This window comes from Nicotiana tabacum, chromosome 19 (genome assembly GCF_000715075.1).
Source record: "Nicotiana tabacum cultivar K326 chromosome 19, ASM71507v2, whole genome shotgun sequence".
Lineage (NCBI taxonomy): Eukaryota > Viridiplantae > Streptophyta > Magnoliopsida > Solanales > Solanaceae > Nicotiana > Nicotiana tabacum.
In genome coordinates, this window is record NC_134098.1 from 61877268 (window position 1) to 61949356 (window position 72089).

General features: G+C 38.1%; 1 protein-coding gene and 1 pseudogene across 1 annotated transcript; one reads left to right on the forward strand and one right to left on the reverse strand.

Annotated features, from left to right (window-relative positions):
* Positions 1-26396: 26396 nt before the first annotated feature.
* On the reverse strand, positions 26397-31102 carry LOC107761632 (putative late blight resistance protein homolog R1B-17; annotated as a pseudogene).
* Positions 31103-52032: 20930 nt separating this feature from the next.
* On the forward strand, positions 52033-55757 carry LOC142173515 (uncharacterized). The gene is made up of 7 exons (XM_075239120.1): positions 52033-52190; positions 52610-52742; positions 52887-53137; positions 53479-53679; positions 53844-54395; positions 55186-55473; positions 55556-55757. Exons 1-7 carry the CDS (start codon positions 52033-52035, stop codon positions 55755-55757), a joined length of 1785 nt encoding a protein of 594 aa, XP_075095221.1.
* Positions 55758-72089: the final 16332 nt, after the last annotated feature.

Sequence of the window (72089 nt, forward strand, 5' to 3'; positions counted from 1 at the left end):
GAAGATGGAGAGCTTACATTCCGGGTTGGTGATGAAAAAGTGGTATTCCATGTGTGCAAGTCCATGCGGCAACCAAATAGCAATGAGGTATGTTCGTTTGTGGGCTTAGTGACCAATGTTATTATTGATGATACAAGTGCTACAATCAATATTGGTGATCTGTTGGAGGTCGTCTTGCTCAACTTTGATGATGACGAGATGGATAGCTTCATAGAATGTGTGAACTCTTTGCAAGGAATAGGGTCGTACAACTATGCACCCCGGAAATTATCTTTGGATATTGAAAACATGATAACTCCTCCTACAAAGCCTTCTATTGAAAAGCCTCCCACCTTGGAATTGAAGCCATTGCCTCCACATCTTCGGTATGAATTTCTTGGCCCTTGTTCTACTTTACCGCTTATTCTTTCCTCTTGTTTGACTAACGTGCGTGTAGATTCCACATTTGCGGTGCTACACAAGAGGAAGAAGGCTATTCGGTGGACACTGGTAGATATTCGGGGGATAAGCCCCGCCTTTTGAATGCATAAGATCAAGTTGTAGGATGGCACCAAACCATCTATAGAATATCAAAGGAGACTTAATGAGGCTGTGGAAGAAGTTGTCAAGAAGGAGATTATCAAGTGGTTGGATGCCGGGGTGGTCTACCCCATCTCCGATAGTTCATGGACTTCTCCGATTCAATGTGTCCCAAAGAAAGGGGGCATGACGGTGGTCACAAATGAACTACATGAACAGTGAACGGATGGAGGGTGTGGACTATCACAATCTCAACAAAGTCACAAGGAAGGATCACTTTCCATTTCCTTTATTAGACCAGATGCTCAATAGATTGGCCGATCGTGCTTTCTATTGCTTTCTTGATGGGTATTTGGTCTACAACCAAATTCTTATTTCTCCAAGAGATCAAGAGAAAACAACCTTTACATACCCTTATGGCACTTTCTCCTTCAAGCGGATTCCATTTGGTTTGTGCAATGCACCAACGAATTTTCAAAGGTGTATGATGGCTATCTTTGTGGTCATGGTGGAGGACTACCTTGAAGTTTTCATGGATGACTTCTCGGTGGTTAGGGACTCTTTTGATGATTGTCTTGCAAATTTGGATAAAGCATTTGCTAGATGTGAAGAAACAAATTTGGTGCTTAATTGGGAGAAATGTTATTTCATGGTCGAGGAAGGCATTGTCCTTGGCCACAAAATCTCAAATCATGGAATTGAATTGGATAAGGCAAAATTGAGGTAATTTATAAACTTCCACCTCCAACTTTGGTAAAGGATGTGCAGAGTTTCTTAGACCACATGGGATTTTGTCGGCGTTTCATCAAAGATTTCTCTAAGGTGGTGAACCCATTGTGCAAGCTTCTTGAGAAGGATGCTAAGTTCAACTTCAATGATGATTACATGAGGGCATTTGAATTGTTGAAGTTTAATTTGACAACTACTCCCATCATCACCGCTCTAAATTGGAGTGTCCCTTTTGAACTCATGTGTGATATAAGTGACGTAGCGGTTGGGGCTATTTTGGGGCAATGCATCAACAAAAATTTTTATCCGGTCTACTATGCTAGTAAGACTATGAATAGTGCCCAAGTAAACTATACTGTTAAGGAGAAAGAGCTCTTTTCCATTTTGTTTGCAATTGAGAAGTTTCGCCCGTACTTGATGGGTGTAAAAGTCATTGTCAACATGGATCATACGGCGCTTCGGCATCTTATGATCAAGAAGGACTCCAAAGCTTGGTTGATGAGATGGGTGCTTTTGTTTCAAGAGTTTGATATTGACATCCAAGATAGAAAAGAGAGTGAAAACCAAGTGGCGTACCACTTTTCTCGTTTGGAGGAGGAGGGGAGGCCGCATGATGGCCTTGAAATCAATGACTCCTTCCCCGATGAGAAACTCTTGGCTATTTCAATGAAAGAGATGCCATGGTTTGCAGATCTAGCAAAGTTTCTTATGTGTGGAATCATTCCAGATGAGTTCTCTTCAAACCAAAGGAAGAAGCTCAAACAGGATTGTCAAGATTATTATTGGGATGAACCATACCTTTTCCGGATTTGTACTGATGGGGTGATTAGAAGATGTGTACCGGAAGAATATCAAGGTGAAATTCTTGAGGCTTGTCATTCTTCACCATATGGTGGTCATCATGGTGGAGTAAGAACGACGGCCAAAGTGCTTAGTTGTGGCTTTTATTGGCCCACTATTTACAAGGATGTAAGTGAGCTAGTGAAGAGATGTGATGAATGTCAATGGGCCGGTGGAATCTCAAAGAAGAATTAAATGCCTCTCACAACCATATTGGAGATTGACATTTTCGATGTGTGGGGTACAGACTTCATGGGCCCTTTTGTGAGTTCTTGTGGAAACACCTACATCTTGGTCGCGGTTGATTATGTGTCCAAATGGGTTGAGGTAGTTTATTTACCCAACAATGAGGCGAGAAGTGTGGTGGCTTTCTTGAAGAAGAGTATTTTCACAAGGTTTGGTACCCCACGTGCTATTATAAGCGATGAGGGGTCATATTTTTGCAACAAGGCTTTCAACACTTTGCTTAGCAAGTATGGTGTTACTCACAAAGTCACGACCCCTTATCACCCACAATCTAGTGGGAAAATGGAAGTCTCCAATCATGAGATAAAGAGAATCTTGTCCAAAATAGTGAATGTTAATCGGACTGGTCCAAGTCGCTTGATGATGTCTTATGAGCTTATCGGATGGCTTACAAAACACCTATCAAGATGTCGCCATACCGGTTGGTGTTCGGAAAATCTTGTCATCTTCCGGTGGAACTAGAGCATAAGGTCATGTGGGCATTAAAGAAGTTGAATCTTGATTGAGATGTAGCCACTAATTTGAGGGTTGCACATTTGAATGAATTATATAAGTTTACCATGCTTATGCAAGTTCGTCCCTGTACAAAGAAAAGATGAAATATTTTCATGACAAATACATTTGGAATAAATAGTTCAATGTGAGCAATCTTGTATTGTTGTTTAACTCAAGGTTGGGGAGTTTCCCGGAAGCTAAAGTCTAAATGGAGTGGTCCTTTTGAAATTGTGGGTGTGATACCTTTTGGTGCATTAGACTCGAAGAACAAATGAGAGGGTGAAAATACCAACTCTCTGAAGTTTAGCCTCTCAGATAAAAGGTCGATGTGATACCGCACATGAAATCTGTGGCCGCAACTTGGAATCTGCGGCCTAACACAAAATTGTGCGGACCGCAGATGAGATGCTCATCAGGTAACAGAGTGCGGACCGCACATGAAAATGTGCGGCCGCACTCGCTCTTTTTTCCCTTAGTAAACAAAAAGTATAAATAGAGGAATAGGGGGATTTGGTACGTTTTTCACTCTCTAAGCATAAAAATAGTATTCTGTTAAAGATTTCTTGGTGATTTCATCTGTCCACAGACACAATAGCTGTGATTAATCACTCATTACACTCATTCGTCTGGTATGCTTCAATTTCTTGTTAATCTTTTTCTTTTAATTTGTAGATTTTTAGTCCTTTTTAGGCCATTTGTCATTAGAATTCAATTGTGTATCCATGTGGGGGTAAATCTTGGAATCTATAATGGATTAACTAATACATGCTCTATGGGGACTTGGTTAACATATTTTTATGATTCTATGATGTTGCCATGAAAAATTGTGCACAAAATTGCAAGACCTAGATAGAAAAAAATTGACTTGTACGTAACTTTTAAATTCTGTTGTCGCACTTGAATTGTGCAGTCCGCATATGTGTAATTTAGGGCAACTTAGTGAAGAACTCAATCTGCGGCCGCAATATAAAATTTGTGGACCGCAGAATTCCAATCGCGGCCGCAGAATATCATGTTTACTATTATCAGAGTGTATATAATTTTTGACCCCAATGTGCGACCACATGTCTAATTTTGCGGACCACAGAAATCATGTTGTGGCCGCACATCAGCCATTTCTCTGTCATCAGAGAGTTGGCATCTTTTGGGTTTTAGAGGTGCGGCCGCAAGTGAAATTGTGCGGATCGCACTTCACTTTTGCGGCCGCACAACAAAATTGTGCAGTCCACAAGTCTTCATCTGCGTCCACGAGAACAATTGTGCGAACCGCAGATCATTTACCTGCAAGCATGATCTAACTGTGTACCCTCACTATGTCTTCTGGTTTATAACTTACATGCATATCTCCTGTGTATGTCTGAACATTTAATTGCAACTAACAATCTCTTTTGCTTGATACAAACAATGGTTCGATCTAGAGGATGCGGCGACACATCTAAAAGAAGAGGTGAACCTTCTTGGGGTCAAGGCAAGAGTGCCTTACCCCTTAGCCAACAAAAGACAATTACAAAGAAAGCTACAGCTGTCAAGACCCAAAATCCAACTAGTCGTGATGGCACCTAACCCAACCCGTTAGGTAAGCCGATTACTAACTATCCGATTTCAATAATAATCATTAAAGCAATTTAAGTGAATAAAGGTCTAAATCGTGTACAATCCCCAAGAACTGGTAGTACAAATCATGAGCTTCTAAGAATAGAGTATACAAAGCGGAAATGAAATAAATACACAATCTGTTTGAATAATACATAAACAGAGCTTTTATAAATCTAAGGCTACCCTGAACAAAAGGCAGCTACAACAGGAACGCAGGTACATCTTCAAGTCCCGCAACCATCGAGCACAGCAACAATACCAGCCGACATCTGCACGCAATGTGCAGAAGTGTAGTATCAGTACAACCGACCCCATGTACTGAGTAAGTAACAAACCTAGCCGTAGGTTGAAAGTACTGACGAGCTTCCACCAAGTCGGGTCCAAAACCAACAGTCCACAACAATCCATAACAACAATAAGCAAATAATACCAGAAGCAACTCAGGGATAAAATACCCAGCCAAATCATGATTTCAAAAATAGTAGTTCTTTCTTTCAAATACATCAGTGAAAACCCAAATCGTTTGTTGGAGTTGCCAAAAAAATATGAATAGTTTGAAAACAATAAATTTCTCCCAAAATCTTGTCAATAATAAATAAGATGTTTCATTTTCCTTCCGGATAACCCGTGCAAAACAAATGCATCACTATGCCCATCTGTCAAAAACATATATGAGAAATCATGAATGATGTGATGTTGTACAGCATGAGAAAAAATACATCTCTATGCATGTATGTCATGTGTGCATGCCAATGCAATGCAACTCAATGATAAAATCATAAACAGCCCCTCAGGCAGAACATCACTCATATACAGCCCCTCAGGCAAAACCTCACAGTCACTCGTGCCACTCGGGCATACCTCACAATCACTCTTGCCACTCGGGCATACCTCACGGTCACTCATGCCTCCCAGTCACTCAGTACTCGGCACTCAGCACACGCACTCAGTAGGTACCTGCGCTCACTGGGGGTGTGTACAGGCTCCGGAGGGGATCCTTCATCCCAAGCGCTATAATCTACATGGACAACTCACGTGCGATAATAATAAAGTATGCTGCAGGCGGGCAGCCCCGATCCACACTCATCCTCACCAATCAGGCCCTCGGCCTCACTCAATCATAAGTATGCTGTAGGCGGGCAGCCCCGATCCACACTCATCCTCACCAATCAGGCCCTCGGCCGATATCAAACATGCTGCGGCGTGCAGCCCGATCCCATAAATATGCAACATGCTGCGGCGTGCAGCCGGATCCCATGAACATGCAACATGCTGCGGCGTGCTGCCCGATCCCATGAATATGCAACATAAATCAGGCCATCGGCCTCACTCATTCATAAACCTCTCAAGCCACTCGGGCATCTTAGTAAAACAGAGCATTCGGCCCAAAACATTTATATGCATCAAAATAGAGTCATAAAACTGAGTTATGATATGCAATGAAATAAATATGACTGAGTATGAATTTTTCAATTTAACACAATAATTCACAACAATATGACCTTTGTGGATCTCAATAATACTGGCACATAGCCTCAACATGATTTTTAATATGCTTTTCAGCTCAATTTCTTTAACACATAAAACCGCATGGAAAATGCTAAGATTATTTAACTATAAAATTCCACAGAAACAATTATGTCACAATTTCTATAGTGCACACCCACACGCCCATCACCTAGCATGTGCGTCACCTCCCAACAAATCACAAAATACATATATTCAGGGTTCATACCCTCAACTCCAAGATTAGAAGAGTTGCTTACCTCGAACAAGCCAAATCCAATGTCGAGCAAGCTAAACAATGCTCCAGAAATCCCATTATGCGCGTATCAACTTCCGAACGACTCGAATCTACCACAATTAATTTGATTCAGCCCACAAAATTTATAGAAATTAATTCCATATCAAAATACTAATATTTTCAAAAAATCCGAAATTACGCCCCAAAAATCATATGTGGGGCCCACGTCTCGAAATTCGACGAAACTCACAAAATACGACAATCCATCCAATTACAAGTTCAACCATATGGATTTCACTCAAATCCGACTCCAAATCGGTATTCAAACTTGAAAAATTTATTTTTGTGACATTATAGAAATTTCCTTCTATTTCTCTTGAAGATTCAATAATCTTACCCCAAAAATGAAGATGAATTCATGGAATATAATCACAAGCGAGTTAAGAACACTTACCCCAAGTTGTGTGGAAAATTTCCTCTCCAAAATCGCCCAAACCGAGCTCCAAAATGTCCAAAATGAGAAAAATCTCGGAACCCTCATTTTTTAAACACTGCCCAGGCATTTTCGCATCTGCGGTGCCTGGGCTCGCACCTGCGCATCCGCATTTGCGGATAAAAATTCGCGCCTACGGAAAACAACCAGCCTCCCAAAACCTAGCATCTGCGTCCCTTCTCTCGCATATGCGGGCTCGCAGATGCGCATTCTCCTTTGCACCTGCGGCCTCGCAGATGCGGGAAATTCCTCGCACCTGCGAGCACTGCCCAGTCTCACTCTTGGCCGCTTCTGCGGCTTATTTCACGCACATGCGGCTTCGCACCTGCGATCAAAATCTTTGCAGGTGCGATCACACCAGTATGCAGCAGTTCCAGCATTTCCTTAAGTCCAAATTTGATTTGTTAACTGTCCGAAACTCACTCGAGGCCCCCGGGACCTCAACCAATTATATCAGCAAGTCCCATAACATAACATGGACTTACTCGAGGCCTCAAATAACACCTAACAATATCAAAACGACGAATTACACCTCAATCCGAAATCATTGAACCTTGAAACTTCAAATTCTATAACGTACGTCGAAAAACATCAAATCACGTCCGATTGACCTCATATTTTGCACACAAGTCACATTTCACATTACGGACCTATTCCAATTTCCAAAATCATATTCCGACCCCGATATCAAAAAGTCAACCCCCCGGTCAAACTTCCCAAAAATTCAACTTTCGGCAATTCAAGCCAAATTCCACTACGGACCTCCAAATACTTTTCCGGACATGCTCCTAAGTCTAAAATCACCATACAGAGCTATTGGAATCATCAGAATTAAATTTCGAGGTCGTTTACACATAAGTCGACACCCGGTCACTATTTTAACTTAAGCTTTAAACCTTGAAACTAAGTGTTCCAATTCATTCCAAAACCTCACCGGACCCGAACCAATTACCCCAGAAATTCACACAATAACTGTAAAGTACAATTTGAGCAGTAAAGGGGAAAGCGGGGTTGTAATACTCAAAATGACCGGCTGGGTCGTTACATTCTCCCCCCACTTAAACATACATTCGTCCTCGAACGTGCCAAGAGTTATTTCCAAGCCATCAAATCACTGTTCCATCTTACCACACACGTACCCGGGGGTGAACCCACGTCACCCTATCCCACATAGGCTTGACTACACAATGCAGCTGAAAATCATTAATTTAACCTTAGCCCATAAACCTTGGAGTTTAATTTCCAACCTTTAAAATTTCTTCCAAAACACGAATCTTACATTTACACACTGTATAAGTCCGAATAAGCTGCATCGAGCTATAACTATAACCACAGATATAATCACCCAGCATATTACACAACTCGCATGCTCGTAGCACCATTCCTGATCGCAGTGACTACTTCAAAACCAACCGCATACTAGTATTAAACCCATATCGAACCAAACCTCATCCCAAAACCTTCGTACACTGTTGATAATAAAAGAAACATGCAGAATCTCGTAACCCTTTATCAGACCAACAAGTCATGGAGGTCTCTTGCCCCAACCGAAACCATAATCACTTTCTGAGTCGACTTTTAATATTATACTCCTGAATATACCGAAATTAAACCTGATAGTACTCATTCCAGGTCCAATGACCTTATATTACTAAGCATAACTACTCCACAGACATACCACACCAATATAACTCGGAGCCACAACTCTTGCCATCCGTGCACTAATACGCAACAATTCAAATGTACCCAGTCATGGAAATGACTCAAATGAGAGAACTGCCCCGCCAGATTAACACGTACTTCTACAACGAAATGCTGAAAATTCATCATACATCGTAGAACCATCACCCGATTCTAACACTTGGTTCATATTATATACTCCGAGCCACCCTGCTCCAATTTAATAACAACGGAGAGGCAAATGACAAAATACCACACAAAAACCTGAAAGGACATAACCATTACACTATCGATCATGCAATACCCAATTACTTATCACACTCAAATTTGGCTATAAAGCTCAAATAGAACCGCTCCATCTGTGCACATAACCAATGAATCACAACTCCTCGTAGCATAAAGGAATAACTCCCAGATCATTTGAGAACACGAATAAGTTCAACATCAACCAAATGACACATTCCTCAATAATAGCAGTATGGAGCCAACCATTCCGACTCGGTGTAGAATACACATCTTAATTGGGCCTACCTATGGACCCATAAATCAACTCGGGTTACCCAAAAATAGTAAAAATTCTTTCGAAAATCTATAATGACTGAATCATAACACATTCTATCATATGGCTAGCTCCGGCCACAACTTCACAGTCCACATCCACGAAATAATCCGCTCCTGAGAACTCCTAATCTCCAAATCCATATAACACACGAATCACCATATTTGATTCCATCTCCACTGCCCGATTGCCTAATAACTCTCTCATACATGATCATCCCACGAGAAATACTTTAAAAGTCCTTCCGTGCCAATTGATAAAATTTGAATATCATCAGTCTATCAACCATGTGAGTACCGCAATACTAATTTATACATCCGTAAGTAAAAAAAATACAATGCGCCTTCTGAAGTCTGCCCCTTTCTCATACAACACCAAGTAGTAATAGTATTTATCTAGTTATTTGAAACCGTCCATGTGGTCCAACATTTGTTACCTTCTCTTCAAGACTACACTGCCACCTTGTACATGAAAATCTAGCTTTCGTACAACACGTAACATCTATATTGCCATCATATGAAAAGCACAAGAATCCTATTATCACCTTTGAGTCACCAATAATTTACATATCATCTTAGTTAGAAACCTTTCTCTTGCTTCTTTCCAGGAGGAAATCACAATTCACAACACATTCTCCACACCGGTAGAAACTATCAAGAATACTTTGGAATCCATTTGCACATAATCAAGCCCTTAAAACTAAATTCCTCTAACTCGACCAAGCCACGTAGGTCGTCAAGTTCAGGTGTATTGCCACAAAGCACCTGTAGAAAACCCCCACATCATAAGCACTCAAAGATCCAATCATATCCATTACCATACTGATCCAACCTACTACCAAGCTGTCCTATTTCTCCAAGTCCCTTCCGAATTTGTCTTCAGATTGATACTTCTTCTTGCTAAAATACCATGATCTTTAACCACAACTTACCCCACAAACATTAGCATAGAACCACAATGCCCTACGGCCCATAAGCAACTGTATTCTTCTTAAGCACCTTCAAAAATACTACCACTATAACACTCACTCTGAGAATACCTTACGTGAATTTGAAATTGTTCTTCTTACCTTCCTTACACAAAAATGTAGAATCCATACACAAGTCCGGAAACATTCTCACTTGTTATATATAATTCTCAAACCCACTGAAATTTTCTTTCTCGGGAGTCACCCACTTTGCTCAAATCTAATTGCACCGTCCAAATGGGCCAAAAGACAAGTGGCCCATTAGCACCACAACACTCAAAGAAGTAACTCTACTTTAACACCACATATCAAATTCATACTCCGTGCGCACTACATCATTCACCAATAACAACTCACTCATCCTGTGAATTTCATTTACTCATACGTGAAATATAATCCTTAACCAGGAATCTCCTTATTCGAGTCATCCTCGATCTCAACTTATGCAAGTCATAGCTAACCCACAAGTATGGCTCCGACCAAAATTAAAATTTAACACCTAATCATGGAATCAAATGGTCAATAGCAGACTCCCCCACTTGGCTCAAAGCCATAGATTAAAATATTCCATAACTCACAATACCAATACTCTCTTACTGCCATAATGCCACAGTCAGTCCAACAAAACTTCTTCCCAAGTTCATACAATGCCAACCATAAAAATACCTCAATCATCCGCTAAGCTCGTATTCATCCTCTTAACACACAAGTCAACTTTCTCAACCAGATTTAGATTCAAATCTCCACTCATACACCCCGTTGGAAGAAAAGAAACTCTCCACTCACATCATAAGAAGTACTCCTACATAGATTACTCCGCAGGGGATAATCCACCTGCTTAGCCTCAATCTAGTATCTTGTTATATCTTTTCGCAGTAACAATTACTATGCAATCACTTAAAAAATCTGCATCCAAACTCATTACCCAGACATGAGAATTTAATTTATCCCAAAATTTAACAATATAAAAGACACTTCAAAACATTCATACTCGAGACTGTGCGTCACATTAAAATGAAAATCAAGCACCCAATGGCCATTTCTTTACATTTCAAGGAAACACTTCTCGTCACATTCAAATCTTCTTAACGCATCCCGCATTTATATCATACTCATCACAAAGCCATTCTTCCGTTTATCGAGCCACAACTTCCCCCCCATAGGGATATTACCGGACATATGAGTCCAAATGTACAGGTTACAACTGAAGCTGCCGAGCTTAAACTGCGGTCTAACCATGGCCTCAAGTCCTCCAGACTAGCCCACCTCCAAAACACAGAATACTCACCTCGAACCTCATTCATAGAATCACAATCCGGCGATGCACAGCTGATACTGAGCGCTCATGTGTGCATACGAATACGTGGAAGGAATTCAAAGAGTTTATATCTCAAGCTGAATCAATCTCGCACGATAAGGAAAGAAAAATGGGAAGTATATATCCTAAATGCCCTGTAGCCTCTCGAAGATAAGTATGGACGTCATCATACCGATCCGCAAGACTCTACTAGACACTTGCTCATGACTTGTAGAACCTATGAACCTAGTGCCCTGATACCACCTTGTCACGACCTAAAATCCAACTAGTCGCGATGGCACCTAACCCAACCCGTTAGGTAAGCCGATTACTAACTATCCGATTTCAATAATAATCATTAAAGCAATTTAAGTGAATAAAGGTCTAAATCGTGTACAATCCCCAAGAACTGGTAGTACAAATCATGAGCTTCTAAGAATAGAGTATACAAAGCGGAAATAAAATAAATACATAATCTATTTGAATAATACATAAATAGAGCTTTTATAAATCTAAGGCTACCCTGAACAAAAGGCAGCTACAACATGAACGCAGGTACATCTTCAAGTCCCGCAACCATTGAGCACAGCAATAACAGCAGCCGACATCTGCACGCAATGTGCAGAAGTGTAGTATCTGTACAACCGACCCCATGTACTGAGTAAGTAACAAACCTAGCCGTAGGTTGAAAGTACTGACGAGCTTCCACCAAGTCGGGTCCAAAACCAACAGTCCACAACAATCCATAACAACAATAAGCAAATAATACCAGAAGCAACTCAGGGATAAAATACCCAGCCAAATCATGATTTCAAAAATAGTAGTCCTTTCTTTCAAATACATCAGTGAAAACCCAAATCGTTTGTTGGAGTTGCCAAAAAAATATGAATAGTTTGAAAACAATAAATTTCTCCCAAAATCTTGTCAATAATAAATAAGATGTTTCATTTTCCTTCCGGATAACCCGTGCAAAACAAATGCATCACTATGCCCATCTGTCAAAAACATATGTGAGAAATCATGAATGATGTGATGTTGTACAGCATGAGAAAAATACATCTCTATGCATGTATGTCATGTGTGCATGCCAATGCAATGCAACTCAATGATAAAATCATAAACAGCCCCTCAGGCAGAACATCACTCATATACAGCCCCTCAGGCAAAACCTCACAGTCACTCGTGCCACTCGGGCATACCTCACAATCACTCTTGCCACTCGGGCATACCTCACAGTCACTCATGCCTCCCAGTCACTCAGTACTCGGCACTCAGCACACGCACTCAGTAGGTACCTGCGCTCACTGGGGGTGTGTACAGGCTCCGGAGTGGATCCTTCATCCCAAGCGCTATAATCTACATGGACAACTCACATGCGATAATAATAAAGTATGCTGCAGGCGAGCAGCCCCGATCCACACTCATCCTCACCAATCAGGCCCTCGGCCTCACTCAGTCATAAGTATGCTGCAGGCGGGCAGCCCCGATCCACACTCATCCTCACCAATCAGGCCCTCGGCCGATATCAAACATGCTGCGGCGTGCAACCCGATCCCATAAATATGCAACATGCTGCAGCGTGCCACCCGATCCCATGAATATGCAACATAAATCAGGCCCTCGGCCTCACTCAGTCATAAACCTCTCAAGCCACTCGGGCATCTCAGTAAAACAGGGCATTCGGCCCAAAACATTTATATGCATCAAAATAGAGTCATAAAACTGAGTTATGATATGCAATGAAATGAATATGACTGCTTATGAATTTTTCAATTTAACACAATAATTCACAACAATATGACCTATGTGGGTCCCAATAATACTGGCACATAGCCTCAACATGATTTTTAATATTCTTTTCAGCTCAATTTCTTTAACACATGAAACCGCATGGAAAATGCCAAGATTATTTAACTATAAAATTCCACATAAACAATTATGTCACAATTTTTATAGTGCACGCGAGCATGTGCGTCACCTAGCATGTGCGTCATTTCCCAACAAATCACAAAATACATATATTCAGGGTTCATACCCTCAACTCCAAGATTAGAAGAGTTACTTACCTCGAACAAGCCAAATCCAATGTCGAGCAAGCTAAACAATGCTCCAGAAATCTCATTATGTGCGTATCAACTCCCGAACGGCTCGAATCTACCACAATTAATTTGATTCAGCCCACAAAATTTATAGAAATTAATTCCATATCAAAATACTAATATTTTCACAAAATCCGATATTACGCCCCAAAAATCACCTTTGGGGCCCACGTCTCAAAATCCGACGAAACTCACAAAATACGACAACCCATCTAATTACAAGTTCAACCATACTAATTTCACTCAAATCCGACTCCAAATCGGTATTCAAACTTGAAAATTTCATTTTTGTGACATTATAGAAATTCCCTTCTATTTCTCTTGAAGATTCAATAATCTTACCCCAAAAATGAAGATGAATTCATGGAATATAATCCCAAGGGAGTTAAAAACACTTACCCCAAGTTGTGTGGAAAATTTCCCCTCCAAAATCGCCTAACATGAGCTCCAAAATGTCCAAAATGAGAAAAATCTCGGAACCCTCGTTTTTTAAACACTACCCAGGCATTTCCGCATATGCGGTGCCTGGGCTCGCACCTACGCATCTGCATTTGCGGACAAAAATGTGCACCTGCGAAAAACAACCAACCTCCCAAAACCTCGCATCTGCATCCCTTCTCTCGCATCTGCGGGCTCGCAGATGCGCATTCTCCTTCGCACCTGCGGCCTCGTAGATGCGGCAAATTCCTCGCACCTGCGAGCACTGCCCAGTCTCACTCTTGGCCGCTTCTGCGGCTTATTTCACGCACATGTGGCTTCGCACCTGCGATCAAAATCTTCGCAGGTGCGATCACACCAATAGGCAGCAGTTCCAGCATTTCCTTAAGTCCAAATTTGAACCGTTAACCGTCCGAAACTCACCCGAGGCCCCCGGGACCTCAACCAATTATATCAACAAGTCCCATAACATAACACGGACCTACTCGAGGCCTCAAATCACACATAACAACATCAAAACGATGAATTACACCTCAATCCGGAATCATTGAACCTTGAAACTTCAAATTCTATAACTTACGTCGAAACACATCAAATTACGTCCGATTGACCTTAAATTTTGCACACAAGTCACATTTCACATTACGGACGTATTCCAATTTCCCGAATCAGATTCCGACCCCGATATCAAAAAGTCAACCCCCCGGTCAAACTTCCCAAAAATTTAACTTTCGGCAATTCAAGCCAAATTCCACTATGGACCTCCAAATAATTTTTCGGACACGCTCCTAAGTCCAAAATCACCATACGATACTATTGGAATCATCAGAATTAAATTTCGAGGTCATTTAGATATAAGTCGACATCCCGTCACTATTTTAACTTAAGCTTTAACCCTTGGAACTAAGTGTTCCAATTCATTTCAAAATCTCACCGGACCCGAACCGATTACCCCAGCAATTCACACAACAACTGTAAAGTATAATTTGAGCAGTAAAGGGGGAAGCGGAGTTGTAATACTCAAAATAACCGGCCAGGTCATTACAACAACCGGTAGAGGAAGAGGTGCAGATCTCTTCGAGACGAGCTCATATGTCCAGTCTAGGGAAGCATCAGAGGGTAACGCAGCCTCTGTTCAGGAGCAGTTGGCCGTACAGTCAAGGCCTCCATGGAGATTCCAGCTCGGGGACAATACATCCTCATCTCATAGCACTTCCAAAAAGTCGGAGAGTTATGGTCAGGCTTTTGAGCCATTGGCTACACCAGTCCCTGAGGCATATGATGCTCCAGTTCATGATATCCCGATGATGGAAGAGGGGGAGATGCTACCACTGTCGGCCTCAAAAGGTCAAAGAAGAAAGAGGTTTGGGAGGTCCGATTTGTTAGCTAGGATTCCTTCACTAGCTTTCGTACCTAGTGGCCAATGAGGTCGCTAACCCTTGAGCGATAGTTTCTGTTGAAAGATTTAGAGAAGTACAATCCAGCAGTTTTGAGACAGTTCAGGGAGCGCAAATGGTGGATGTGGTTCACTTAGAGTGTAGTATATGCCAAAGAATACCTTGTCCGGGAATTATACGCCAATGTGGCGCATATCAAAAAGGGGACAAAGGTGACCAAAGTGCGTAACCTCAAAGTGAGGTTTGATCAGCATACAGTTAATACGTACTTGGGTGAAGGGGTGTAAAACCTTTGTTTGCAGTAGACTAGACCCGAGCCAAAATAAGACTCATCTTCCTATTTCCTCGGGTAGTTTTGGTTGCTTATATTATGGCCGGGTACCCTATCAATGTGCGTGTCGTGATGTCGGCCAACATCTCAGTGATTGCTCTGCCACAGTTCTTTCCACAGGTAGTTTTAGTGTGAAGCGGGTGACTCGTCCTAACAATGAATGGCGTGACAACCTTCTTAAGGGAATGAGTCCGTTTTTTACTTTAGGTAATAATAGTATTAGTAATGAATAAAAAGACCTAATTGAGTCATGCTCGAAGAGTCAGGCATGCTTCAATTGGCACCAACACACTTAACTACGTGCTTATGGTTAGAAACAAGGTTTTTGAAAGAAATAAACCTAGTTAGTGACTTTATGACTCTTGAGTTGACTTTGGCAATCATTGAGTGCTTTAATTAGACCATAGTGATCTTTAAACTTAAATGTAGTCATTGTGGGCCCTCGAATATGTCCTCTTTTACAGTCCGATTGCGTGAGGGGTAAGATGAATTATTACTAGTCCAAGTATCTGTATGAAAGGTCTAGAACTTTCCCTGAATGTGTTTCATTGCGAAATCCTAAGTTTTGCTTAGTTTGAGAAGTGATTGTAGGCTCTCCTTCGCCCGTTTGAGTTTTCTAGTGCCAACCAATGTCATTATCCCTAATCAACCCCTTTGAGCCTCTAGCCTTTCTCATTTGATAACCATGTTACAATTCTTTACCTATTTTGTCGTGGCCCTCTCTTGACACCCGAGCTTTCCTTAACACTCTTGTGAAATAAATGACTTAAAACTTAAGTTTGGGGGAGAGATGAGAAACTTGAAAAAGGTATCAAGTCACAAAAAATAGAAAAGAAATGATCTCTATGAGAAGAGAAGGCAAGAAAAGAAAAGAACAAAAAGAAAAATGCAAAAAGTGAATAAGCGGAAGGGTTGAATAGATTCAAAAAAAGGTAATGATCCCAAATATAGAGAAATCAGAAAGGGAGAAAAAGAATGAAATTATCAAGAAAGAGTGATGCGAAGTTCATCTAGTCCCCAATGAAAAGAAAGTGCCTCTAAGAATTAGCAAAGTGAGCAGAGAAACGAAAGATGGAGTGAAAGATGTAACCACTTACCCATACGATATCCTACCCTAACCCAAAAGCCTTCATTACATTCTTAAAGAACTCCTACTTGATTTCAAACCGAGTGAGCTTACATGAGTGGCGATCTACATGAGGGGCAAGCCTATGGTACTTGAAGTCGTACTTGTGACATTCTCTTAAGAGAGATGAGTGAACCTTTCATAAATATTTGGATTGAGTGCTAAATTTCTTAAGTAAGCTAGGAAAATGGAAAGTAGAGGAGGAAGAGTTTGGAGTCCACCATAACCTAATTATCTAAACAAGAATTAAACCTAAAAATATTTTATTCTAAACTAATTAAATAAATAAAAATATAAATAATGAACTTTGAACAGAGAAAGAGCAAATTTTTTATGATATCAATGTAATAAAAATGATCTAGGGTTATGGGCTATCTAACAATCATATTGTATTCTTAAATTGAATTGACCGACTAATTTATCTAGCTTATTGGTTGACAGGGTTAATATTGCTCATAAGAATCTGTCGAGTTCTTACTCGCCTATTCAAGCTAACCTAACGCCTATATGTCTATGGAGTTAGAATCAACAAGAACGCATTTATAATTGCTGTAAATCAACCAAGCAAGGCAATTAGGTATATGTCTATCCTAACCACGAATCCGTTCCCCGATGCTCGAGTTCAAGAACTTGCCCTACTCAATCCTATATGCAATATAGAATTCCCACTTTTGAGTTCAATTCTAGATTCGTAGATAATATTCAATTAGTGATCAAGCAATTAAATAATTAAGCGCAAGATTGAATAAATAAACTAATATGATAAATCAAGAAGGCAAAATCAATATCCGAATAACAATAATCATGAAAGAACCACAACCCTAGAACGTGAAGTTTAGCTCCATATAGACATGGTAGCCAAACAACAAATCATGCAAAGAAACATAAAAATTATTAAGTTTGGTGGGAGAAAGATGGAATTTGATGAATTCCGGCCTCCACAGCTTTGTCGTGGCTTTTTCCCCCTTCCCAATATGTTAGATGCCCTAAAAGAGGTATTTTTGGCTTATATATTGCGTACAAAAGTCGTGGGCCAAAGTTCTCCTATTCCTAATCCGACTTGGCTACAGGGATTGATGCTGGGGTGGATGTGTCGCATCCACCTCGTCCTCCACTTCTCAGTTTCACATGCTAGGGTGGATGCGACTATGCATCGCATCCACCCTTTGTTCCTCCTTCTCAGCTTTGTCCAGGTGCGGATGCTATGGGCCGACTTCACTGCCAAGGGTGCACGAAATCCAACTTTTTTTCTAGATTAGATGCGACGCATCCAACCCCTCTTCCACTAGCTAGAGCACATTTTCTTCATAATTTTGCACTCCAAACACCCTAATTCATCACACATAACTCAATTAGTCATAAAACTAATAATTAAATCATGTTGGGAATTTTAAAGATCAAATAGCATCAAAAAACGGTTAAAACATAGGTAAAGTAACATCAACACATATCGAAATATGCCAAACATCAATAATACATGAGTAGTGTGGATAATTGTTGGTCCCAACTGATGTGTGGATCGCTCACCTTTGACTTGCTGAAATGACACTTAACTTTTGGAGGTGGGAACTAACTTATTTGCTTGATGACATGCAAAGACGTAAGTTTGGGGGAGTTGATAAGTGGGGATTTTTGACTGCTTATTAGCACCTTTTATCTTTTATTTTAGTCTGAAAGTATTGAATTGTGTTCCCAAAACTAATAAAATTGTGCAAATTGCATAAATGCTGGAAGTTTGGTCTATCAAGATGAAATCCGACTAAAAAAAAGGAGTGTTCCAAAGCACAAGGCAATAAAGGGCGCAGAAGCACAAATGTGTGGTCCGCAGAAAACATTGCAGAACGTAGAATTCCATCTACGGCCGCAAACCAAGAAGCAATATTCAACAGAACTTTCAGCGATGTGCGGCCGCAGAACCAGGCTTTTACTCACAAAGATGCAAAGTTCAGAGAATATGCAAGAAGACCAAGTCTTGAAGCCTTTGTGAAGTGCGGACCACACAAGAATTATGTGGCCGCAGAAGTCTGCCTTGCGGCCGCAGTCCAGAAATGTACGGTCGCAGAAACCTCCTTCCTACCAACTGAAGCAATCTGGGAACTACACATGGAATTGTCCGGCCGCAGAACCTTCCGAGGGCAATTTTTGTCCGCGGTTTTTGGCCCTGTATAAATAGATGAGTTTCACTAAATTAGGTCAACTTTTGAACATACAAAGTTGGTGTGGCCGTTTCTTTTAGCTATTTTAGGAAGTTTTAGCTTATTTGAGTATTTTAACATTAGATTTCATTATTTTAATCTTTCATTATGAGTTTAATTAGATTTTCTTCTTTATTTTCTGCAAATTTTATTATGAGTAGCTAGATTTTTACTATGGTTGTGACCCAACCTAGTATGTAAACCTTATGGGTAATTAATTTAGTATTTATTTATGATTGGGTGTTGATTATTTAGCTTAGTTCATGCATCAACTTTAGAATTAATGGTTGCAAATATTGATTCGTGCCTATTTGACTTAGTCTTTACTTGAGAAAGAAAGACCTAGTCTAGGATAACTTAGCTAACAAGGAATTGGGTTAATTGAGAGATTGATTAACCTAATTAAAGGGTTCAAACTAGAGATAGTAAAAACCCAACTTGAGCTCTTATAAAATATTTTGGTTGATACCCATTTGGACTTAAGAAAGCTAAATTAGGAAAAATCACTCTCTGACCGGGAGGTATTGAGTGGGTAATGTAGAATTGAGAGCTATAATACACTTCAATCAACAAAACAAGCATTAACGTCTTTATCCCATTAGGAAAATACCTAGGTTATGGTCACAATCCTAGGCCTTTAAACTATTTGGAAAAACACCAAAAACACTGATTCTCTTCTAGTTTCTTTTCTTAGCTTATAATTGGTAGAGTAAAATTAGAATTAAAAATCAAAACCTGTTGTGGAAGTGAAATTTAGCTATTCCTTTCGCTTTCATCAAGTGTATACTCCTAACACCCCTAGTAACTCCCTGTGGAAATCAACCTCGGCTCTTGTTGGGTACTATTCTTCCAACGACCGTTTCCACTCACTATTGAGTGCGGATTGGACGTGGATCAGTTGCCTTCACCACCTTTAACACACACCCTACTGTTATTATTTTTTTATCCTTGGAGCATTCCTCGGTGTGAAATATATAACTATTCACAAAATACTTAGACATAGTTATAACCATTGGTGCAGGTCCCCAAGATACACCTTTCAAAAATTGATCAACACTGTTGTTTGGACTATGGACCTACATGTAGTGCTAAAGAAATCGCAAGTGAGCAAGTATATTCACAAGTGACCAAGTATATATATTAACATATGAGAAAGTATGTAAGTTGCACTTACACACTCTTTAAACCATACCTCAAATGCAGGATATATAGCATCATGGCCAAATTGACTCACGAAGTCACTGAGCGACACATTGAAAATTTTGTTAGTTGCATCAACCTAATTAAATAATTGTAACGACCCGACCGGTCATTTTGAGAGTATTAGACCCGAACTCCTATTTATTTTTCCCTCTATTTTATTTTTGATGTTACATAACATGCCAGGAGGTTTGGTTTTTGGCTTTGGAGTGAAATGGGACATATAGTCCTTAAAATGGAAGTTTAAGTCGTAGGAATTGATCGTAGTTTGATTTGTGCGAAGTCAACTCTAGAATGGAGTTTTGACGGTTCCAATAGCTCCGTAGGGTGATTTTGGTCTTAGGAGCGTGTCCGAATGTTGATTTGGAGGTCCGTATGTCATTTCAGCGTTAATTGGCGAAGTTGGAAAGTTGGATGATTTTTAGGAAATTTGACCAGGAGTGGACTTTTTAATATCGGGGTCGGATCCTGATTCTGGAAGTTTGAGTAGGTCCGTAATGTCAATTATGACTTGTGTGCAAAATTCTAGGTCAATCGGATTTGATTTGATAGGTTTCGGCATCGGATGTAGAAGTTTGAAGTTCTAAAGTTCATTAGGCTTGAATCGATGTGCACTTTGTGTTTGTAGCATTGTTTAATATGATTTGAAGGCCTGACTAAGTTCGTATGGTGTTTTGAAACTTGTTGGTATATTCGGACAGGGTCCCGAGGGCCTCTGGTATGATTCGAATTGAATCCGGAACAATTTTGGACCTTAAGAATTGCTAAAGCACTACTGCTTCTGGTGTGATCGCACCTACGATGGGTGTGGCAGGTGCGATGCCGTAGGTGAGACGCCACAGGTGCGGCCTTACTAGTGCAGGTGCGGTAGTGAGTGGGGGATGCTGGGATTGCAGAAGCGGGAAGGTTTCCGTAGAAGCGAAGTCGCTTCTGCGATGGCAGGAAGCGCAGGAGCGGGCATTCGTTGCAGGTGCGACATTCCCTTCGCAGGTGCGCTTCCACAGATGCAGTTGTTTTCTCGCAGAAGCGAAGGATGCCGGTCTTAGTGTGGACCACACCTGCGATCAAAATTCCGCAGGTGCAGAGCCGCAGATGCGGCGATGGCTTAGCAGAAGCTGTTTAACTAGGCAGAAAAGGCCTAATTTCGAGGGTTTGATCTCACTTTGTTTTTTGGACCTAGAGAGCTCGGTTTGTGGCGATTTTTCGAGAGATTTGCAAGGAAATCATTGGGGTAAGAAATTCTCACTCGGTATTGGCTATATTACACGAAGTTATTATTGTTTTCATCAATTAATTAGTGTTCTTAGTTGGAAATTTGAAGGCAAATTGGGAAAACTTCTTAGACTAAAATTTGGGGATTTGAAAGGCGATTTGAGGTCGGATTTGAGTAATTCTTGTATGGTTGGACTAGATATCGAATGGGTGTTCGGATTTTATAATTTTTGTCGGTTCCGAGAAGTGGGCCCGAGTCAAATTTTTGGGGCGATTTTTCAATTCTTTGCTAAAGTCGTAGATTTATTATTTAGATTAGTTTCTTATAGTTATATTTATAGTATGTAATTATTTTGGCTAGATTCAAGCCGATCGGAGTTGGAAAGACGAGGGAAAGACATTCTTATTGATTGATTGAGCGAGATTTGAGGTAAGTGACTTGTCTAACCTTGTATGGGGGAAACTCCCCTTAGGTTTTGGTGTTGTTATGGTATTTGCAATACATGAAGGCCGTGTATGCGAGGTGACGAGTGTGTATTCGGGTTAAATATTAAAAATCCGGTTCTTGCTAAGTAGTTTCCTTTTTAATTCTTTAACTGAGTTATCCTAGCATATGCAATCATCATATTTAGCCTAATGTCGCATGTCTACGTGTCTTATCTCTTACTTGCAATTTGTGCAACATGCTTAGTTGGATTACCTGCTTCCTTGATTTTGTATTCAGTCTTTAACTGTAGGATTCTTGCTGTAATTTCATTGTCCCATTGGTTATCTGTTGTGTACTTAATTTTGGGACTACGGGGCGGTACGTCAGGAGCGCCCCTCTTGTATATTTACTTTTGGGATTACGAGGCGGTACCTCGGGAGAGCCCATATTGCATATTTACTTTTGGGACTACGAGGTGGTACCTCGTGAGTGCCACTGTTGTGTATTTACTTTTGGGATTACAAGGCGGTACCTTGGAAGCGCCCTTGTTATTTTCTATTATTTCCAGTAGGGCCCTGACCTGACCTCGTCACTACTCTACTGAGGTTAGGCTTGGCACTTACTGGGTATCGTTCTGGTGTATTCATACTACACTTATGCACATCTTTTTATGCAGATACAGGTACTGCTTACCAGACCAGGTACCAGTGAGATAGCCGTACGTGGAGACTTCAAGGTACGTCTAACAACGTCTGCATACCTCGGAGTCCCCCTCTATCTTTATAATGTTGTTTTCCTTATTTTCATTAGATTCTGATGTATAGAGATACTTAACATTTTCTCTTTAGAGCTTGTGACTTATTTCTACTGGATTTTGGGAGTTGTAACTATTTTGAATTCTAGTTCTTATTTATTTCAGCTTTATATTCAGTTATTCCACAAAATTGTTAGACTTACCTAGTCTTAAGGACTAGGTGTCGTCACGACATCCTACGGAGGAAAATTGGGATCGTGACAATAATAGTACATGTAAATTAATCTTACGTCAACAAATACTTAAGAAAGGGTTCGTGACAATAATAGTACACGTATGTATGTATTCCAATCGTGTGATTTGACCGAGTATATGTTGTTGCTACAACTTAAGTTTTAATATATCACTACATCTTCTAGCACTATATTTTTTTTTTAAATATGTTATAGCGTGTTGGATGCCGATACTTAGAAAGTTAGAATCGATCGCTCCAACATTAAAACTCAATATATATTTAATTTACTAAGGCCGTAAGTACGGCCGTCAATATATGACTTAAATATATATAAATTGTAGTTTGACAAGTCAAAAGCATTCAGAGGCGGATCTAGAGCGTGTTCGGTTGATCCATGGCTTTCAATGTGCACTCTCTCTCTCACACACACACACACATACACAACCAATTCGAATCAATCGACTCTAAATCCGAAATCAAATTTGTTGAAGCAACAACAACAACAACAATAACAATGAACCCATCGAAATCCCACAAAGTGGGGTTTGGGAGAGGATAGAGTGTATGCTCACCTTATACCTACCTTACGAAGGTAGAGAAAGGCTGTTTCTGATGGACCCCCGACTCAAGAGGAAAAACTAAAAAGAAAGCAGAAACAACAAGTAACTATAGCAAGCATAGGTGATATAATAACCGAAACGAAAGAAACGATATATAGTAAAAGAAATATGCGGATACGAAGAAATGAAAATATAAGACTAATACTAATGATACCGGCATATAAATAAGACACGCCCGCTTAACCACTACCCTTCTACCCTGATTCTCAACCCCCATACCTTCATATCAAGTGTCATGTCCGCAGTAAGCTGAAACAGCGTCATGTCATGCCTAATCATCTTTGTTGAAGCATCTTGAAAAAACTCTAAGGGGAGACTTGATATGTAATCGAATTTAGTTCTTCCTCTATGAATTTAGAAAAACATTTTAACGATGGATTAGTTCAGAAAATAACTACACAACATACTGTTGATCCCTAATGACTTTGTGTCGAAGTTTGCACAGCGGTTCTGAGTCAAAGAAAATGATTGAAGTCTTTTAAAACTCAAGTGAAGCGCCTAACGCAATAGTAAACTATTTGAGTCAAATACAGGTTTTTTCTGTTAAAAAAACATCTTCTCCCCTATTGAAGGCAATTTCAGTGAACCTTAACAAGGGAACCCATGCGTTATTTCACAAGAAATGTTTTTAAGTTCACTCAATATGAAATATATTATTGAACTCACCTGGATTAGGCTCACAGTTCTTTAGCTCAATTAGCTATAACAGTCAATATCTGCAAACTCAATAGGGATCTCTTCCAAATCAAGGCAATCTCTCATCAACAGGTGCTCAAGAGCAGAGATATTATCATTTGTGGCTTTCTAATACCTGAGATTATTAAGATGATCAATTAGCAAAAGCTTCAACTGAGTAAATGCTCCTTCAGTTGGATGCCATTCTCTGCCATGACAAGTGAAAGTACAAGAAGGGGGTGAATTGTAGCTGATTTTAAAACTTAGTTGACTTAGAGAGGAATTAGTCGACTAAACTTCACAGTGGAATCAATCGTAGCAGAATTAAATTGCACAAACAGAAAAAAGGAGGCACAACAGTTTTTATACTGGTTCAGTACCGGTATGCTACTTACGTCCAGTTCCCTTGGGTCACAAGAGTTCTCTTAGATCTTCGGTAAGCTTTTACAACAGTGATGGTTTTAGTACGTTCACCACCAACGACATACAACAACAATGTTTCTTTCTAATGTTGATACAACTCTTGTTTTGTTTTCTAACTCTTCCGCTATCTTTTGCGATATTTGTAGACTCAAGAATACAGTGTTTGTACTAAGAACTAAAAATGTGTAGAAATAAATGTGAAGTTGTGTAATCTTCCTTGTGCTTCTACATCTTCTTTTATATTGCTCGATGAGTCTTCTGGTTTTTCCTTTCTGGGATCACACGACAACAATGATTGGAGGTCTTTCCTTGTGAGGCATAGATTTCTAAGAATAAGACCCAAGGGTAGCCTCATGAATCTAGCTTGAGAAGTGTGGCCAGATTCATTCTCAGTTTGAAGTTTTGGTTCCTCCAATTTTCCTTGATTAGAGCTTCCGGAGATTGCCCTTTGCTCTCTATCCTTGATTTGCTCTCTTTCCTTTCTTGCACGCTTTGAGAATCTTCGGCAAGTCCGATTGATTGTCTTTCCTTCCTTGTTCCTTGATTGATTGATTCTCTGATTCTTTTTCCATTTGATGAACATAGCCGTTGGCTTCCTCTTATTCTCTCGTATGATTTTCTTTCCTTTCATTCATCAGTGTTGTTGCGAATCTGCACACAAAGTGAGATGACATAAGTTAGAGCTCTTTTGATTATTGATCATTATTAAAATTCAAAACCTAACAACAAGCACATAAACATCTTGCCATCATTACAATCTACTGAATTCACAATCACCTTGGAACAATAGATTGCTGAAACTTGCTAATATAATGATAAACAAATTAAAAGTTTAACAGTCTTCACCAGGATGAAATCTCTGGACTTCAAACCGTCGACTCAAACTCCACAGCTACGGAGAAGCATCTGACGCTTGTTCCTCATTTCTACATTTATCAATGGCAGAGAAAAAGCAAAAACAACAAGAAGAAGATTAAAGTGTCAGCTACACAAAAGTAACAATTAACAGTTGTTTATCTTATGTTAGTTGACTGATGTAATTAGCATAGTTTTGTTAAATAAATCCGGTCTATCAAAATTATTATTAGGTAATTGTAAAAGATAATATTTCTTAATTTAAGCTTTAGCTTGAGTATTGTAAAAGAAAATATTTCCTCTACCTCCTCGTCCTCGTCCTCGTCCTCGTCCTCGTCCTCATCCTCTTTTGTTGCAGAAATGTTGAGAGAAGCTAAATGAAATAACAGAAGTAATTTCATCCAAATGTTATGTGCATTATATTAATCAAGATTAGAACAGTAAAACAAAAGAAGCAAGTAAAGGAACTGTACTTAAACGAGTATAACCTTGTGGGAAATTGGAAACTAATGTAACCTTTATAAATTAATGCTAAGCAATTATGGGAAGTTCATTCTGGAATATAATCTGGATCTTTAAAGATACGAACATCCACAGGTTTGTTTTCAGAGGTCTTTTTGTTCTTGTTGAATCCGTGCAGCAGAAGCCTCGAGTTCAGTTGTACAGTTACTTAACTCAATTAGTTGTAATGAGTCAATATCTGCAAATTAAACTCAATAGGTATCTCTTCCAATTCCTCGCAATCTTCAATCACAAGGCGCTCAAAGACAGGAAAATTATCATTTGTGGCTTTCCAGTACTTGAGATCATTACTTTTAAATATCAAAAGCTTCAACCGAGTAAATCCCCCTGCTATTGGACAACATTCTTCACCAGAAACTTATAATATTCAAGTCTTCCCACCTTAAATAAGTTAATTATACAACCTTAACGTCTTGAGTGTTGCTGGAAAAGCTTTTGCACTTGGAAAGGTGATCGATGAAATCTTGCAATCTTCCGTATATCGACCTTCAAATTCTAAACTCAATGTTTCAAGTTGTTGTAGATGGACAAGATTTTCCAAAAGTTTAGATCCTTTAGAACTTCCATAGCCACCTAATTTTTTAACATTCTTAATCCCTGAAATAACCTCCTTTCTGCAACTACTTGGAGACAAGACAGAAATAGTTTGTATGTTTGAAAAAACCAAGTACCTCTCTTCTTCGTCAACAGCTACACTTGGAGGATTTGGCAAATAAATACTGTGGAGTTGAAGATGCCTTAATTGCATTAGTTCCCAAATTTGTTCTGGAAATTTTACACTTCTTGCCCCTTGAACAATGAATGTTTGCATATTCTATAACCAGCAAAATTCTAGAGGTATGTCAAAATCCCCCAACCAAAATACAAAAGGCATGCTTTTAGGTCACTGGTCAAGTGACTGTAACTCAATCCAAGAACATGTAAACATTGTTCACCAGGATCTTTTGTGACAAATGACATGACATCTTCAGCAACATTTTACCAATCTTCTATTGTCCAATAGTTACATTTGGATAGAAGCCCAGCAACCACAACAATAGTTAGTGGCAAGTGGCAACCCATGATATTTTCTACAATTTGCTTCCCAATAGTCTCAAATTCAGATAGTAATGCTTCATTTGCAAATGGTACACTTTTGAATAGGTACCAACTCTCAATCTGGATCCAGGAAGTCCATCTGCAAAGAAAGATTCTGGAGCATCAACAGTGAAAAATAAACCAAGAGAATCACCAATACAAATATAAAATATTACAAATACAAAATACTTCCGTCATTGTAATAAATCACTTTACCCAACAAAAAAAAATATAATCCATGCCCTCGACGTTAATTATGCACAAAACAGAAACTTAAAAATTGAGAACAAATTATGTGTAATAAACTTTTGCACTAGCCCAGGCTATGTATGTACATAAAAATTAGTAATGCCCAACAAGTTGTATCACTAACAATTCTACAAACTAAAAAATGTGGTACTATACAAATCTGACTGTTATAGGAAGCCACACAATATTGCTAAAACCTAGTAATGTAAATGTAAAGTGAAACAGTGTGAACTATGAAGAAATCCCTGGACTTCAATCCTTCTACTATTGAATTCCTTAGCTAATGTCAGTCTGAATCAAACTCACTTCCATTTTCTTTAGTTGTAGCAAAAGAGACATAAAGGGTCAGTAGTAGGATTTTTTTCTTGGGGGGAGGGGGGGGGGGGGATAAAATATTTTTATTAACCAACTGGAAGTATTACATCCAAAAAAAAACATGCGTACTATAAATATTTATTGAAATTGGTACTACCACAATTACTAATAGTTCAGGGATCTCAAGTTTAGGCAACAAGTCGCCTTTACAGAAAATATCCTAGATAATCACTTGGACAATAGTCTCAGCGGACCTCTATTTGCTTTGAAATATTCTGAAGTTCGTCTCCTGCCAAACATGATCAACACATCCTTCAACAGACATTCTGAAGATGTTGTCCCTAGCAGTTTTTCCCTTCATATTGGAAGCCATCCATACCAACTCCTCTTGCCAAGTCAAAGCTACTCTCCTGATGCCCTGCCATTGTAGCAACTTGTTCCATATAGATGCAAAAAAATCACACTAAAAAAAAACAGATGATTGTCAATTTCCAGCCCATATGAAACCAAGAAATGGTCCAGACATACGTCATGTAGCAAGTCTATCTTTAGTACTATATAGTTTCCCTAGTGCTGCTAACCTTAGAATAAACATACATTTACAGGCACTATAGTTGTTGCAAACTACTCTTCTTAGTTAGACAAGTCACAAACATCCAGATGCCGATTTAGAGTATGTTCCACAATTTTTAACTCAGAATTATGTGTGCGTATATATACTAGTTTCCGGACACGTGCAAAATAATTATACCCAAAAGTTACATAAATAACAACATAGAGACTCAAAAATGAGGTAGTGAACAAATCTAGTTCATAAGCAATTATTAGAAGGTCACTCTGGAATATAATGTTAAACGTACCTCTATGATTATAGGATACTAACATCGACGGGTTTGTTTCCGATCTCTTCTTGTTCTTGTTGAATACGTACAGCAGAAGCCATGAGTTCGGGTGTACAGCTATCTAACTCAATTAACTGTAGTGACTGGATATCTGCAAACTCAAAGGGTATCTCTTCCAAATCAGAGCAAGATATAATCACGAGCCGCTCAAGGACAGGAAAACTATCACAAGTGGCGTTCCAGCACTTGATATTACACATCTGAATTAGCAAAAGCTTCAACCGAGTAAAACCCCCTTCAATTGGATGCCATTCTTGGCCACAACAAGCATCTAATATCAGCTTCAGTACCTCTAGGTTAGGCAACTCACCTATGATGTTCAAGTCCTCCCACCTTAGACCAGTTCCGACTAACTTTAAATTCTTGAGCGTTGCTGGAAAGGCTTTTGCGCTTGGAATAGTCGCTGGTGAGATCTGTTCTGACATCCAAACATATCTAAATTGAAACTTCAATGTTTCAAGTTGATGGAGATGGACAAGATTATCGAAAAATGCTGATTTTTGAAAAGTTCGATAGTCACCACCATCTCCAACGATTCCTAATTTTTTTAACATTCTGAATACTTGAAATAACCTCCTTGGTGCAACTACGTGGCGATAAGCCAGAAATAGTTTGTACATTTGAAAAAACTAAGTACCTCTCAGATACATTTGGAGGATTTGGCAAATAAAATAAGTTCAGTTTAAGATGCCTTATTCGTGTTAGTTCCCAGATATGTCGAGGAAATATTACATCTATGGAACCATACCCTTCAACAATGAATGTTTGCAGATTCACTAACTTGAAAATTTCTGGAGGTATGTCAAAACTCCACCAACCGTACCTGGATAATACTAGGTACCTCAAACAAATGAGGCATAGTATCTCGGGAGGGAAGCTACTTAACTGTATGAGACTCAAGTCCAAGATTGTGAGTGTTTTGTAATGTCTAAGGTTTGACCGGAGAGTAAAAGTTGTACAAGGATGACGGCAAAGAAAGATAATAGAACAAGTTCGTTTGAAGCGATTGTTGTCATATAGATGACATTTAGGGGTAAGAAGGGCCCTATAACAACCAGAGTAGGGAATATGTCTACTAAAGGGTTCCATTCCCATAACAAGCGTACTAACATCATTCATGAAAAAAATGTCTTGCCTTTGAGCTAATTCTCTCAAGCACAACTCATATATTAGATCATGAACCTTACATGATCTAATTTTTGTTCCATCCATACTTTTCTTGCTAACAAGAACTAGACATCTGTCGATAAGATCTTGTAAGCACTTCTTAGCCTCTCCTTCCAAGTCTTTTCCCAACTTCAGAAACCCCGCAGCAATCCATAATCTTACCAATTTCTTCACTGATATATCACTGTCTTCTGGAAAAATTCCAAAGTACAGAAGACATGCTTTTAGGTCACTAGTCAAGTGATTGTAACTCAACCCAAGTACATGCAAACATTGTTCATCAGGATCATTTCTGACAAATGACATGACATCTTTAGCAATCTCTTCCCAATCTTTTATTGTCCTTTTAGATCTGGACAAAAGCCCAGGAACCACCACAATAGTTAATGGTAACCCTTGACATTTATTTGCAATTTGCTTCCCAATAGTCTCAAATTCAGATGCTAATCCTTCATTGGCAAACGCCGCTCTTACAAAAAGGTTCCAACTCTCGTTTGGATCCATGAAACCCATCTCAAAAGAAAGATTCTTTGTACCAGCATAACAAGCTAACTCAGTGTCACGGGTAGTCAATAATATTCGACTCCCATTGCTTTGAGTTGGAAAGCATTGTTTCACGTCATCCCATGCTTTACTGCTCCACATGTCATCCATGACAATTAAATATCTCTTACTCTTTAAACTTTTTTGTAGCATGTCTGCTAGATCTGCCTCATCTCCCATGTAAAATGTGTACCCCATTGTAGAACGTAAAAGGCTTAGCAAGATCTCTTTTACATCGTATTGTTGAGATATAGTAGCCCAGGCACGAACATCAAAATGAGATCGAATGGATACATCATTGAACACATCTTTAGCTAAAGTTGTTTTGCCAATACCCCCATCCCGGTGATCGGGATGACTTTGCATTCACTAGAGAAGCCTCTAGTCAGATCTTCTAGCAACCTTTTCCTTTCATCATCACGTCCCACCATATTGTTCTTAACATTAAGAATATCTTTTGTTGAACTTGAATCTTGAACCAGCGATGATTTGTTTGATGCTAGTTTGCCTTTATCTTGAATCTTTGTTGACTCTTTCTGGAGACGGTCAATGTTATTTGCTGCTTGTTGCAGGCTATCACAAAGAACCTCATCTGCCTTTTCTTTCTGTATTTTATCATTTTCCATTGCAGCTTCTGTTAGTCGCAGTTGAATTGCGTGCTCAACATCATCTGCAACTTCTTTTATCTGTGCTTCAAAATCAGTCATTTCCCCAGAGACATTTTTTTTCTCAAAGTTCTTGAGAAATACTTCCAAAGAACTAACTTTTTCATGAAGAAGTTTAAATTCTTCTCTGTGATTGCAAATTAGAGATTGCATTTGTGAATTGGATGTCAAGAGCAATTCTATTGTTCTCATAAGAAAAGTTATACTTGCATAAGCCATATTTACTGTATTCCCAAAGTTTTGACCTGGAACCTGCAATCTTGCTAGAGGTCAATGGTGTTTTCAACGTTGAAAAAGAAAAACTGGGAGAAGTTCAGGTAATTTCAATCGCCTCTATGCACTGATCTGGGCAGGCAAAATTGAAACTTAAATTGGTACCTTTTAGAGGCATTATATTTCGTCTATTCATATTCTGGTCATTCTAGTTACCACACATGATTTTACACTTAGTGCAGTATTTTTTATTTTTTATTTTTAGAAGTTAGTGCGGTATATATTTTAATCTCTAACCCTTGGAATTTGGTTAGAGATTAGGGAAATAATAATTTTTGGCAGCACTTCCTCCATTCCAATTTATTCCAATGACACGGTTTGACTTGGAATGAAGTTTCACAAAGAAACGAATATTTTTTATACTCGTAGTTATTATAAATTATGTTATTAATAGTAAAATATAAATTTTAAAATTAAATTTGTTCTAATTGTAAAAAAGTGATAATTTTTTGTTAGAATCGAAATAATCATATGTCATGCGAAAGCTAACAAAGCAAATCTTGAATGACGATATATCAAATAATAAAAGAGACATATACCATAAGAGACACAAACATTCAACAGGGTTCGGTCAATTGACCTAGATCTACGGATAGATATGAACAATCCATTATATAAAATAGAATAATATATTGAGAGGACAATCTCACAAAACTAACTTTAAATGACAAGGTAACACTTTTGTCTCACAAATTCTGCTCCTAAATAAATCTCAAACCCCTCTCCTGTAATGACCCGACTTGTCGTTTTGAGAATTTACGTTCTGTTCAGTGACTTAAGGTCCCAAGCAACTTCGTAATGTGTATTATGACCCGCGTGTGAGATCGAGTTTGGTTTTCTGAAGATTCGGAATTTAATTGAAAGAACAATTCTCATTTATAAAGCTTGAATCTCTAATGTTTGACCGGAGATTTGACTTTTGAGCAAAAGACTCCGGAATAGAATTTTGATAATTCAATAATTTCGTATGGTGATTTTGGACTTCGGCGTATGTCCGGATTTGGATTTGGATGTCCGTAGGACAATTCGATGCATTTTGGCGAAAGTTGAAAAATGAAAGATTTTTAGAAAGTTTGACCGAGGAGTTGACTTTTATCGGGGTAGGAATCCAGTTCTAAAAATTTTTATAGGTCTGTTATGTCATTTATGACTTGTATGCAAAATTTGAAGTCAATCGGACTCGATTTGATAGGTTTCGGCATCAAATGTAGAGGTTGGAATTTGTTAGTTTCATTATGCTTGAATTAGGGTATGATTCGTATTTTTAGTGTTATTTGATGTGATTTGAGGCCTCGACTAAGTCCATAATATATTTTGGGACTTGTTGGTATATTCGGATGGGGTCCGGAGGGGCTCGGGTGAGTTTCGGAGTGGTTACGGACTATTTCTAGTCCATTTTTAACTGCTGGTGTTTTTGGCTACAACAGTGTGTATCGCAGAAAATTCTGTTGCACAGAGCTATTTTGGAAGCTCATATCCCGTAATCTGTAAGGAATTTGGAGATTATTTAAAAACAAATTTGTAGCCCTTTGAGTCTAGTTTCCAGAAATATAAACCATTTATCATTTGGATATGTGTACAGAAATTTATGATCAATTAACCGAAACCTGGTACTTTAGTTGTTTTGCCTGGCAGTGTGCATCGCAGATATTGTAGGTAAATATCACCTACAATAAATACCAGCCGCACCTCTAGGTGCCAAAATCTTTTGAGCCTTCTTCTTTTTCTTACCGCCTTTCGACTTAGAAACCGAAGCTTTCTCAACATTGAGTGCCACAACTGGAGCTTGTTGTTTGATAATAGATTCTGGCGCTTGCAGCTCATTCAACAATTTCGCCAGTGATAAATCCATTTTGTTCATATTATAGTTCAAGAGAAATTATTTAAAACTGTCAGGCAGAGTCTGCAGGACATCGTCCGATGATCCACAATACTAACCTTCACCGCTCGTACGACACCAGTCATAAGACACATCAAGACATTTATTAGGTGCATGTCATCCTCGTGACAGTCAAAATTTCTTCCTCGAGTGCCTTGACTACTAGTATGTACCTTTTACTAAATGGAAATCTCATACGAACTACATAGTCTCTAAACTATCTTTTATCTTCAAACCTACATCCACCTCGTGACCTTACCACGATTGTGACGATTAGGCAATTAATTAAACCTTCTTAAGATCATATTTATCAACCAGATGTCAGAACCTATTGTACCCACATGTGCACAACTGAATGATCTCCTAATACTTCCGCATCCCCAATCTGGACGACACGTTGTAGCAATGGTTGAGCAACCCTAGCTCCCTTATAACCCCTCTGTAGAATCACGAACCATTGACGCATAGTTGATACCGAGTGCGCAATTTCATACACGAGTGGATGCAAAAGAACATAAGATATATGCTACAAGCTGAATAAGTACCGCACGATAAGGAATGAAAGAAGTGAAAAGTTTTCCTACTAGCTTTGTAGCCTCTCGACGATAAGTACAGATGTCTCCGTACCGATCCGCAAGACTTTACTAAACTCGTTCGTGACTCGTAGAACTTATGAACCTAGAGATCTGATACCAACTTGTCACGACCCAAAATCTCACCATAGGCATCGTGATGTCACTTAGTCTCTAAGACTAGGTAAGCCGATTACAATTACATTTCGAGCCTTTTTTTAGATATTCTAAACCAACATCGGAAATAAATATAACAACCTTCCAAGACTGGTAATACTGAGTCACGAACTTTAACTGAATATATGCAATGATTTCAAGGATCGAATATAAATTACTGTTCGAATAAGAGATGACAGTACAATAAAAATGGAAAGGCTCCAAGGGACTGCGATGGCCAAGCAGCCCTACCTTGAATCCTAGAGATCAACTCATTAACTTTGTCCGAGTCCGATATCTTCAATACCTGGCTCCGCACAAAAATGTGCAGAAGTGTAGTATGAGTACACCACAGTTGGTACCCAGTAAATATCAAGACTAACCTCGGTGGAATAGTGACGAGGTATAGTCAAGACACTCACTAGTCTAATAATATGTGCAATATAGTATACAAAAATAATAAAAAACAAATAGCAGTGATAGCAATAATAATCAACTAGTGATGTAAACAGCAAGGCAGCAAGACACCAAAATTATAACTCAAACGAATAAGAAACACAAGTACACCCAACTAAACAAGTTCTTCAACATAAATCCTTCACATAAAATTCTTTTGAATAAATACTCTCCGAATGTATTTCTTTAAATAAACATCCTTCGAATATAAAACTCTTTCAGATAAATATCTTTCGAATATACTTCTTTCAAATAAATATCTTTCGAATATACTTCTTTCAAATAAACATCTTTCGAATATACTTCTTTCAAATAAATATCTTTTGAATATAATTCCTTCGAATAAAAGTCACTTTGTGACACCTTGTTTCATAATCATAAAACACGGGTCTCAACCCACTTTCATATTTTCGTAACACGGGTCCCAGCCCACTTTCATATTTCCACGACACCCCGTGCCCATATTTCTATCAACACCGCACGGACAACTCACGTGCCAATAATAAAAATCATTATATTTCCCTGGCACCTCGTTCTCACATTTCATATCACATCTGCACGGACAGTTCACGTGCCAATAACATAATCATTATATTTCCCTGGCACCTCGTGCCCACATTTTATATCACATCTGCACGGACAATTCACGTGCCAATAACATAATCCGCCCAGCAATAGCCATAGGCTCACAATTTCAACATGAATCAGACTATTATCAAGATACCAAACAACAAGACAAGTTGCACAAGAGATAAAAATAAACACAAGGAGAATCGCAACATTACACAAAAGAATCATCAATACAATAATCCCACATCATCATATAAAAATCATCAACATAATAACCCCACATCATCACATATTATCCGTAACAATAGCCACCCTTATCTCTTCTATAGCCACCCTTATCACTCTTATAATAGCCTCCCTAATCCCTCCGCCCTGACAATATTAATAGCCACCCTTATTGCCCCTATAGCCACTCTTATCGCTCCTATAATAGCCTCCCTTATCACTCCGTCCAGACAATATCCCAACACCCATAACAACAGTGAAATTTTACCCTTATGCCCACATAATGTCAACAATGGAATGCCACCACTATACGCCGCTTAACAAAAAATCATATCATACAATAATTCACACAGAAATTTATCACAACATCATCAACTCGTATTTACAAATTTTTCGTAGGCCACAACCATTCCAAAGGTACAATAAAGTCAATTAATTTCATAACAGATAGTCTACGGCTCAACACAATGTATATAATATCTCAAAAATAACCACAAGGATGGGAAAATAACTCATCATAGGACAACGCCTTCTTTAATCCAAATTTTAGATAAATATATAAACGCCTCAATTTAAACTTATTTAATTAATTATTTGCAGATGAAAAATCCATAATGTGAATATTTCCAAGAAATATCAAATCAACAAACACACAGAATTCACATAAAAATCCAAGTGGCAATCACATCAAATTAGCATATAAAATACAAACTCGACAAACAAGGAATGCGGCATGACCAATCAAGGATTTACTAAGTTCTAACAATTTTTCAATTTAATACATAAGGGAGTCTACGAATTTTAACCGATAGAATTTTCACATATAAACCAAGTACGTACTCGTCACCTCGCGTACATGGTTTTCAATTACACAATTTTCACATAAGACTCAATGCCTAAGGGGTAATTCCCCCACTCAAGGTTAGGCAAAATACTTACCTCGACGAAACTAAACCGATACTTTAAATGATCTTCGCGAGTGAAGCCACCTCCGGACTGCTCAAATTTGAAATTCGCCCCTTCATAATACTACAATGGTCCACCACACTAAAAGAATTTCAATCTACAACAATGCAACACAATTGCGCCAATATTAGCAAAATTTCTATACTTTAAGTCATTTAAACATTTTATCAAACATCTAATGTGCATATTTTTCTACAACCTCCTTCAATGGAATTTCTTCACCTAACAATCATCTTCCACACAAATGATTGATCTCACAGTCGTCTCTAGGTCATCCACAACTTTCCTTAGCACATGCATGCCCAACAATTCACTCCCAACCCACAAATCTTATCAATTATTTCATTTTACAATCTCTACAATACCAACACACCTAGGTTAGGCACTTATTGCTTCCAATCACCATCTCATAAGTCCTAACACATATTTCGTACATAAATAATCACCATGAATTAGTTAGAGGTAGTAGACATACCTATTGTAGACCAAATCTTGAAAGACAAATTTTGGGGTGTTCTTGAGATTTTGAAGAAATCCTATGAAATCCAATCAAAACCTTGTTGTAACTAGTGATTGAGAAGTGAATTCATAATAAAAACACACTTAAAAACTCACCTTAGGTGTGTATTGGAAGCCTTGGCCGGATGGGTGATGGAGAGAAAGCCCTAGTCTTGAAGAAATGACTTAGCTCCTCTCTCTACCCACCCTTGGGGTTATTTAATGGGCTCCTACATGCACGGCCGCGCACCTGGGCAGGTGGCCGCATTTGGCCGCACATCTGAGGCAGAAACTCTCAAATATGCGCGGCCGCGCATCTGGGCGCGCATATGACACAGGTCAAGTAAAATTGCCATAACGTTGTGTATACATATCCAAATAATAAATAGTTTGATGTGTTGGAAACTAGACTCAAAGGGCTTTAATTGGATATATTATACACTATATAACTCGTCATATATCTGGAGAGGTATGCTCGTGTGTAGTTAAGTCTTGTGCGAACTCACTTAAAACTTTATCCCATCATATAATTTTCAACTTTACTTAGCCTTAGGGCTCTTCTTAGACCATAAACCATTCTTAATGCACCTCAAACATATATTATCATGATCAATTGATATCATTCAAATTATCAGTCTTTTTCCTACCCGAATTAATATAATTAGCACCCGCCAATCTTTTTAATGGTCTTAAAACATTTCAAAATTTTTCGGGGTGTTACATATTCCCCCTATCCTTCCTCCAAGACCCCGTGATGGGATTAAAAATCTTTGTAATAGCTAGTTGTATGGACTTTTTGAATTGTACAAATCTACCACCCCTAACACGCTTCTGAGCATACTCACAACATGACGCAAAATGTTCCCGCCTGCATATCGGGCAGATCGTGATGGGTGTTCCCAACCTAAGGGAATTTGTTCTTCTTGTGCCCCTTCTTTCCACAACCATAACATGCTTCAAGTATCATCCAACATAAACCTGAGTGGCTAAACCCGAGTGGCTCTTCTTTCATATCAAACATTTCGGCTTATTGATGCCAATAATCCTCTTTCATTTCTTAGGTGCTCTCACCACATAATCTGGTGGCTTGGTGACATTAAACACTTCCCCTAGCAATTGGTTCTTTTATTCCCTCCTTGATGCCTCGAACCTGTGGGTTACGCATATGGAAAATGAGACATGACGAGGAATTTACCTTCCTATCTTGAGCTCTATCGCACGATCTGGAGTATCAAGGAATATTAAAATTCCTAAATGTCCATGTAGCCTCCTCATTATAGATGTGGTCGCAAAACAAACCGATAAGAAGGAATCTACTAGACGCGGCTCCGAAACATCCTAGGATACTTTAAAACCTTAGGCTCTGATACCAACTTTGTCACGCGCCCGAAATCGGGAAGCGCGACCGGTGCTCAACCGAGTGAGCCCGGCCGGAAAAGCCTATTAGATTTCCTTCTAACCAAACTCATCCATGAATAAAGAGGAGATGCACTCCATTAATCAAACACTGAAAATATTTCATTAACAACTCCCATTCCATTCCATTAGCAGCTTCGTTCATAATTTCCAAAGTAATAAAAGTTTATAGATATAATGAAAAACATATTTGCCAAATACCAACATTTCTAGTTCAATTCCCAACATCAAATACCACCCACAACCTGTCTACGGAGCCTCTAAGTACAACAGAAGTGAAGAATGGAAGTGTCGGGAACAAGGCCCCAGCTATACCTCAAAACATAATGTACAACGCAGATGACATCAGGCCCGGAATAGAGTAGGGTTCACCAAAACCTGATGAATAGAGAGTGACTGCTAACGAGGACCAAAGTTGCCCACTGATGAACTACCTGCATCTATTAAAGATGCAGCGCCCCCGGCAAAAGAAACGTTAGTACATATGAAATAGTACTAGTATGTAAAGCTAATTGTCCTCTTTCAAAATAGAATGCCAATCTAAGAAAGGGAAAACCATGAAAACAAAAATCAACAATCAATGATATTCAAATACCAAGTTAAAACATAATAATTTCCAAAATATGAAGATAACACTGTGAAGTGATAATCAAAATATGATGATAATATTATTTTTTGGTTGGGAGATCTTTAGCACCGATATATCACTATTCACAATACCAATACCACCGTACTTTTAGCACGGAGTCCGATCACGACCCGATTGGCTAGGCCATCTCATTAGAGACATCAACCACAATCACTCTCAATACCAATATCACCATAATTTTAGCACGGAGTCCGATCACGACCCGATCGTCTACGCCATCTCATTAGAGACATCAACCACAATCATAATTTCTTTTATAATTTCCAGCACAATCACCACCATGTATGCGACATGGCGTCCGGTCACGACTCGATCGACTAGGCTGTCTCACCACGATGTCGTGTGGATCGACATCATCCTTTTCTATCAATCAGTATCATCCCAATTAAGGGGAATAACTTTATCACATCAATCTCATACCAAATAAGGGGAATGATTACCATCCACTCATACACTGGCACGTGTAGTTTCGGGGTTAGGTTATTTCAACCTACCCTTCCTCGGTGACTATCGATACTCCCAAAAATATTATTTTTCTTTTTGCACACAAAGGTAATATAGGTACAAATTTATTTACCTCATCATCTTTCACATTGCATGAATCTCCACTAGTATTTCCAACCAATAACAACAACAATATTTCCTTGGCTCTTTTTTTTGTCCATTCACAAGATTCTTTATTCAAGGCACGATGGCCGTATTTGATATTTCACCCTTTCATTTATTTCCTCTCATGTATCATCATCATAAATATCAACATATATAATTTTCCAGAAATCACAAATTTTAGTTCATTAGAAATGAACAATTTAAGCACAATAGATTTCTTTTTGAAAAATGAAGTAAAATAATTGGCAACTGATACGCAAGTTAAAATCGTCAACAAGTAGCATACCATTTATTCTTGAAATACTTTTTCCCAAAAAGAGAAATACACAATTTCCACTCACGAATATGTAAGAACGCAAAATACATTAGAAATACTCACAAAATATAACGTGTGAAAACAGCCAAATATGGGCATGACTTGAGTACATAAGCTTTTAGGCAATTCTATTTTTGAAATAATTTTGGAACAGTTGAGTCAAAGCTCATTTCATAATCTTTCCCACATCATCCTATTTCATTGGCACCATTAGCCACAAGTATAACTTTCACTCTTGGCATGTTGGCCACACTTTATACCCCCAATTCACTTATTTCACTTCCAACCATCTTTATAGATTATCAACAATAAGACATTTCCAATCAAGACTTTAGGTACACATATGAGCAATTAAGAGTCTTAAGCATATTGAGATATTCTTACACAATTTGGCACCATAGCCTTCATTTGAAACCTGACTCAAAGACATAGCATTTTAATACACATATCATTCTTGAACACATTCTCAAAGGATAACATAATGTGATAGGAATATTTGTAACACGTTTTGAATACATAATTCTCGACACTTTGCTTATTCGAGATAATCGAATTTATTGGGAACATCTCGGAACATAGAATAAGGAACTTGAGTCAACAATACTTGAAACTTGCGGGAACATCATGGAATTTATTTCTAAAAGAGTAGTTTAGCCAACATACCTGGAATTCACCCCTTAATAATACTACGACATTGCACCACACTAAACAACTTCAATCTACAACAATGAAACACAATTGCACCAATATTAGCAAGATTTCTATACTTTAAGTCATTTAGACTTTTTATCAAATATCTAGTGTGCATATCTTTCTACAACCTTCTCAAATAAAAATTTTTACCTAACAACCACCTTCCACACTAATGATTCACCTCGCAATCATTTCTAGGCCATCCACAAATTCCATTAGCACATGTATGCCCAACAATTCACTCACAACCCATAAATCTTATCAATTAATTTATTTTACAATCTCTACAATACCAACACAACCTAGGTTAGGCATTTGTGGCTTCCAATCACCATCCCATAAGTCTTAGCACATATTTCATACATAAGTAATCATCATAGATTAGTTAGAGATTGTAGACATACCTCTTATAGTGAAACTCTTGAGAATCCCAACTTATAGTGTTCTTGACCAATTTGGGGATTTAAATAGAAATCTATGGATCTTCAAGATTAATCCTTATTAATACAAGTATTTAGGAGTAGTAATCAACTCAAAATTACTCCAAAAATATTACCTTGGTTCATAGGAGGGAGGTGTTGGACGGATTCCCCTTGATATGCAAGTCCTAGCTCAAAGAAATGACTCAGCCCTCTCTTTACCCGGCTTTGGGGGTATTTAATGGCTCCTATGTGTGCGGACACGCACCTGGGCAAGTGACCGCGCATCTAGCCGCGCACACAAGGCAAGAACTCTCAAATATGCGCGGCCGCGCATCTGGGCGGGCATATGACACAGGTCCAGTAAAATAGCCATAACTTTCTATATACATATCCAAATGACGAACGGTTTAATGAGTTGGAAATTAGACTCAAAGGGCTTTAATTTTATAGGTATCACCTCCTAAGTCTTTATAGTTTGGTGGCAGCATGCGTTTAAAGTAGGATGTTGTGAGAATTGGGACATCCTTTCCACTTAATGTATCCAACTTGTTCCACACAAGTTCTTGCTATTCACAAAACTCCTTTGTATGTTCCAACACACCCTAAACGTATATTTTCATTTCAAAATAATGTGTTTCTATCCCATGGGTCTCCTTTAATACTCAAACACATTATTTCCAAATACCGCTAGCGCACTTTAAAATCTTAAATCATTAGAAAATTTTAACGGGGCCTTACAGAGAGGATATACCGCAATGTTGGGGGTCAACCGCAGGAACAAGCGCCTTGATTACAGTGATGCTGGTGGATTCTACTGCAGAGATTAGAGTCCATTAGTTAGCAGTCCTTTTGATTGTTCTTTTGTTGTCTTTGAGTCTTTAGGAGTCTTTTGGTTTTTAAGTCTTGTTTTTTTGGCCTTTATCTTAAAAAGTGTGTTTGTGTCGAGTCCGGTCTTTGTTTAAATGTTTGTCTTTATGTAAGTTTTTTTTAAGTCTTGTATCAAAACAAAAAAGGGAAAAGTTGAAAATCAATGAAAAAGATGTTGTTTTAGAAAAATTCGAAAACGAACCAAAAAGATTTTTTTTGTTTTTGTAAATATGAGTAATAAAAATAAATAAATTAGTCATGTCCCTGAACTACGTATTAATCTGATTCATGCGGCGACATGATACGTAGGCAACCCCTAAAAGGTTCGATCAAATATTTTTCAATGACTCTAAAATGAGGGATCAAAATGAGGTGAGCGAAAAGAAAAGCAAAGAGAGAGAGAGAGAGAATTAAAAAAAAAAAGAGTGGATTAAAAGTATGTAACTTTGTCTCTTCAAGAAAAAAAAGAGGAAGTACCAAAGCCAATTTGCATTTGTACCATTAGTACGAGCAACAGATGCTAAAAATGGTAATACATGTTAGAAACTTTAATCTTTCTACACACTATAGAGCAACCTTCAATTGTTATTATTAGAAATCATAAGAAGAAAAATGGAGGAATTTTTTTTTTAACTTCTAACATTTACTAGGGTTTACCAGAAGTAGAGAGATCGACAAATCAGAACACAAATGCACAACCAAGATCACAAAGCATTTAGGAAAATAAAGATGAAACAACATAAAACAAAAAATAAAAAAAAAATACATTACAAAGTATCGACGAAAAATACCGTGTTGTTGCCGAAAAGCGGTAGATTAGCGCGGCGATGAGCGGAGGAGAACAGAGTAAAGCTTTGCCAAAATTCTAGATTGGTGCGATAGCGGAGGAACTTAAAACCCGAGATTGAAGAGAGAGAAATCAGAGTGAAGCGAGATCGAGAGAAGGGAGAGAATGAATCGACTGATTTGGGAAACAGCGAGGGAGGGGCGGGGGGAGGGAGGGGAGGCAAGTGAGACGCGCATTTTGTTTTCAGGAAAATATTTTCCCTTCAAATTTTAGGGAAAATATTTTTCCCCAATTAAAGAAAAATATGTTGATAGGAAAAATATTTTCCAAACTATTTATGTTAACCAAACATAAAAAAATGGGAAAATATTTTTCATCCGTACCAAACACACCCTAGATTGTGCCGCCTCAGTAAGCTGGTAGACATTTGAAGCTAAATCATCCATTTAGATCCCTCTTCTAGCTTTCACATTTCTCATTCACCAGGGTATAACAGAGAAAATTAAATATTATCTGAATGCAGGTTAAGTCAAAAGTAGACAAGTGAATTTACAACATGATTGATGTGCAGCGGGAAGATATATATCATGTGTGTAATGAGGACTATTTTATATATGTTTGATTTAGACATGTAGCATTTAGGTTGAAGGTAGGACAGGACTCAGGAGCAAGTCGTGAGTTTGATATTGTATTTCTTTATCCCTCAACTTGGGTTCATGAGCTTTTGAACTTTATCAAATTGCATATCTATTTATCATACGGCTAAACTTGCAAGTTGGATTAAAGTCTAAATGCAAATTTTGATTAATTTTTGTAAATTTATAAAAAAGTAAAAGAAATCGGTAATTCATTTGTTTATGATCGCGCGAAGCGCGGATAGATTTACTAGTTATATATATATATATAAAAAGAGAAATTAAGGCTTTCCACTCTCTCAAAGGAGAGTGTATTACACTTGTTATGTCATGTGAGCAATGTGTTCACAATATGATTTAGTTCATGTGTTCAATAGATACACCTTTTAGTTTGAGTGCCTAAATGAAAAATATAACTCATCCTTTTTACATTATGAATTATGACCAAAACTAAAGTTTGCACTATCCATGATAAAACTGAACAATTCTTCGGTCGTTGTCATCATCATCATCATCTTTTTCTTCTTTTTCAGCATCGTCATCACCATCATCATCATCTTCTGAATCAAGTGTCTCATCTGAATCGTCATCTGAACGAAGACACAGAAGTAAAATATCTTGGGGTCATTTCTTTATACAAGCCGAAACTATAGTTCCAACATTATAAGACCTTAAGCACGGTTGGCCTCAAATCTTCAACGGAAAATATTCATCTATTACTACACAAAATAACATCTAACACCATTTTGATCTGTATCATTTTTCTAATTTAATTAGCTTTTTTTATCAAACAAATATATTGAGTCAACATCAATTACTGAAAGTTCATTCTGGACTATAATACATTTACTCACCTGGATCATTGTAGGTTCATTACACAAGACAATGGTTACAAACTTACAATTCTTCAAGTCAACTAACTGTAGTGAGTCTATTTCTGCAAACTCAATAGGAATCTTACACTTCTTGGCTAATATATATCCTACCGAATCAGATTAATTTAGGCTTCTATTAATTAGTTGTAGGAAAGAAACGTGAAGGTGTCAATTATAAGTTTGAGAAGCCAACCATCTAGACCAGCCACAAGAGGATAGGTGAGATAGAATCAGTTTTGGTTCATCTAATTCCAAAAGATTTTTAACAATGAATCTGAAAAATAATGTATACTCCCTCAATCCCAATTTATTTGCGGGTGTTTGACTGAGCTCGAAGTTCTAGAAAAAAATAAAGACTTATAAAGTATATGGTCTAAAATGAGTTATAAAAATTCTTTTGACCATAAAGCATCTCCAGGTAAAATAAAAAATTTAAGTTAAAATTTTAATAAATATAGAAACATGTCATTCTCTTAACAACTGAGTAAAAAGGAAAGAGTGTGTCACATAATATTGAAATTAAGTAAACTATGTTAAATTACGATGAATTCTTCTAAAAGATCTCCTAAGAAGCTTCCCTAATGAAACAACTTAAGTTTTTTAAAGTACAAGTGAAGCCTCCAAAGTAATAATGAGTTGTTTAACCACAATGCAAGCCTTTGTGTAAGAATCACATGCCTATAAGTTTAAACTCTTCCACACATTAAAACACCTCACCTACAACTACTCATAATGAGAACATTCACGACCATATTTGAATTATTTTTACTAATCTCAATAATTTACAAAAGAAAATACTTATTTTTTCACAACGTACGTCTAAAGGTTGCCAGCTATTTTGCTTTGGATTTATGTTTTATTTACTGACTACACTAAAAATATTTATACGATATAAGACAGTCAATCGCAGGGAGGTGTTTACCCAAACCAAGGTTAATCGCTTGGAAAATGCACTTAAACTTGACTCAAATAACTTTTGCAAGGTAAAAATGAAATAAAATTATTGATTTAATTTCTTTTAGCATGGTGATAACGTTAGAATCGAGATATTCATAGTATCTCTCCACTGTTGCTGAGTTGCTCAGCTTGTGCTTTTATATTCGGCAAATACCTCTCTACTTTCGAAAATGGCCTAAGAATACCCTTCGTTATACTATTGGGTTATTTGTACCTCTGCAATCATACTTTGGGTTCAAATATACCCCTCGTTTAAACGGAGGGACACGTGTCGTCGTCCTGTTGGTCAATTCTAAATATCTCCTAATTAATTAAAAAGACTCATTACCTATACTCGAAAAATAATATATTTTTTTTGTAAAAACTGGAAAAAAACCGAAATTATTTTTACTAAAAACGAAAATATTTTTTTTTTCAGTTTTTACAAAAAAACTGCTTTAGAAAAAACTAAAAAATATTTTCTAAAATAATATTTTTGTAAAAACTGAAAACAAAACTGAAATTCAATTTTCTAAAGTAATTTTTTTTGTAAAAACTGGAAAAACTGAAAATTGTTTTACTAAAAACTGAAAAAAAAAATGAAAATATTTTTTTTTCCAGTTTTTACAAAATCATTGCTTTTAAAAAAAGCTGAAAAATATTTTCTAAAATAATATTTTTGTAAAAACTGGAAAAAAAAAACTGAAATTTTTAAAGCAATGTTTTTGTAAAGATTGAAAAAAAAAATTCTTTTTTTTCAGTTTTTAGTTAAAAATATTTCAGTTTTTTCTAGTTTTTAATTGCTTTAGAAAATTGATTTTCAGCTTTTTTATTTTCCAATTTTTACAAAAATAATATTTTAGAAAATATTTTTCAGTTTTTTCTAAAGCAGTTTTTTTGTAAAAACTGAAAAAAAAAATATTTTCATTTTTTTTCAGTTTTTAGTAAAAATAATTTCAGTTTTTTCCAGTTTTTACAAAAAAAAAAATTATTTTTCGGGTATGGGTAATGGATCTTTTTAATTAATTAAGATATATTTAGAATTGACTAACAGGACGATGACACGTGTCTCTCCGTTTAAATGTGGGGTATATTTGAACCCAAAGTATGACTGCAGAGGTATAAATAACCCAATAGTATAACGAGAGGTATTCTTAGACCATTTTCGAAAGTAGAGTAATATATTTGACGATTTGCCGTTTTATATTTTAGTAAATAGACAGTGGGTACGTCACATGTTAGAACAGTTACATTAAACAAATCGGGGGGTACATCACATGCTGGAACAATCAAATCAAACTATTATAATAAATACTGTACAGTATTAGTAGATAAAATTTACTGTGAATAAATAAGAAAAAAGTGGCTGTCAAATTCAAAGGGGGGAAAGGAGAGTTGAAATGTAAGTAATTTACAAAGTATTTGTAGTTTTGTACTCTGCTTCAATTTGATGAAAATTCTATAATTCTTATCTTCCTGATGGGGGATTAGAATCTTGACCGTTGATAACACTTTATTGCACTTGACCGTGAAGCAGTCAATATTCTTTATCTCTGTCTTCTCCCGCACTAAGCAACAGAAGGATAAAAAAATAAAAAGAAGAAAGAAACTAGAGACTGTCGGGATCGAAAATAACAAGACGCTATGCGGAAGCTAATGAAGCAACTATGATGACGATAAATTAGACGATACAAAAAGATATATTAAAAGAGATATAATACTTTAATGTGGTTTGGTCAATTGACCTACATATGATAAAACTAATATAAAAGAAGAAAAAAAACTATAGAGAAAAAAATCTCCCCTAAACAAAACTCTTTTAATCTACATTGTGAATATTATTGTTATGTTTTTCTATGAAGGAGGGATGCTCAATTTATAGAGGTCCACAACTTTTTCCTACAAGAAAGAGATCTATCAAATATGGAAGAGATATATATTTTTCTTTTGGAAAAGGTGCAATCAATTTTGGTAAATATTTTTCCTTCCTTCAAGGTATGGAAAGAAAATCCGGACAAAATCGTAACAATTCTCTCCTTTAGCCTGAATTCTTTTGACAAAGTTTGATCCTCTTTCTTCACATAATCTTCATCACTGATGCTTGCCATTATTAAAAGTAGGTATGACTGGGGAAAAAATGGAGCCTCATGTGTTGAAAGTGAGCACAGGTTAAAAGTATTGGAGCCGTGGGAGCCCATGCGTTAAAAGTAAGCAAGGGTTGGAAGTTTATCCCCAAATGTAGTATTCGACATTATTTGTTGTTGATAAAAATCTTCATTATCGTAAAATTGGTTGTTGCTTGATCTGAACCCGCCTTCAACATATCTTCAATCTTACTTAAACCATTAGTTCTGATACCACTTGTTGGAATCAAAAATAACAAGGCGTCATGCGGAAGTTAACGAAGCAACTATGATGACGATAAATCAGACGACACAAAAAGGTATACTAAAATAAACATAATACTTTAATATGGTTTGGTCAATTGACCTACATATGATAAAACTAATATAAAAGAAAAAAAATTATAGAAAGAAAATCTCCCCCTAAACAAAGCTCTTTAAGAGGCTTTTCCTACAAGAAAGAGATCTATCAAATATGGAAGAGATATATATATTTTCCTTTTAGAAAGAATACAATCAATTATGGTAAATATTTTTCCTTCCTTCAAGAATTCAAATATGGAAAGAAAATCAGGATAAAATCCTAACAGAAATGGCATGTGCTTTCAGAACAGGTGTACTTGACGGGCTTCCAGCAAGTGTGCTTGACGGGCTTTCACCAGAATAGGTTTTGCAGTGCAACGCGGAGGAGGAATTTATCGAGCTTGTGGAACAGCTTAAACCAACTGAGACCACGTTGCTCAACTGGGCAATTGAGCTAATGGCTGATGTTGTTGAGCAAGAGGAATCCAACAAAATGAATGCCAGAAATATTGCGATGGTTTTCTCCCTAAATATGACAAAGGTAAGTGGAATATACTTCTGTCAAGGCATACAGAATCTTAAATTCACTAACTGGTTGAAGCATTTTATTTCATTTGTTGTTCTGGTATCAGATGTCTGATCCATTGACAGCACTCATGCACGTTGTTCAAGTGATGAACTTACTAAAGACCCTGACTGTGAAAACACTACGAGAACGTGGGGAGACAGAAGATGAAGGATATTTGCCCATGTCATCTAGTTTTTCCGATAGACAAACTGAGAAGGAATTTGACACTCAACGAGAGATGGAGACTAGATGTGAATCAACAGGGCCCGCATCAGAAGATGATGATGAGAAACCTCGTTACAGCTACAGCAGTGAAGACAGAGATGAAATCGAATCACTGAGTGAAATGGAAGGAAGCTTCCTACGGCAATTGGATGAGAACGATCATGCAAAAAATAACTTTCGGAAATAGCTAGAAGGAGTTTTTATTGGACCGCATTCTTCTCCTACATCCATTTCAGCCTAACTTGAAGACACATGCCAATTGGCCCATAATAAAGACAACCTGAAAGACCCTTAGTTATATTTATAATTGTAACCTTGTCTTAGTAGTAGCCATTCTTTTACACATATAGTATTCTTTACTTTGTATATATATAGTAGTTGGTTGTTTGTAAAAGATAAAGAACTCAATTTATTACGTTGAATAAAATTTTCCCTTTATCTTTCTTTTAGAACTAGGGTTCTGATTTGTTCTCTCTACAAATTGCTTTGATTATTCGATCGTAATATGGTATCAGAGCATGGAAATCGATAGATCAGACCGTTAGCTACCGTCCGATGTTACCCTCAAAAGTTGGTTCTGATTTTTTGTTCGACCTGTTGTGGTGGCCGGAGGCGATTTTCTGCGGTGGTTTCTGGTGAAGTTTTTCTTTTGTTTTCTACACGAGACTATTGCTTCTTTAAGTTATTGAAGAAGACCGGTATTCTCTTTCAATTTTTGTATTTCACTACTGTATGCCCTAATTTTCTTTGCACCCTAATTTTAATATGGTGAACACTGATTCTACCACCTCTGTTGCGACTGGTTCTAATACAAGTACTGCCGAATCTTCTCACCCACTATACTCTATTTAACTATTAATCCTGGAACTATTATTGTTGTTGAGATTCAATGGAATGGGTTATGGTAGTTGGTGTCGGGGAATGTTGATTGGATTGTCATGTAAAAATAAGCTAGGAATAATAAATGGAACTATTTGCAAACCTAATTCCACTTCACCATTGTTTGAGGCTTGGTGCTGATGCAATGAACTGGTGATTGCATGGATTTTGAATAGTCTAGAAGCTGAAATTTGAGAGAGTGTAATGTATACTGAGTCAGTATCACGATCCCAAATTTCCTCCGTAGGAAGTCGTGGGCACCTAGTCTCTAAAACTAGGTAAGCCTATCAACATGCAGAAAAATTGAAATAACAACTTAAAAAGCTCAAAACTTCCACAACTGCATAAATAAAATTTGTAACTCAAAATGTACAATCCCCAAAACCTGGTGAAGTATAAGTCACAAGCTCTAGTAACAATTCTGAATAAATACATCACTGTCAAAGATAGTGTAATGAAAGAAGAAAAAAACAGGATAGAAGGGGACTCCGAGGCCTACGGACGCGGGCAGGTATACCTTGAAATCTCCAAAGCAACCTCAACTCACTAGTGTCGGGACTGATAGGAAGTACCTAGATCTGCACAAAACGATATGTAGAAGTGTAGTATGAATACACCCCAACGGTACCCCGTAAGTGCCAAGCCTAATCTCAGTAGAGTAGTGACGAGGTCAGGTGAAGGCTCTACGGGAGATAATAAGAAATAAGGCGAAAGATATAATGATAATAAATACAATGGAAATGAAGCAATAAGGAAATTTATGAAAATTAACAACACAGAATCAAGACAGTTAATACAACACGGAAGGAAGCAAGGATTAACATATTAAGAAAACAAACAACCAAAGCAACTACAACAAATAAGGAAATATCAACAAGGGCCACTATCGAGGTACCGTCTCATAGTCCCAAATCATAAAAATAACTCACAACCTTTCCTTATATCATCGCGTGAGCCTTTACATTTAGTTTAAAAAATTATTTTTTCGAAATAGTATCCCGCGTTTTAGCCCACCTTATCACACTGCATGGCTTCTAATAGTTCCCCTACTAGCCACACGTATCAAGCCTACCTTATCTCACCACATGTGTTTCAACACCCAGACCTTATACCACCGCATGTGCATCAATATCACAACATATCACAATTCGCACCTCAAGTGCCCATATATCACAACTTGCCAGAAAATCAAGCAATAACACAATTTCACAATAAAGAGCCCACGACTCAACCACAATGTACATAAGTATCAACAATAACAACCGGAGAGTAACTCAATAAAATGATGTCTCATAACTTACACTTTACCTCAATAGGAACCACGGCATTTGCAACTCAATACCAAATTCAACAACATGATATTCCAAGAATAGCAATTTCAAGTAAGAATTCAACAGTTAAATAATGAATATGGAATAAAAGAAAGCAAGTAATTCAACAAAACATGTAGGGCAACTTGCAAATAAGAGATAAGACAAGTAAGCATCTGAAATTAGACTAATTATGAGGGCTACAACATGTTAAAGTAACTCAATTAAAGCATGAAAGAGAACAACATAGCTAAAAATCAGAAATTTCACATTTATCCCGTGTACACACTCGTCACCTTGCGTACACGACTTTCACATATCATAACAATGCCAAATCCTAAGGAAAATTTCTCCCACACAAAGTTAGATAAGTCACTTACCTCAAACCACGCTAAATCAATCAACTAGAAGATATTTTCCTCAATTTTTCAACTCCGAACGGCTCGAATCTAGCCAAAACAATCTATAAATATAACTATAGGAAACTAATTCAAACAATGAAATTTTGATTTTTGCTAAGAATTGAGAAATTGACCCAAAAAGTTACCCCGGGCTCGGGCCCGCATCTTAGAACTCGACCAAAATTACAACAAATGAACCCCCATTCGATATCGAGTCCAACCATATAAAAATTACTCAAATCCGACCTCATTTCGCCTTTCAAAACTCAAAAATTTAGCCTAAGGAGTTTCTACCATTTTTTCCCAATTTCAAACTTCAAAACACTAATTAAATGATGAATTTATCAATAGATTCATGGGAATTAATCAAAAATGAGCTAGAATTCCTTACCCCAAAATCCTCTCCGAAAATCCCTCAAACTTTCGCCTCAAACCGAGCGCTCAAAGTCCCAAAATGAATTATGATTCAAACCCTCCCCTTTTCTGCCCAGCGACTTCCGCTTCAGCGGCCCTTGGGTCGCTTTTGCGATGCCGCACCTGCGGAAAAACCATCGCAGGTGCGAAAAACACTTAAGTCCTCAATTTCCGCTTCTGCAGACCATGGCTCGCACCTGCGAGCCCGCTTCTGCGGAGAATCCCTCCGCTTATGCGACCAGAGCCCGAGCCATCCTCGTCCGCATTTGCGATCTCCCCTCCGCACCTGCGGACTCGTAAATGCGGATAAATCCTCGCACATGCGCTCCCAGTTGGGCTAAGACAACTTCGCTTATGCGACCAGTTGCTCGCTTTTGCGAGTCCGCACCTGCGGCCAAACCCTCCGCAGGTGCGATGACAGCAGAAGCTAGGCACCTTCAGCAAAATTCAACAAGTCCAAATTCTTCCAGATTCAATCCGAATCACACCCGGGGACCCCGGTACCCCGTCCGAATATACCAACAAGTTCCAAAACACATAAAGGACTTACTTGAGGTTTAAAATCACATAAAACAACGTAAATTCTACGAATCACAACCCAAATTCAAGCCTATGAACTATGAACTTTCAAATTCTGAAACCTAATATCGATTCATACCAAAACAACTCCGATTGACACCAAATTTTATACACAAGTCATAATTGATATTACATACCTATTTCAACTTCCATAATTAAGATCCGACCCCGATATCAATAAAGTCAACTCCCGGTCAAACTTTTCAAAAAATTTTCATTTTTCAACGTGAGCCAAATCGTGCCGAAATGACCTACGGACCTCTAAATCAATATCCGGATACTCTACTAAGACAAAAATAACCATACAAAGCTATTGGAACCATCAAAACTCCATTCCTGAGTCATTGTCACACAAGTTAAACTACGCTCAACTCCTACGACTTAACTTTCCAACTTAGGGACTATGTATCCCATTTTACTCCGAAACTCACCAGAAACCATCACCAACCATTCCAGCAAGTTACATAACTACAATATAGCATAGAGGAATCATAATTTAGGGGATCAGGGCTAAGATACTCAAAATAACCGATCGGATCGTTACAGTCAGCTGCTAAGCTATGGAAGGATATAGAGAAACGTTATGATCAGCCTAATGGGTCCAATGTCTATCAAACCCACAAATATCTGTCTTCAATTTCTCAAGAAAACTCAAACATTTCTGCCTATTTCTCTAGAATCAAAATGTTATGGGATGAATTAGCCTACTTCATCACTTATCCTAATTGTGTGTGGGTGTAAAGAAGCCTTTCAGAAATTGGAAGAGGATCAGAAGTTGCACCAATTTCTAATAGGGTTAAATGATATTTACACCATTATTAGGAGGAATATTCTAGCAATGAAGCCTCTTTCAGACATTGACACTGCATATTCTATGCTGCTCAATTATGAAAGTCAGTGTGAGGCTCAATCTTCAACACCTTCCTTTTCTCCTGAGACTACCACCTTCTCAACAAGTGTTCAGAAATCATATCTTGGACCTGCTACTGATGGGATGTAGAGGCCCTATCAATAGAAGGTTGCTTTTGAATCTAAGAGGCCAATTTGGTATGAAAGTATTGCAGAAAAATTGGCCACACCATAGAAAAGTGCTACAAACTACATGGCTATCCTAATAGTGGTCCTCCTAACAATTCCCAGCCAAACAAATTCAAAAAGACTACAGCCTATGCTCATGTCTCGGATTCTCAGAGTGTAGTCACTTTTGATGCTCATATTCCTCATAATCATTCTAAGCAGTCTACTAACAATAACCATGGTTTTACAAAAGATTAATATGAACATTTGTTGAACCTGTTCCACCAAACTAAGGTCTCACCCCAAGACTTTTCCATTTTTGGATCTGCCAACTTTGTAGGTTTGGTGCATTGTCTTGATGTTAGCAACTATTGTGTTTTTACTTGCAATATGTCTAGATTAGAAGGTGATTCTTGGATAATAGATTCTGGTGTAACAAATCATATGAAACCTAACAAATCTCTCTTATTCAACATGAAACCTCTAGTAATTCCTTACTTAGTGATCCCGCCAGATGGTTATAGAGTTAAGGTGACTTGTTCAGGATCCTCTCATATAGTTCTGTATAATGTCTTGTTTGTGCCTTCATTTCAATATAACCTGATTTCCTTGCATCAACTTCTTTTACAACTTGCTTGTAAAGCTCTTTTTTCATCTTATGATTGTGTTTTACAGGGCCATTCTCTGAAGAGGCCTCTGGTTTTTGGTAAAATCTCCAATGAGCTCTACCTCTTCCAAGCTGATTCTTTCCTGCCTTGTATTTCTGCTACTTCAGTTGGTGATGTTGTTTCCACTATTTCTGCTAATTATGTTGCTTGTCCATCTGATTCTATTTCCACAAACACTGTAAATACCATTGAAGCTAATAAGACTATCTTTACTGGTGTACATCTTGTTCCTTCTGCTTTCGATTTTGATATGTCTTGGCATCTCAGATTTGGTCATATGCCTTTTAATAAAATGAAATCAATTTCTCATATTAAAGACAAGTTATCCGAGAAATAGTCTTTTGTTTGTAATATTTTTTCTATGGCTAGGTAGCAAAGGCTTTCTTCCCTGATAGTTCTATTAAAACCATCAGTCCTTTTTAACTTGTCCATGTAGATTTATGGGGCCCTTATCATACTCAAACCTACAATGGTTTCAGATATTTTCTTACCATTATAGATATTTTTTCAAGGTCCACCTGGACTCATTTACTTTCTACTAAGACAAATGCCTTCACCCTTCTAAAATCTTTCATTTTTCTGGTTCAAAATCAATTCAGTTCCTCTGTTAAGACACTTAGGTCTGACAATGCATTTGAGTTAGGGAGTGTTGAAGATGTTTCATTTTTATCCTCCCAGGGTATTATACATCAGACTTCTTGTCCCCACACTCCACAACAAAATAGAGTTGTGGAGAGGAAGGACAAACAGCTGTTAGAAACTGCTAAATCTCTATTGTTTCAATCTAAGTTGTCTGTTATGTACTGGGGGGAGTGTCTTCTCACTGATACTTACCTAATAGGTTCCTATCACCCTTGCTCAATTATAAACCACCTTATGAGTTGTTGTATGGTTAGCCTCCCTCTTACTCTCACCTTAATGTTTTTGGTTGTTTATGCTTTGATGTTGTTCCTAATCCTTATAGGGACAAGTTCCAATCAAGGACTATTACTTGTGCATTTCTTGGATATAGTATGACTAAGAAAGCATATAAGTTGCTCAACTTGACCAAGCACAATGTAATTTTTTCCAGATATTTTATATTCCAAGAATCTGTCTTTCCTTATACTAATTCTTCTCCCCCTGCTTTCTTTCCTTCTTCCATTTCTACTCCTGCTGATTATCTTGTTTCTCCTAATGTCTCTTCTCCTTCTACTTCCTCTTCTGGCGATCCTTTTGTTTCTCTAAAGAGGTCATCCAGACCACATAACCCTCCACCATACCTAAAAGATTATGTTTGCACAAGTGTGTCAGTTTCAAAGGACTCTAATTCTACTTCTGATGCTTGCTTGTTTGAACCACAATTTTACCATCAGGATGTGTATAACCCTGCTTGGCGGGCTGCTATGTTGGCTGAATTGCAGGCCTTAGAGGCCAATAATACTTGGACAATTGTACCTTTACCTTCTGGTAAGAAGGATATTTCTTCTAAGTGGGTTTATAAGGTTAAACAAAAGGCATATGGTAGTATAGAAAGGTACAAAGCTAGGCTTGTAATTAGGGGATACTCAACAAGAGTGGGTTGATTTTACTGAAATATTTTCTCTTATTATTAAACTTACCACTATTAGACATTTTATTAGTATTGTTGTTAAGAAATATTGGATTATTTTTCAATTGGGTGTGAATAATACCTTTTTACATGGTGATTTAGATAAAGAGGTGTATATGAAGATACCTCTTGGCCTACAAGTTGTTTCCTCTGATCCTTTTGTCCCTCTAGTATGCAAACTTAATAAGTCTTTATATGGCCTTAGACAAGCTTCAAGGCAGTGGTATGCAAATCTATCCTCAGATCTTCAGTCATAGGGGTACATTCCTAGTAAAAATAATTATTCCTTGTTTACTAAACTGGTTGGTTGCTCCCTTACTATTGTAGCTATTTATATGGATGACATTTTGTTGACTGGTGATGATAATGCTAAAATTTCTGCCTTGAAACAATTTTTGGATGCTCAATTTTGGATCAAAGATTTGGGGGGAAGCACACTATTTCTTAGGTTTGCAAATCACTAAGCATCCTCAAGGTCTGGTAGTCACTCAACAGAAGTTTCTTATGGATTTGCTTTCTGAATTTAATTGCCTCCAAGTTAGTTCTGTTGTTTCACCTTTGGCATACATTCTAAGTTGGATGCTGATTCTGTAGACTTACTTCCTGACCCATCCTCGTATAGAAAATTAGTTGGCAAGTTAAATTTTATTCAACATACTCGGCCTGACATTTCTTACAGTGTTCAACATCTTAGTCAATTTATGCCCCAATCCAGAGTTCCTCATTTTGAAGCTGGGTTGCATGTGTTGAGATATTTAGTGCGTACACTTGAGTTGGGTTTGCTATTCAACAACTCCTCTTCTTTTGCCATAACTGGTTTCTGTGACTCTGATTGGGCCAGTTGTTCTACTTCTAGAAGGTCTGTTAGTGGCTTTGTGTTACTCTTAGTTGGGTCTTCTATTTCCTGGAAGTCCAAGAAGCCAGCTACTATTTCATTCTCTTCTACAGAGGCTGAGAACAGAGCCCTGAGGCATTTAGTTGCTGAAATTGTTTGGATGGTCAGGTTGCTGGGTGAGTTTGGCATTTCTTACCTCTCTCATGTTTCTGTATTTTGTGACAATTGTTCTGCTATCCACATTGCTCAGAATCTTATATATGTTTCATGAGCACACTAAACATATTGAGATTGACTTCCATTTTGTGCATGAAAAGCTTCAATCTAGCCTCATTGATCTGCATGGTGTTTCTACTACTTCCCAGCTGGTTGATGTCTTCACTAAAGCTTTACCCGGTATTTGTCATTGTTCTTTCCTCTCCAAGCTTGGCCTGGTTCCCCATTCCAGCTAGCGGGGGTGTTGGACCATATTCTTCTCCTACATCTACTTCAGCCCAACTTAAAGACACGGGCCCACTGGCCCATAATGAAGACAACCTGGAAGACCCGTAGTTATATTTATAATTGTAACCTTGTTTTAGTAGTAGCCATTCTTTTACATATATAGCATTCTTTTCTTTGTATATATATATAGTAGTTGGCTGATTTGTAAAAGTTAGAGAACTCAGTTTATTACGTTGAATAAAATTTTCCCTTTATCTTTCTCCCTGAACTAGGGTTCTGATTTGTTCTCTCTGCAAATTTCTTTGATTATTCGATCGTAATAATTTTGTGTAGTGAACACGATAACCCCACGAGTTCTTCCACTTTTGATGGAGATTCTTTGTGTTTAAATGATAGTAAATAATGGGATTTCTGGCTTGAGCACTAGCACAAGAGCAACTTACTGTTTATGTGGGGATTAAGGTGCAAGCAGATTAACTAGAGCATGTAGAAGTACAAATTGAATCTATTTCGGCGATGCATCTTTTGGAAGTTCTAAATCTTTCTATCGTCAGTGAATGGTTGTTTATGAAAAGTGTTGGTGATTAGGCTTAGTCTAGACACAGAATAATTTTCTTGTTGTTGACTTGTGAATCCCTGTTCAGTTTTAGGCTGAACTTGTGGTTATTTCCTATGTTTCATCAGCAAGGCAAAGATCTCTAATATTGATAAGTTAAAATTGATGTAAAATAAAGATTTTCGAAGGAAGATAATGAAAAGAAGATGATTCTTATAAAGAACAAAGTCAATCTCAGGTAAGAATCAAATTGATGTTTTTATTTTAACAAGAGAATAATAGTAGGCAACTTCTCTAAAAGGTTGTGTTTTTTTTTCCTTTCATTTTTCATGAATCTTGTTAATTGGTAATAATTCTTTAATCAAATCTGTTATAATGTTTTGTACTTCATTACCATACAGGAGGGGGAGTGATTTGTGTGGTATCTAATTTTTGCGTGCACAGATTATAGAAGGACATGGTTCTTCTATGTGTTCCTTATACTACTGTTACAAAATAATAAATGCAGAAAGTAAAGAACACAAATTTTTTTACATGAAAAATACCTGGCTAAAAAGGTGAAACAATCACGACCTACTACCCAATAAGATTGTTTCCAATACTTTACTAAATCAGTGAGCCCAAAAACCAACATTTACAAAACTCTTTGTAAACCTAAGGATTACTGATAAGTGGAAATTTTGACTACTTATTAGCACCCTTTAGCTTTCGTTTTAGTCCAAAAGCGCTTAATTGTATTCTCGAACACTGATGAAATGTGCTTATTTGCAGGAATATTGGAAGATGAGCTCCCGAGATGAAATCCAACTCAATAAGGAGTAATCTGAAGTCAAGAATAAAAACAGGCACAAAAACTCAAAAGTGCGGATCGCAGAATATCATCTGCGGCCGCAGGTTGTGAAGTAACTTCCATCAGAGAATGTTGCAAATTGCGGCATGCACATGAAGTGTGCATTCGCAGAAGCTGGGTCAGAGAAAAAATTCAGAGAACCTGCATCTCAAGTCCACCAAAAGTGCGGACTACACAATTATTGTGCGGCCACCAAAGAAGAGCTACGCAGCCGCAGTCACATTTGTGCAGACCGCAGAAGAGCAAGGTGCGGCCGCACTTACAATTGTGCGGACCGCAGAAAGAGTGCAATGTGACCGCAGATCAGAATTATGTGGCCGCAGATTTCCAATCCTGTCAATCTGAAGAAAAGTGCGGACCGCACATGGAATTGTACGGCCGTAGAACCTCCGAAAGGGATTTTTTGTCCGAAAATTCCAGCCCTTTATAAATAGAATAGCTTCACTTCTTTAGGTCAACTTTTGACATCAGCTACTACAGTAGACGATTCCTTTTACTCTTTTTAGTAGTTTTTGCTATTTTGAGAGTTTTAAACATAGAGCTTATCAATTTAATTAGCAATATGGATTTAATTATCATTTTTTCTCCTATTTCTTCCATTTTAAGTATGAGTAGCTAGATTTTAACTAGGGTTGTGACCCAACCCTAGTGTCTAAACTTAATGGATGTTTGATTTATTGCTTGTTTATGGTTGGGTGTTTATTATTTAGCCTTGTTCTTGCTTTTATTTGAAGAATTAATGGTTGCAAACATTAGTTCATGGCTATTTGACTTGTCCTCTACTTGATAAAGAGAGACTTAGTCTAGGAAAACTTGGCTGGTAAGAAACTAGGTCAATCGAAAGATTGATAAGCCTAATTAAAGGGTTGAACCTAGAGATAGTAAAACCCAACTTGAGATTTTTATCAATCGTTTTGTTCAATACCCATTTGGACTTGAGAAAGCTAAATTGTGAAAAATCACTCTCTAACCGAGAGGTATTGAGTGGGTAACCGAGTGTTGATAGCTATAATACACCCCAACCACTAAAACAATCTTTAAAATTTACAACCTATTAGGCAAACACCTAGGTGAAGGTCATAGCTCTAGGCCTTTTATATCATTTGAAAAACAATAAAAATAATTTCCTAGTTTCAGTCTTTAAATTGCAATCGTAGTGTAATTTAGATTTTTAAACAACCAAACTTTGCGGAAGTACAAATTTAGATATACAAACTCACATGCTAAGATATATACTACTAACTCCCATTCATATAGCTCCCTGCGGAATTCGACCCCGACTGTTGTTGGGTATTACTATTGCATCGACCGTTTTCCGAGATCAATTACCTCTAACCCTTTGTTGCAACCAGCCTCTAGCTGTTGCGATAACTTCAAGTTAATTCTAACTTGAATACAACACTCAGAGTACCTAGTATAATTACTTCTAGATAAATCTGAAAGGTACAACTCAAAAGTCCTACTACAATAAAACTAGAATAAAAGACAGACACTTGGAACTGGTTCTTCTATCTGGTTCATGTAGCTTCAGGTTCGCACACTTGAATCACACAAGAATTACTTACAAAATGCCTTGCTATTTTGCTCTCAGCTCACATTTAACTTCAGCGTTTGTGCGTACCTGTAAAATAAGAACATCCTGAAATATATAGAATTAGTAGAATAGGAAATAACTAGAGTTCTAATGATATACTCTTCCTTGGTGAAAGAGTTCTAGTAATCTTCAACTTCTAACTCCTCCCTTATCTAGGATAGAGTTCTCTTCGAGTAAGGAGTACCTCTTCTTATCAATTATGCAACCTTTTCGTTAAAGAGATATCAGATATAACCACTTAAGTTTATCTCCTTAACGTGCATGCCTTGTGCTTGAATATGCCTGTGTTTGTGAACACTGTGTATGGACCTGGTTCATGTTTGAGTTCCTTTGTCAATCAACAAAACAAACTTCACTTAGGCAAATAAATTTCCCTTTTTTGATGATGACAAACTATGTGATTTTCATAAGCATAAGCCTTGTTTTAGCTCAGCTCAACATCAACACAATGTTAGAACACTTTCCAATTTAAATTCACAAATCATCAAAGACCAGGTTTATTAGGTTATAAACATCACAGTCCAAAGTAAAAAGCACAGCCTATCTTCCCCTTCTTCGCATCATCAAAAAGTTACATAATTATGTTAGATAACCATATTATAATAGATATCACTCATGGACACTAGGGATACTGCAAATGCAATCATCGAGTCAAGCATCATATATCAATCTAATGATATTAGCTATCTAAGAAACATCAACAAACAGTTAGAGCACAAAAATAGTTGATTATCATTGATACTAGTTATCCACAAAGCATAAAGAAAAACAAAAATACTGGATCATGAGCAAAAAAGAACAAAAACATCCTACCTGGATCACTGGTTTGTCTAACTAGGCTAGGAAGGTTTCAAGGCTGGGAAAGACCAGGTTCTTGGTTTCAGGCCTAAAGTAGCTTTAACATGTCATGGAGAATGCCTTCATTCTTCTAATTCTCTTTTGCAAGCTCAGCCTTGAGAGCATCCCTCTCAGTTTCTACTTCAGCCAACCTCTTCTTCAGCCTCTCAATCTCTGTATCCTTAGCCCCACTCTCTTGCACCAAGGCTCTTACTTTGCTGTTCATAGGCACCTTCTTGAATGAACTAGGTTCTTTAGCAGCAGCATGAACTTTATAGTCACAAGTAGTCAAGGTGTTTGCTCCAAAATGATCATTGCTTGTACTAACATCCCATTTCTTGAAGGGAGCCTTGAAGTCATCCAGTACAGTGGTGAGAATGAAACCATAGGGTATAGCATGAGTTTTGGTGCCATTTAGAACCCTATCAAAGAGTTGGATAATAAACCCAAGCCAGTTAATCTGCCTCCCACTATCCAGGCATTCCAAAAGGACCAGGTCCATGAATGTGGCAATGTGCCTTTTTTCCGGCCTGGGTAACACAACCTTGTTAACAAATTCAAACATCACTTTGTGGGGTAGCTTCATCTCACTTTTATATACAGCCTTGGCCTCTAGCTCTAACTCATTGTCAGCAAACTTTCTTGTAATGGTAAGGGAGGAAGGAAGGTTCTCTAGTCTTGGATATTTGAGGTTTTTGTAGTCATTGTACCCTTTAGAAGGTACAACCAAAATCTCTCCCATTTCATTGTCGTCGAAGCTCACAGCCATCCCCTTCACCACGCTGGTGACTCTGCCATTTTTTATCTCACAGTTTGCCATAAACTCTACAATCTCAGCCCTGGCAAGCCTTCCACCATCCGAAGGACCATGTCCTTCCAACGCTGCAGTTGTAGTTTTTGCAGCAGCATGACCATGCCTTCCTCCTCCAAGTCCCTGAGAAGTCTACCCTTCAAGATGGTTCTTTTTTCAAACTTCTCCTTTTTGTCATGTTCTCCATCGGTTTCTTCTTCTTCTTCACTCTCTTTTTCACTCTCTTCTTCCTCTACTACTTTCACTTTTCTAGATTTCACGGCAGACCTAGTTCTTTTCGCCAAGGTAGAAGGTTTTGCAAACTTTGTCATTGAAGGGGACTTCTTTTTGGAAGTCTTCTTTACTTTGTCTTTGGAGTCGCAACCTCTTCCTTCTCTGCCTTGTCTTCATCACGAAGAACTAGGTCCTCTCCTCAATTTCAACTGCCTCAACAGGATCAACCACTTTCTTCTTTCCTTTTGCAACAGCTTCTCTTTTACTCTCTTCTAGGGCTTTTTCTAGTTCAGCTCACTCTGCGTCTTATGACTCCTTATAGATCTTCCTCTTATAGGAGGAGTCTCTACGGGGATTGAAGAGGTAGCTTTTCTCTTCTTGTTCGCCCTAGCATTTTCAGGGATTTTAACTCCTAAACTCTTCTTCTGTTTAGGATTGTAACTATCAGTCACTCGTTTCAATAGGTCTTCAAGGGGTTCCTTCACAGATGGAACTGGTTCTTGGAACCTCTTTCCTCAACCTTACCAATCCCTCAGTAGCTTCTCCATACACACTACCCCATCCCCCCTATTCTCTCAAACTTTCTTCCTCTCTAGCAGATTCCTCACTCTACAATACCATAGCTCTTGTTTCTTCGGTCAAACCAACAAGAGTGGGTGAAGATTTAGCCATTCCTTTGCTTATTCCCCTCACATCACCTTGAGCACCCTCGCTCGCTTTTTCTTTTTTTCTTTTTATTTTAACCACCAAGTTTCCCAGATTCAATGGTTTCAACCCCAGCCATAGTTCCTACTAAAACAAACCTATTTTTCATATTTTCAACAATCTCAGAGATTGTCTCAGATGTAATTTTTGGACCAGATGTTACTTGCTCTGTTTCAGATGAAACAGTTTCTTCCCCCTCAGTTACATACTTGAAGGAATCTTCAGACTTTTAGGATTCTTCTGCCTGACTTGCCCTCAATTACTCATTAATTTTCTTGATTTGTTCTCCTCTAGCGACTACTTTGCGAGCAAGCATCTTGAACCTTCCTTTCTTAGAGATAGGTGTGGTTGAGGTGTGGTTGAAGGTGTGGGTGTGGATTCTTTGGGTTGTGATGAGGGATTTTCAAATATGTTCGCCATTGATGATGGTAGAAGGAGTATATGTATGTTTAGAAGATGAGAGAAAAAAGAGAGAATTATTTGGAGGCTGAAAATTTAGAAGTGAAGAAATGGATAAGGCCAAATTAATATAAAGAGGGAGAATTTAATTGGGTAACAACATCTTTTTCAGAAGCTCATATGTCTAATCAAACTGGGAGTAAGTTTGAAAAGACGTTGAGGACTCTCCTTATAATCCGGGCACTTATTGTGTTTTGGGACTCTCCTTGGGTGAAACTGGTTCATTCTGTTACGGATAAGCTCTAGGAAGGTTAGGATTAAATGGGACTCTCCTTTTGATCATAATTCAACTATAATTATTTTAAAATATGCATAGTGGAGAGTACGTACTATGTAATCTTGATTAACCAGGTTCTTCACTAAGAAATCTCTTGTGTAAGTCTGAATTTTCCAAGAAAATAAAGATAATATCATTAGAGATTAATGAGACATTTTAGCACATGGCACAAGAGTATACTATTGAAAGTATTAAACTGAGCAAAATCTAATCTAATTATGTACAAAATTCTGTCTAACCAATTTTAGAAAGTTAGAACTGGTTCCTTTTAGGTGATCTTAATCATCCATAATTCTAATATGTTCCTTTCAAAGTGATCTCTACTTAAATCTTTTGTGAAGATACCAGTTATTTGCTTGTCAGTAGCACATAATTCCACATTGATCAAACCTTTTTCATAGTTGTCCTTCAAAAAATGGTGTCTAACATCTATGTGCTTAGTTCTTTTGTGATGAACCGGGCTCTTGGAACTGGTGTTATCACAAAAGATGGGGATACAACCTACATCAATTCCAAAGTCTATTAATTACTCTGGGTTCCACAACATTTGAGCACAACAAGACACAGCATCAACATACTCAGCTTTAGCAGTAGGCAATGCCACAGAATTTTGCTTTTTGGTGGCCCAAGAAACAAGACATGAGCCAAGAAAGTATTTCATACATGAGTGCTCTTTCTACACATAAGAAACCCTGCATAATCAGCATCAGTATATCCCACTAAGTTGAAATTACTACCATTTGGATACCATAAACAGAGGTCAGTGGTGCCTTTTAGTATCTCAAGATTCTTTTGACAGTAGTCAAGTGAGACTCCTTTGGATTCACCTGAAATCTAGCACAAAGGCCTACACTGAAAACAATGTCTGGTCTACTAGTAGTGAGATATAACAAAGAGCTAATCATTCCCCTATACAACTTCTGATCAACATATGAACCAGGTTCATCTATATCCAATTTTGTGGTTGTTGCTATAGGTGTGTCAATTTCTTTGGAGTCTTCCATTTTAAACCTTTTAAGCAACTCTTTCACATACTTCTATTGATGGATCATAGTTCCATCTGAATTTTGTTTAATTTGTAAGCCTAAAAACAAAACTAATCTCACCCATCATACTCATTTCAAATTCACTCCCCATTAGTTTAGCAAATTCTTTACTTAACATCAGTAGTTGCTCCAAAGATTATATCATCAACATATATCTAAACTACCAAGAGGTCTTTACATTTTTCTTTCAAGAACAAGGTATTATCAATTTTACCTCTCTTGTAGCCATGCTCAAGCAAGAACTTTGATAATCTTTCATACCATGCTCTTGGAGCCTGCTTGAGCCCATAAAGTGCCTTGTCAAGCTTGTACACATGATAAGGACATTCCTTGCTTTCAAAGTCCGAAGGTTGCTTGACAAACACTTCTTCTTTTGGATAGCCATTGAGGAAGGCACACTTGACATCAAACTGATGGAGAGTAAATTCCATGTAAGCAGTAAAGGCTATAAGAAGTCTAATTGCTTTCAATCTTGCAACTAGAGCAAAGATCTCATCATAGTCTATGCCCTCCTCTTGACTATATCATTGAACCACAAATCTGGCCTTGTTCCTTGTAACTGTTCCATCTTCGTCAAGTTTGTTTCTGAAGACCCATTTTGTGCCAATTATTGATATGTCCTTGGGTCTTGGTACCAGATTCCAAACATGACTTCTCTCAAATTGGTTTAGTTCAGCTTGCATTGCATTTACCCAGTATGCATTCTGCAAAGCTCAGTAACATTTTTAGGTTTAATAAGAGATAAAAAAAGCATCAAAAGCACAAAGATTCTTCAAAGAAGATCCGGTTTTGATTCTAGAGGTTGGATCAGTAATTATGTTCTCAATGGGATGAAAACTTTGATTCTTGTAAGGTTTCACAACCAGCTTATTTCCCCTAGATGTTCCTTCAATGTTTTGTTGTTGAGGAGCAGGTTCATGGACAGGTTCCCTCAAGGTTTAAGGATCAGTTCCTCTTTGTTCAGTTCCCCCTGTCAGGTTGTCCTGGATGGAAGGACCTGTTCCATCACATGTTCCTTCTTCTGGTGCAGTTTCAGTCTGGGATGTGATTTCATTTGAGTTTCTTACCAGCCCAATTGCTTCATCATCATGTTCCTGCCTCTCAGAAAGAATGTTAGTTTCATCAAAAATCACATGTATACTTTCTTCTACACACATAGTTCTTTTGTTATAAATCTTATAAGCTTTATTATGTGAAGAATATCCCAAGAATACTCCCTCATCACTTTTGGGATCAAACTTATCTAGGGAGTCTTTACCATTATTGTGCACAAAGCACTTGCATCCAAATGCCCTAAGATGTGATATATTTGGTTTCCTCCCTTTAAATAACTCATAGGGAGTCTTCTCAACAAGAGGTCTAGCCATGCACCTATTTATGATGTAGCATGCAGTGTTCACAGCTTCTGCCCAGAAACTATGGGGTAGTTACTAGAAAAAAGCATAGTCCTAGCCATTTCTTTCAATGTCCTATTCTTTCTTTCAACTATTCCATTTTTTTGTGGAGTCCTAGGAGCAGAAAAATTATGATTTATGCCATGCTCATCACAAAATTCAGCAAATTTAACATTCTCAAATTCAGTACCATGATCAGACCTAATTGATGCAAGTTGATTACCTAGTTGTTTCTGAGTTTTTCTAACAAAATAAGTGAACATGTCAAATGTTTCATCTTTAGAGGCTAAAAATAATGTCCAAGTAAACCTAGAGTAATCATCAACAAGCACCATAACTTATCTCTTACCTCCGCTACTCAATGTTCTCATTGGTCCACAAAGATCCATATGGACCAGTTCCATCGTCCTGGTGGTGCTTACCATTTTCTTGATTTTGAAAGAGGATCTTACCTACTTACCCCTTTCACAAGCCTCACAAACTTTATCTTTATTGAACTTAATGTTAGGCAGTCCTATTACCAAGTCCTTGGAGACTAGTTTGTTGAGTTGACTTAGACTGGCATGTCCAAGTCTTTTATTCCAAAGGAGGGGATCATTATCCAACAAACTTAATCAAGTGAGTTCATTATCTGAAAGTGTGGACAGATCCACAACATATATGTTATTCACTCTTTTTCCATGTAAAACTATCTTGTCAGTGGTAAGATTTATCACAAAGCATTTTGTAGAGGTGAATGCTACCATGTTACCTCTATCATACAATTGTGATACACTTATTAGACTGTACTTTAGTCCATCTATCAAGTAGACATTCTCAATAGAGTGAGAATCAGTCTAACCAACCTTTCCAACCTCAATGATCTCTCATTTCTTCCACTTTCCAAAGGAGACATTACCCCCTTTAAGGTCCTCAAGTGAAAAGAAATGGTTCTTGCTTCCTGTCATATGCTTTGAGAAGCCACTATCCATGTACCATATTTGGTTGCTCCCCTTCACTTGGACCTGCAAAAGGAAATAAGGGGTTAGTCTTAGGAACCCAAACTAGTTTGGGTTCCTTTCTATAGGCAAAAGGATGAAACAAATTCTTTTTAGCACAACTTGGCAGCCTATTTTTCCCTTGAACGAAATCTTTGTTCTTTTGACTTGCCTTTTCTTTTGCAGTGCATTCACTTTTATAGTGACCAGTGTTAAGTGCAGGGTTCCCAAAGCCGACGAACTCAAAACTGGTGTATAAAACTTAGGGTCGCTAGTCAAATATACTATAGTATTAAATCGTCTCCACGAGGATTGGTTTAAATAATGTTCTAATAAACCTTCAACTTAACATTATCCAGGAAGATAAACCTTTGATTTATGTTATTATCCACTAATAATAAAACTAAGATTATCGATTGTGAGAAAATAATGGAAATTTAATGACTAAGTAACAACGATTGAATATCAAGGTGAGAAGTAAGGGCTGTGACAAGATATGTGATCAACTATTATTCCGGGTAACTACCTGCTAAGTTCACTCTAAACTTCTATTGACTCTTTCGATTTCAACAGATGACTAGGCTATCTTAAGGATTCAAATTCTTCTTCCGAATGAATGAGAGTCCTGTTAACCAACCTAATGACAGGTTCTATGAACATATGCAAAAATATAGTGAATGCATGATCTTTCGAAGAACGTATCTCGACTATTCTTCTAAATTGGGTTAACTGATAACTCTCTAAGCTGTTTTGATTACCTATGAGAGGCGTAAAACAAACCAAAACAAGATAACACAAGGGAATTGCGACAACACTTCTCTTTAAATTAAAGTAAAACCACAATTGGCCTTGCAATTCAATTAATAACTCATTCAATGAAGTCAGGCAATTAACAGAAAGTAAAAACCCAAAATAATAGTCAAATCACAATATCCGTCAATAACCCTAAGAAAGATTACTCCATAGTGGAACAGTTATTCATCACAAGAGTATTAGAAGAACAAAAAGACATTACAATTCACAAAATCAAATAAACTTCCGTATTGAATGAATTGGATGAAGTAATTAGAGTCTTTGTTGTTTCCTTGATTTCTTCTCTCCAAAAGTTTCTCCCAAAATCCCCGATACCTTGTTTTGAGATGAGCTAGGCTTCATATAGGTCAAAAAGTATCCCCTCCGAATATACCAAAATAGGCTTGGGTAAAGTTCCAGGAACGGACGTGCACGGCCGCGCATCTGGAGCTGTGCCCGCGCTCATGGCCGTGCATGTTTGGCATAGTACTGTGTTACTTGCATGGTCGTATGCATGCTGGGGGGTCTCTCATGCGCAGTCGCGCATCTGAATTTCGCTCTGGCTCATCTCTTTTTTCTCCCATTAAGTGCGCTACTCGTCCGTTGACCCCCGAACACGATCCCGACTTAATTCCTTGGGCTTTTACTCAGACTTCAAAGCTCCAAATAGCTCAAATTAGCTCCACAGCATCTGCCTAACTCGGAATCGCTCCTACAAGGCATAAAACACACACTTAGTGCAAAACAATACCATTTAAAGCTCAAATACTAATAAAGTGCAGTGAATTAGAATGCAATAAGTGACCAAAATACGCAATTATAGCCTCCCATCAAAAGCCAAGTACTCTTCTATTGCTACTATAGTGTTGTTGTAGACATGAAAGTGCATTAAAGGACCTTTTTCCATTTGTATGGGGGAATTAATACACTACCTACAAAAGAAAATCTTTTTGTTTTTTTTTCTTTCGACTTTAATCCCTTAAGAAACCTATCGACTGATACCCATCGTCGGGAAAAATTGAAAATTTAAAATGTTTTCCATTTTTATGGTTTTTTTCCAATTATTTTCTATCTCTAACCATTACAACTACCAAAAACAAAACTACAACTAACAAAAAGAAAACTCATATACATACATACAAATATCCCCCAACCCAAACTTTAAGTTTTGGCATGTCCCCATTACACACAATAAAAATGAAAAGGTGAAGAAAACTCCCCTGATCAAGTCATTCTGTGTCGGAGACGGTGCCGGGGTCCAGATGACAAGCCCGGCCAAGTGCACACAGCCATGCCATGATCTTCTTCTCGGACTTGGCATTCTGTGTAGCAAGGGGGTCCACTCGAGCTCCCAAATTAGTGACTGAAGTACGCATCCCCGCCATCTCATGTTCTAAAGCGACCATTCTCATTTCCCATCCTCCACCTGAAGGTTCTCCACCACCCTGCTCATGCGGTGGATAAGCAGTGACATCCTCACCGTGCACCTCATTTACCTCATTGTGTGCATTAAACTCCTCACTATCTGCCTCAGCAGCCCCAGCAAGTTCCTTCCCAATTACAACTTTATCAGCCCGAAATTTCTGTTCGCGCTTGACTTTCCTATTTGTGGCCCTATTTTTCGATACTCGTGCCTCACGGCATAACAGAGTGACTAGTGACAAAAAAATGAACCCATACCTCTGCACAGGACAATGAATTATCATCTCATCTTGAATGACTTTAGCAACATCAAAGTCATGGCCAGTGACAAAGCACCAAATCAGAGCAGCCCGGGGGCCATTCACCTCAGTAGTGTTGCCTGAAGGCATGAGGCAGTTATTAATTATGTAGAGCCAGCATTTCTCCTTAAAAGTGAGTGAAGCAGAGTGAAATTTGTAGTCGTGGATCAACCACACCACCTCCTTCGCCGGCATACAAATTGTCGCAAAGAATATGAGCCATGGATAAGGTTCCTTGTTGTACGCCAAATACAAATCATCTACATCAGGATCTTCCACGTATTCCGGCAAGTGATAGGCCCTTTAGATGGCTCTTTGGATAAATCCACACTCTTCTTTCGGACTATAAAGACATGGTCCTCATGTTCCGGGAAGTTCGCATAGAACTCCTGGACAACCATTAAATTTGCTTCTTCGGGTTCTTCAAAGAACATCCCCATTGTTCGCCTGACTAATTTCAAATACACTCTAGGGCAGTCATTTTGGAGAAACCCAATATCGATTCCTCTTTTAGTATGGGCTTTTTGCTTGCTTTGCTATTAAATCGTTGTTGGGCTTCCCATGAGACAAACTTATTCTGATCATAAGGACGAGCGGATGTAGAAGCTCGCGACCGGGACGTGCCCGCTTAACCACATGTGGAGGCACTTATAGTTTTTCTTTTCTTGGAGGGCGCCATAGTACCTGTAACAAACTGCCAAATATCAGCTAATGAATCACTTGGCGGACCAAGAAAGGCTATCAGACTTCACCCTCACACTTGGTCACAAAAATATACCCTCAACCTCATTGTGGCATTTACACAAATAATGAACATACACAGTTGTTCCTAACCTCCCACAAAGCAAATTTTATCCCTAGCCGGACTAAGGATAAACCAATTCCACTCCTAGAAACTATATGGTCAGTCTCCATGGTGAAACCCAACCTCCGCCCTACAAGAAAAAGGAGAACAAAAAGAAAGAAACAAAAATTTCTACAAACAAACAAGAAAAAAAATAGAAACAAGGGAAAAAGTATCTCACATACCTGAGGGGTCTCTGTGAAAGAGTGTTCGTGAGGAAGGGGGAAGGGAGAATAGAGTAGCAGAGTAGGTTTGTGTTATTTTTGCAGAGAGGAAATAAGAGAGGGAGCAGGTTAGGGTTTTGTGTAAGAGGAGAGGGAAAAAGGGAAAATTTAGAACGGGGTTGGGGGGGTCCGAAATTAGAAGAATGAATTACTTACCTGTGCGCGGTCGGTTCATCCCTTGCGTGGCTGCACATATATGGCAGTGTACTAGTGCATGTGCACGGTCATGTGCACGGTCAACCCTTCAGGTGCGCGGCCACGCATATACTCGCATAGTTTGATGCCGTCTTTTGCGCGACCATATGCGCGAGGTACCCCACCAGGTGCGCGGACGCGCACGGGTACACTCACAAGGTGCCTTTTAGATACCTCAGTTTTGACCGTCTGCAACATATACCTTCCTGCACCTACCAAGTCATAATATATACTAATTTTTATCTACTCTACGCTACAAACAAAAGTGAAAAATTAAGCTAGTAGAAGAGTTAGAGGTGGTTCTGATTCATAGTCGTCAGCTTGACTCAATCAGGCATCCTCAACTGATTTTGATGCTCGAGGATTGCTGAGAAAATCCTCCAGCAAGATGCGGTTTTAGCTTGTTCCTATTCACTTTGAAACCCTCCCTTCCGTCCATGTTCTGGATCTCAATTGCCCCATATGGTGATACATGTTTCACCACATATGATACCGTCCATCTAGACTTAAATTTTTCGGGGAACAATCGAGTCTACTATTGTACAGTAAGACCTTTTCCCCTTCATGAAATTCCTTCGGTTTAATCAGACGGTTATGCAATTTCTTCGTCTTTTCCTTGAAAATTCACGCATTCTCATATGCGTCCAATCTGAATTCCTCCAGCTCATTCACCTGTGACATTCTATGCTCACCTCCAAGACTAAGATAAAGATTAAGCAATTTAATTGCCCAATAAGCCTTATGTTTTATCTCCACAAGTAAATGACATGACTTTCCATATACCAACTTGAAGAATGAAGTCCCTATGGTTGTTTTGAATGTTGTTCTATACGCACATAGAGCTTCATCCAACTTTACTAACCAATCCTTTTTGGAAGCACTAACCATCGTTTCTAGAATTCTTTTGAGTTCATGGTTAGCTACTTCTACCTACCCACTAGTTTGAGCATGATATGGGGTTCCTATTTTATGAGTTACCCCATATTTAGACAGCATAGTGGCAAACTGTTTATTTACAAAATGTGACCCATTATCACTGATAATGACTCGGGGAGTTCCAAAGCGGGTGAAAATATTCTTTTGAAGAAATTCACATACTACCCGGGTATCATTGGCCCTAGTGGGGATTGTCTCGGCCTACTTGGAGACGTAGTCAAAGGCCACTAGGATGTACTTATAGGAATAGGACGATGGGAAAGGGCCCATGAAGTCGATACCCCAGACATCGAAGATTTCGCACACCAAAATGGAGTTTAGGGGCATCTCATCCTTTTTACTAATGTTACTTGTCCATTGGCACTTGTCACATGTAGCCACGTAAGATCGTGCGACTTTATACAGAGATGGCCAGTAAAAACCAGCCTTCATAACCTTCGCTGCTGTCCTATTTCCCCCATAGTGTCCTTCGGTTGCTCATCATGACAATGGGACAATATACTTCCCATTTCCCTTTCTGGTACGCATCTCTGAATTACACCATCTGCACATAATTTAAACAAAAAGGAATAATTCCAGAAGTAACGTTTTACCTCACTTTACAGCTTTCTTTTCTGGTCGGAGGTCAAGTCGTGTGGCAGCCACCCACTAGCCAAAAAGTTGACAATGTCGGCGAACCATGATGGTCTATCAGAGACCGCTGCAATGGAAAAACTCTGCTCATCTGGGAACTCTTCTCGAATATCCACCGCTTCAACTAGTGGTTTTTCTAATCGCGACACGTGGTCAACCACTTGATTTTCTGTGCCTTTCCTGTCTTTGATTTCTAGATCAAATTCTTGCAGCAACAATACCCACCGCATCAGACGCGGTTTGAATTCTTTCTTACTCAGCAAATACTTCAGTGTTGAGTGATTAGTATGCACTATTACCTTGCTTCCTACTAAATAGGATCTGAACTTGTCAAAAGCAAAGACCACTGCAAAGAACTCCTTCTCCGTGGTAGCATAGTTCACCTGAGCATCGTTCAAGGTCCGGCTTGCATAGTAAATGGGTCTAAACAGTTTATCTCTCCTCTGCCCCAGCACTGCTCCCACTGCCACATCACTGGCATCACACATGATCTCAAAAGGTTCACTCTAGTCATGAGTCACCATTATGGGAGCACTCACTAGCATTTCCTCGATCAACTCGAATGCTCTGAGGCACTCTACATCGAACACAAATTTCACATCCTTGGCAAGTAATTCTATTAAAGGCTTGGTAATGCTGGAGAAATTCTTTATGAACCTTCTATAAAATCCTGCGTGCCCCAAAAAACTTCTGATGCTCTTCACTGACATCGAAAGTGGGAGCTTAGCTATCACATCTACTTTAGCTCTGTCGACTTCAATCCTTCAGCTGTGACTTTATGGCCCAAGACTATCCCCTCCTTAACCATGAAGTGACATTTTTCCCAGTTGAGTACTAGGTGAGTGTCCTCACGTCGTTTCAGGACAAGTTCAAGATTCCTTAAGCAAACATTTATCGAGATAGGCGCCATCACGACGGGTGAGATTTTGGGTCGTGAGAATGTGTTGTGAAAACTATTTATGGAATTTATTAAAAAGAAGAAAGAAAGGGAATGGAAAATTTCAGTTGGCACAATGTGCAAAATACCTATGATTCAGAGATGAGGATGAGATCCTCGCATTTTTATATGATGTGAAATATTTAAACCGGATTACAAGCCGCAGTGGAAGTTATATAAGGACGAGGTCCTTGTGGTGAAAACTTTATGTGTTTAAATTCTTCCTTTTTGAAATTTAAATTTGTACTATAGTATTAATATGGAGTCATGCCTATTAGGCTTATTCGATAATTTTTTATGTATTTTATGTGCATATTTAGCCATATTTGTGCTGTAAAT

Excerpts from the sequence above, each read along its gene's own strand:
- LOC142173515 (XM_075239120.1), top strand. The coding sequence starts at position 52,033 with ATGAAGCCTCTTTCAGACATTGACACTGCATATTCTATGCTGCTCAAT. Across the intron at positions 53,138-53,478 it reads TTCGATTTTGATATGTCTTG|TTCCTCTGTTAAGACACTTA; the intron begins GCATCTCAGATT and ends AAATCAATTCAG. Across the intron at positions 53,680-53,843 it reads CAATCTAAGTTGTCTGTTAT|GGACAAGTTCCAATCAAGGA; the intron begins GTACTGGGGGGA and ends TAATCCTTATAG.